This window comes from Electrophorus electricus, chromosome 1, assembly GCF_041902795.1.
Source record: "Electrophorus electricus isolate QZ-2024a chromosome 1, ASM4190279v1, whole genome shotgun sequence".
Classification (NCBI taxonomy): Eukaryota; Metazoa; Chordata; class Actinopteri; order Gymnotiformes; family Gymnotidae; genus Electrophorus; species Electrophorus electricus.
In genome coordinates this window covers 20,472,932-20,545,020 of record NC_137497.1, presented here as the reverse complement: position 1 = coordinate 20,545,020, position 72,089 = coordinate 20,472,932, and the positions used below count along the sequence as shown (strand labels likewise).

At 40.6% G+C, this 72,089-nt stretch overlaps 1 long non-coding RNA gene and 1 pseudogene across 1 annotated transcript; both read right to left on the bottom strand.

Moving 5' to 3' along the window:
- Positions 1-35,904: 35,904 nt before the first annotated feature.
- LOC145659780 (5S ribosomal RNA) lies at positions 35,905-36,013 on the bottom strand (annotated as a pseudogene).
- Positions 36,014-43,361: 7,348 nt separating this feature from the next.
- Positions 43,362-45,379, bottom strand: LOC118241398 (uncharacterized). Its single transcript, XR_004776051.2, has 3 exons — positions 45,313-45,379; positions 44,609-44,686; positions 43,362-43,499 (listed from the first exon to the last, which is right to left on the bottom strand). It is a non-coding gene; the product is annotated as an uncharacterized LOC118241398 (long non-coding RNA).
- Positions 45,380-72,089: the final 26,710 nt, after the last annotated feature.

The following is a 72,089-nucleotide window of genomic DNA, read 5'->3' as shown; positions in this document are numbered from 1 at the left end:
CCAGCAAGAGGAGGAAAAGGAGGAGAAGGAGAGCCTTCCTCACACCTGCACTGCGTCTGTGGAGAGACAGAGAGAGAACATGGCTATGCAGAGTGCAGAGTTGCATACACAAACATGCTCATATACACTCACGTACAGACACGCACATATACACGTTCACATGCACACACACGCATGTCCACACACAAATGTACCTGCTGAACAGAAAAACATCAAGCAGAGAGATTCCAGAGGTCAGACTGTACCATGCTGTTCCCAGCAACAAGTAGAGCACTGCAAAGGCACGAGCTAAACAAACAAACAAACAATACATCATTCAAACAGGTGATAATGATGATGATAAGGTCTGTTTAATATGGTGAGGAGTGAGCGCTTTTCAGAACCCAAACTCTGCCTCAGCTGAAGCCTGAACAGAACCTGAGAGAAGTTAGATTCCCTGTCTAACTGTCTGTCTGTCTGTCTGTCTCTCTCTCTCTCTCTCTCTCTCTCTCTCTCTCTCTCTCTCACACACACACACACACACTCACTGGACTGTGTGCTCTGTGGGTAGTCGCCATCCTCTGATGAGGATTTTCCTGAGTAGACGTTTGCTGGCTCTGTGACAAGGTGGGGAGGAGATGATGCCTTTAGCTGTTCCAAAGCTGCTTGGAGGCTGGATCTCAGATGGAAAATCTGATGCTGGTGCTGAGAGTTGATACTGGGGGGACAAAATGCAAAAAGTCCTAAACATTCGCGCAATAAGTGGTTTAATGAGTGAGCTGAGATAAAGGAAGAGAAAAGGCCCTCTTACTTCTTCACTTTAACTCGCAGTGCCTGCATATTTCTTTGAAGTGTCTGCACACACAAAAACACAAATACACACACAGTCATTTCAGAGAATTATAGCTGATATTGGTGCTGTCACACCCTTATTTGCATTTTTTTACATTTTTAGTTCAAGTGCCAATTCATTACAGTAATTTACAAGTACTGAAAGTGATTCTCTGGCTGGTATTGTCATCTAAGTGATACATTATTTTTTATTTCAGGATATCTTGCTTTACTCATTTGTTTTGTATTCTGTATTCTGCTGGATGATACTGTAGAGTGATTTTATTATATTGTACACCTGACAATCCACACCATTCATTTGAAAAATAATCCTTTGTGCTCCACTGAATTATTATGACTCTCTCCCTCTCTGACTCTGATATTCTTTCTCTCTCTCTCTCTCTCTCTCTCTCTCTCTCTCTCATTTTCTCACCAGCATGGCCTCCATGTTTCTCGCTCTGTCCTCAGACCACTTCATCATCATCTCGTCCCTGATAGCTGACAACTTCACACTGAGCACATGATTCTGCAGGCAGCACCAGAGAGAGAGAGAGAGAGAGAGAGAGAGAGAAAGCAAGAGAGAGAAGAATGTTGAAATAGTGGATTTATTACCTGTGAGTAGTATAAAACAGTATTTGTTCTAGGACATAGGAGGCATCCAATAAACGTGTGTGGTGTCAGTCCTCCAGTGACTCTTCAACCAATGAGAGTACTCACATCCAGAGGGGCTTGGACAGGTGTGTTGAGCTGCGTGGGATCAACTGTGGTCTTTTCTTCAGTGTCTAACATTTGAGTACTGACAAAAGGGTACCAGTACCATGCTCCTGTAAAAAATAACACACCTGTCACTAAAGCACCTGTCAGCTACACACGTCACTAACGCTGTAGTCATCAAATCATCTGTTACGAATACACCTGCCGTCGTTTACTAACTGTTCCAGCACACCTGTTATCTTACACTGCATCGGTACATGTGTGTTTCTGTCTTTGTGCTTTTTGTGTGCTGCATGTAAATTTTTTTCACCACACAGGAGCTCGGACATGAGATGATTTGAAATGTAGTGACTCAGAAAAGCACTCACCAAAAAGCAGCAAGAGGAGGAAGAGGAGGAGGAGGAGGATAGCCTTCCTCACACCTGCAGTATGTCTGTGGAGAGACAGAGGGAGAACATAGCAATGCAGAGTACAGAGTTGTCTATACAAACACAAACATGCACATACACACTCGTGTACACACATATACACATTCACATGCACACACAAACTTACCTGCTGAGCAGAAAAACATTAAGCGGAGAGATTTCAGAGGTCAGACTGTACCATGCTGTTCCCAGCCACCGGTAGAGCAATACAAAGGCACGAGCTAAACAAACAAACAATACATCATTAAAACAAGTGATAATGATGCTTTTTCCACAATAACCACAAAATACAGCAGAAGGTAAACGTTTCATGAAAACATGGGACAAGCTGATGCTACTGCAGTACTAATTTACTACTGCTTTAGCATTGTTTTAGTATAACTATAGTATAGTTTTAGAATAGCTTTAGAATAGCGTTAGTGCCGCTTTAACACTGCTTTAGTAACAGTTCAATGAAGTACAATGAAGCAAATTCAATCTGACTAGGGGAGTTGGAGATGGAATTTAAGTATCTGGTGCACAAGAGGTATATGATGAGTATTAGGTATATGGTGAGTATTAAGTAAATTAATTGCTGTATTGACAATCTGTTTAAAAAGTTTATTACAGTAATACTAATTTAGTACATACATGGCTATAATACATACAGACTTCCATGAATGTGTGTGTGTGTGTGTGTGTGTGTGTGTGTGTGTGTGTGTGTGTGTGGGTAAGAAGAAACACTGATTATAGCTTCTCATAAACTGGTTATAAACAGTTGAATATGAAATCAGCATTGACCTGTAAATTCGGCCTCCGTGATGAGCTCACTGGAGTATGGGCCATGTGATTGGCTGAGGCTGCCATCATGGCTTGAGGTGTGGGAAGACTTGACCAGCCTGCGGTTGCCTGCCTTCCTCTTAAAGACCCTGCAGAGAAACAGAGACAGAAACAGAGAAAGAGGAATAGGCAGAGGCAGAGAAATAGGGAGGGTGAGAAAGAGGCTGATGTACACCAAATACACGTGCACTCCTACACACACACACATAAACACACACACACACACACACACACATGTATGCACACACACCTGAAGGGGGTCTCTTTGTAAGAGATGGGTCGAGTAGATCCATTAGAACAGGCTCCTGCAGCGTCATCATCGTGGGGGTAGTACCCACTTGTTAGTAAACGTGCACTGTGCCTTGACATCTCTGCATGAAGAGATAATTAATTAATCAGTCAACCAATCAGTCAGTTAAAAGGATCTAATGTTTTCATTTATTCATATAGGCTTTCCAGGAATATAGGCATGAAGTTCCATCTGAACGTTACATTAATGAATAGGACATACACTAAAATGTACTTACTAAATAATTAAATTTTATTTAAATAGCATGGGAGTCGGACTCTTTCTACAGTCCTTCGCTGCGATTCATGAATGGCTTCTCTGCAGGCTGAATAAGCGTGGTTTTCCTAGAAAAGAATCTAGTCCTGGCCTAATCCAGAACTAAACAGTAGTGCCATCTCTGAAGTGTTGAGGTAGCGGGTGGTAGTGATGGGGGCGTGGCTAATGGTGGTGGAGGGTGGGAGGTGGTAGTGCTTGTGGTGAAGGGGAGGAGTGGGTGCTGGTGGGGGCAGTTCTGGGGGTAGATGAAAGCTTTACATGCACTTAGTTTGCTACTCACGTCATTCAATTTTGGCTTCACAGGAAGGCATTCAGTCAAATAATAGAGAATCTACCGTCCACTATAGCCAACTAGCTAACACAATTACAATAAATAATAATAACAAATAATAGAGAATCTACCACCTGCTATCGCTATCTAGCTAACAATATAAAAATAAATAATGATAACAAATAACAGAGAATCTACCGCCCACTATAGCCATCTAGCTAACACAATTACAATAAATAATAATAACAAATAATAGAGAATCTACCACCTGCTATCGCTATCTAGCTAACAAAATAAAAATAAATAATGATAACAAATAACAGAGAATCTACCGCCCGCTATAGCTAGCTAGCTAACACAGTGACAATAAATAATAATAACAAATAATGGTGAATCTACCGCCCGCTATAGCTAGCTAGCTAACAAAGTGACAATAAATAATAATAACAAATAATGGTGAATCTACCGCCCGCTATAGCTAGCTAGCTAACAAAGTGCAGATAGCCAGCACAGCATTGTTCCAAAGCTTCTCCGCATCAACAACAAATAATTATCTAACCGACTTATTTTGCACAGCGAAATAGATTAATTAAAAGACGCAGCCTTTGAACAAAAGTAATGTGCGTGCAGAGGCAGATGAAAAGGCGATAGCTGTTCAGGATGGGGTTTGACAGTTGCCAAAAACTCCTCCTTTTGCGTCGCATTTGGTTGTTTATAAATGATCAGACTAGCACGACATTAACGCGCTTAATCTAATAATGCTCGCTCCCTAACGGTGGAGTATAAAGGAATTGCACATGGAAAGGTTTACAGAATCTACACTAATTTTTCTTTCTTGTATGGGCAGGAATATTTTGAATTTCAAAGTAACTGCATTACGACTGTTTACTTTATAGAACATTCGGTATCGGTGGTAGCCAAATTACACGTCAACATGTATTGGATTAAATATTTGTGATGAAGGATTTAAAATGTATACAATCTGAACACATTTAGTGCAGTACTTTTTAGTGCACGTACCTTTCACTGTAGCTTTCAGCTTGGTTTGTTATCGATAAAGCCACCGACAAGAATGAAGATTGTTTAGTGTTTTGGTTTAAATGCTTAGCACATATCATATTGTTGCGTGACTTAGTTTACTACGTAATAATGATCAGTTACACAAAAACTCGGTATCTCAGGCAACTTTAGAACCTTTGAGAGTGCATACAAGAATTGAATAAATGAAATATACTAGGTTTTATTTCTCTTGAATAATTTCTGTTAAAATAGGATGTAACATTATGAGTGGAATTATAAACAAAACAAAAGAAAAAAACAATGTTTACACAGGCTGTTGTTGGCCTACCCGACTCGGAAGAAAGATCAGAAACACCAGTTAGAGCTATGTGGAAGAGACTATTCTTTGCACTTTCAGCAGTCTTAGATGGCAAATATTTGAATTAAGGTACTCCGTTACCTTAGGTTAACTTAAATTCATTTGAAATTAATCTCACAGATGTCATTTTACCTGTCGCTCATCCGTAGATAGAAAATTGCCACAATTATGCCTTTATACAATAATAGTATTTTGCTATTAAAATGAAATTATGCCATCATTGTTAGTCATGGCGTTTTGTTTGAGTTTTAGATTTTGTTCTTGACCACAGGGATTCATCTTCAGGCCAAAGGTGAAAGTTGGTTTTGACTCAGTGAGTGTGCACACACGTGTCTGTCGGTGTTGTTGAACGTGGCTCTGTGGGACTCCAGGTTGTGGCGCATATTTATGTTAGCGCATCCATGAAACAGCAGTAAACACTGAGCCACTGCTCAAACTGAAGCTGTGGTTGGGACAACTGTCCCCGACTGATCAATTTTACTAGAAAGACCCATTTGTCCAGTAAGCAGGGCATGCTAGAGAGAGAGAAGGGTAAGAGGACGTGCAGGTTTTTCTTTTTTTTTTTTTTTTTTAGCAGTGGTGGTGTTGGTGGTGGTGGGGGTGTAGTTGGTGCAGATATGAGTTAAATAGATGTTGCTCATACCATATATGAATAAAAATATGTTGTAAAAATTCTCCAGTGTGTAAAACCTTAACAATGTCACTGAATTAAGCAGACTTCTTAAAACAGGACAGCCTGGACACTGAAGAAGAAACCACACAAAAAATAAACATTAATGTGCAATTTGTTATATGATATACTGGAAGAACACTTTGAAAGCCAATGCTGTGCAGTTAGAGAAGCTGACGAAGTGCAATGAAGACCTGGTTAACTGTAGAGATATTCAAGCCTGGTTAACTGTTGTCAGATATTCGCTCAGCAAACATTCCATTGGCTGAGGTTGTCCTGGAAATTACTAATTTTGTTGGCTTACATTACCTCATATCACAGCTTTATCAAATGAAAATGGAAAAAAGAAAGAAAAAAATTATGCATTTGGATAGCAAGTCCACATGTGAAGTACAGACTGCATGGATGAGTAACTCCAAACTGTTGGCACGCATTCTGCTAAAGGCAGTGCGTGCAGGAAAACTGCTATTAGCACGTCCATCATTTTTGAGGTGATTAACATTGCTTTTCTAAGACAGACATCTGTTTTTGACATCTTTTACTTTTACATCCAATAAATGGGGACTGCTCCATATTCTGTGCGATTTTCACAGTTTTCACTAAACCCACTTTCTGAAACAGGCCCCTGGGCGTACATTTTTAAATCTAAATGTGCACTGACCTTTTCTGGCCAACACTGTGGATGTTTACTCACTGCGCTTAATAACAGACATGATCAGTACAACTGTGCATTTGTGTGTGTTTATCTATCAAGGTAGACTGTGTTTGTCTATAATTGTGACTTAGATCATTGTTAGATACTGGAGCCTTTCTGTTTTCAGGCACCCAACACAAGCTCTCTGCCTATCAGCCATGACCTGACTGCTTGACCACGAGCTGGTCACCCGAGGTCATCCACTCCCTCTTCTTGTCTCCTTTACCCCTCCCTTTCTGATCTCTCTTTCCCTGTCTCTCTCTAAGCACAGGAGTGGCTCGTGGCTGGCATGCGAGCAGCTTGTGGCTCGTTCATGCAGAGAACATCTAATCTTTACTAACCTTGTCTTTTTCATTTTTACGTAGACCCTTAGAACATGCCTCACTTTTCCCCGTCATCCTGTAGATTTAGATAGTAGATATAGGACACATATATACTCTGTGCTTTCCTCAATAAAGTGGAACTCTTTTGATTCACTACCCTGGTGTCAGTGTCTCTTGACTTCCCCAGATCGATCTGACTACAGAGGATGGAGGGCATAGGGTAACTTGGAAGAGATCAGACCTGAAGGACTGGTCAATTTGAACCAGTTTCTAACAGTGTTGGTCAGAAGTGGGATACTGTGCAGGTAAGTGACAACCTAGTATTTAATGTGTCTTCTTCCTGCTCAATATCTCTGTGCTTAAATTTAGTTTAAATTTAGTTTAGGTGCGTTTTTATCTCAAATAAGGTGGAAGAAGTCTTGTCCAATAGTACGAGCTGAATGTTGAATTTTGTATTTATTAGCCTGTCTGTTGAAAAGGTGGAGGAAGTCTCAACTATTGGCACGAGTTGAATTCTGTGTACACTGTGTAAAGATTTGTTATCCTGCCTGAGACTTATTGAAACACAATTTACTGTTTATTGGTGAACCCTCCCTACTCTGTACCTATTAGAGAGCTCTTTGTATAGTTGTATACTGGTTGTGATTTTGTTGGGTGACCCATGGGTTCCGTTGTTGGTTATGTAAAACCCAAAAAAGGGGAAACCCCAAAGGATTGGATGTTTCGGTGTGGTTTGTGAGCTGTACATTGATAGTCTGGCTGGTTGGACTGAATGTGCTGGGTTTAGACACTATCCATGTACAGGCTCGTTTGAAAGAGGGTTTATAGTGCTTAGTGCTATGTTTATTTATGAGGGATATGGGGAGCCTAGCTGGGATTTTCAATATATGAAGAATTCTTGGCAGACCTGGAGTAAGGCCAAGCCAGTGTGGGACAAGGCGCATGGTGTAAAACCCAAAAAGACTCCTGGGACTGAAATAGTCATTTTTGCTGCCACACAGCTGAAAGGATCTCCTCCTCCACTTGTGAAGCATGAACTGATAAGAGAGGCTGCCGCTCAGGCAGATGTTTCTGTGTCGAAGGCCACACACACATCTGAGCTGAATCAGGAAGCTGAGAGGGGGACTTCTGAAGGAGGAGCGGATGGCAAGCCGCACCCACCCTCTATACTAACCTTGCCTCTTTACAGCAGGGTGAGACTTCGGCGCACGGCTCCAGCCACCCCATGAATATTTCTACTCCATTCATGATACTGGGTGAGAAACTGTGTAGAGTTATGCCTCCTAGCATGACTGATATTAAAAATAGGTGGCTATCACATTTTTGTAGATGATTCATGTTAATGCCCCTTCATGCACATACGCTGTGTCCTTGACGTGTGAAGCTGTCTCCATGTTTTCTCATTGTTTGGTGCCGAATGATATCGATCTGTGTTTCTTACAAACTCAGGGTACACAACAGGTCTGCTCTCACTGGGTTGATTAGGGCTGTAGTCCTGATAAAAATGGTCCAATCCGTGACCCGGATGGGCGTATCACCCTTCCTAAATCTATTTTGCCAGTACTTGCTAGCGATTGTAGACAGGTTTTCCACGTGGACTGAGGCGTTTCCTTGTTCTAAGGAAGACACCTGCACTGTGGTTAAAATCCTGGCCAAGGAGATTATTACCTCGGGTAATAGATTCGGATCAGGGACCCTGTTTTATTTCTAAGGTAATTCAGAAACTATGCACCTACCTAACTATTGACTGGAAGTTTCACATCTCTTATCATCCTCAGTCATCTGGCATTGTTGAGAGAATGAATCATACCTTGAAAGAAAGGTTAACAAAGGTCATGATGGAAACAGGAAAGAAGTGGATAGATCTACTTCCAGCAGTGTGGTGTGAGATCAGAATGACACCCAGTGCCACCACCAAATTGTCTCCATTTGAAGTAATTTTTGGTAGACCCCAACGCAACGTCTCTGCTTATCAGCCATAATGTAACTGCATCCGCTCCCTCTTCTTGCATACTTTACCCCTCCCTTTCTCTTTTGCTCTCCCCATCTCTCTCTACGTACACGAGCAGCTCATGGCTGGGTCATGCTGACTGTATCTAATCTTTACTAACCTGCTTCTTTCCTTTCTACGTAGAGCCTTAGAAAATGTCTCACTTTTCCCTGTCATCCTGTATATTTATATAGTAGATATAGGACACACAAATATATATGCTAACTGGCTTGTTAACTAACGGTAGGGTTTAGGCATTTTATATCTAATATTAGCTAGCTAGCTAACATTAGCCCAAACATGTGGCTAGAGTTAGTTTAGCCTCCTGTATTGACACTGTATTTTCATTATGTAGCCCCACCGATTTTCGGCAGTCGATTTTTCAGCCTTTTGACTTGGAACTATTCTGTTTACACTGGTGTTTGTAATGCTGAGTTACAGAAGATTGATGTAAAATAATCAACGGCTTCCACCAATGAAAGAACCTCATATGGCTCAGAACCCCATATGAGCACAACACGCTTTGGGGTTCCTACTGTCTCACTGTGCAGTACACCACTGTCTTCGTACAGTTTTCCTGAAGGTACAAAAGGAATTCTGTACAGGTGTTGCTGGGTCACAGGTGACAGAACCATGGAGTGGCCATTTTACCTCTGCAGCTGAATGTGTGCATGGACTTTTGTTCAGTGCAACTGGAGTGCGTATGGAGGATAGGATGGACCTCCCTGAGGAGTTTTACAGGTCAGTCATCGAGGCTGTGTATGATGAGCTCCTCAGAAGAATTAAGGCCAGGAAAAATGTGAATGTGACCCAAGCATTCATCAGTGGTGGTCTGGTGCTTGGAGGAGCATTATCATTTGTTAATGTTATTCAGAGGGAACTGGCCCAATTCCTCTACTGTCCCTCCACAGACGGCCCCGGATCTGCAAAGCCAACAACAGTAAGGACCACTGTGTCTGGTGTGGCTGAAGCTAAGACCAGGCAGACACACTGGATACATTGCCTAATGGGGAGGATCTCAAGAACTATCAGGAAGGTAAAGTAGTGGTCTATTTTATATATTTATGTTCTTAATGAATATAGTAGCATGACAGTCCATGGAGGAACAAGACCAAGTTTTGAGTTCTGGTGTGCATAAAAGTAAGGCTCTTCAGAAGCAGAGAAAAACAGTTTGCTTTTTAGAAAGTGCGAATGTTAAACACCATTTTGTTTCTGATGGTATTTCTTTCTCCTGGTTTTAGATATACACCACAAGCCGAACTCTCTGGAGAAGATGTGTCAGAGCTTTCTCACAGAGGATAAGCTCCATGTTTAAAAAATAAAAAGTAAACACATCACAAGTGATGATGTGTTTATGCTCTCCTTTATGAAGAATTAGTTCCATGTTTAAAAAATGTGGAAATAAATAAAGATGTACTGATGTAAAATGTAGACTCACTCTCTGACAGGATATATAGACACATGTAGAGAGAGAATAAGGTACAATAAAACCCATAAACATGTAAATTTCATAGAACAAGTTTCAGTATGTAAATTTTCTTTAAGGTGTTTACAACATGTAGACAGTGGAAGGATTTTTGATGTGCTTGTAATGGTAGCAGTTCCTGGGATGAGCAGAGACCGGACATTGAGACCGCTTCCAAACGCACAACAGCCTTGACAGACACATAGGCCTGCTCCCTGCTTTCATAGACCCAGTCAGTGCAAACACCAGGAATTAAAGGCAGAGGCATATCGGAATAGCGGCAAATGAATAAGAACAACAGGGTGCCTTTGTAACACGTTTCAAGTAGAAACTAGTACTGTGTAAATTATCTATCATATGTCAGGTTTATATATGCTTATATTGTGTGGTATCTGGAATTTCTAACCGTCATTTGAAAATTAAGTACCAGAATCCTTTATCGTTTTATTTGAAACTGTATGCTTGATATTTAGCTTACTTTGAACTCTGTTCTTAGGCATATATAGCGACGTGTACGGTGTATGTATGACTAATAAGTCTTTATATGCTGATGGTGTAGGGATCTGTGCTGTGTGTCTATGGATAGAGGGTAAGTGTCCTCCTTTATTTTCCTTACTAAATATTTGCAACTGGAGAATAAAAAACAAGGTAAGTCCATTTGGTGGTAATCTGTGCGTGTGTGTGTGTGTGTGTGTGTGTGTGTGTGTGTGTGTGTGTGTGTGTGTGTGTGTGTGTGTGTGTGTGTGTGTGTGTGTGTGTGTGTGTGTGTCCTTGCTGCTCCTGAGGTTTCCAGGCAGCTTAACCCTGGAGAATCTCTTATCCTGGTTGTTCCCATCTCAGTGCCAGTTGAGATGTTTATTAACAGGACTAGTGACACCAGTCCAAATGCAGTCAGGTCAGTGTGTCTCTGAGTATGAACAGAGAGTGTCATTCAGTTCCAGTCTGCAGCTGAAAGAGTCTGACAGTGGCGTTTACATCATATGGGACATCAGGAATAAGGAGATTGTATTCACCTTTAGGGTCACCGTAGAAGGTAAGACTTTAACCTGCCTGAGCACAGTCATGTTCAGGATACTCTCAGGTAACCTCATGTGTAAATCAAATAGCAAGATTTTATTTTCTTTATGTTTCTATCTGTGTGATTTTTGGTTGCTTATAAGTCTGCTGTCGTTTTAGGAAAGAACACAGACACCGACATGACTTTGGCTCCAGTAAAAAGTGAGTATTTATTATAATCTGCTGTTTTGTTTTCATTAGTTTGAACTATATACTTCAGTATTAAGACAATGAAAATATAGTGAAACTCACTGTTTTGAATAATAAACGCATTTACTGACCAGTAATATGAACCGTTCTTATTGTTTTAAGTAACTTAATAAACAGAAAATACATCACCTGTGTGTGGTCCATCTACACTAATTGTACATTGTACAATAGAACGTCTCCTACATGAAGTTCTAGTGGTGGGGACCCTGCACATCAGAGTAGACTCTTCCTCCTCCTCCTCCTCCTCCTCCTCCTCCTCCTCCTTCTTCCTCTTCTTCTTATTAGTTACATAATAATATATACATTTATATATATTTCTCAGACTCAAGGATGCTTTACGGATAGATATCAGCTTTTACAAACACACACACACACTGTTTGGGTGATAAAATAATCAATCCCACTTTTATCACTAATGTAAACAGTATTTAGATATTTCCATATCAACATTTCTTAAAATGATCAAAAGTGCCTTGTAACAACTATTGAAGGGAACATGACACCTTGGTCTGTGTAAAACAAAATATTTTTTTATGGAGTAGAAATACATTTAGAAAAGGGGCAATCATCTCTTAGGTTTCAACTTGGACACACACATTCTCTAAGTCTTGCTTTCTGGGGAGGATTAGTACCATCACCTGTGAGCTGTGTCACAGCAGGGTGTTTATTTAAAAAACAAAACACCCAACTTTTTGGGTAATGTGACCAGCCAGCAATTCATTATGATAAACTTCCAATCACTGAATGTTTTACCACTGTTGTCTTACCTTTGTTTCCAAATACAGTATATTTTAATTATGATCAGACAAAGCTATAGAGGTTTTGTAAAATATTTACAGGCAGGTGTATTTTTGCACTGAAAATGTATTACATTCCATTTATAAGCACTGATGGAAGAATGTCAGATTTTCTTCTTGTAGAGCCCCCTACCTCTTAACTACTGCCTTGTAGGTAAGGTGAGTTCATTTTCCTCTGCACAACTATTTATAATGATTATGAAGGCTAGGTTCTCCTGTGTACTCAGGATAATGTGTTTCTACTATAGTCCACTAGTGATTAGGCGTACTATCTAATTATTTTCTCATTTTCCCCTCACACTCCAAGCTTTAGTAAAACTCTCCCCTGAAAACATTAAATAGACTAGCTGTCCCACGCAATGAAATCAAAAGGGAAAGGGATTAGTAGTTTTTTCACCAATGAACTTATTTACTGCATAAACCACACATATTCTTTAGTATAAAGGCATTAGTGAGAACTCACATTTCAACAGCACTGTTCAGCACTGGCTAAGGTGGCTAACCCACTACACTACTGTTATGTAGAGCATTAACCCTGTTGTGTAACATTATTCTAAAAGCGCCATCACCAGCAGATGCAGGTGGAGAACATGAATGTTATTATATTACAGTAACTCAACAATAAGACCAGAATAGATTCAATTCTGTAGGTACCCAATATGAACAAATGTGTGTTTTTGCATGTTTTGAGTATGTGCTGAATGTATATGTCTGTGTGTGGTACCCCTTTGTATGTGAGACTGTTTGTGAAAGTGGTGTGTGTGTTTTCTCTCACAGGAAATCTGTTGAAGAGGTCGATGAACATGTCTCCTGTGAGGGGGCTTTTTCGGCGAGTCATCAAGGTGTAACGCGGGAGGGGGTGGAGAGCATACACACGTGCGAAGTGACGACGCCATAACAAACCAAACTGATTGACTAGAATAAACAAATAATACATTTAATAATTATCAACACAGACTAACAATAAAGAACAGAATGAAGAACAAACAGACTAACAGAAAAATAAGATGATAACAGGGTGATGGCGAGAAATAGGCAACGAGGGAATAAAACATTAGAGAAAGACTAACAGAACAACAATAATAAAACATAACGGTGAGCATAAAGACAAACAATATTGAGCACGAAGATACAGAACTAAACAAGGAAAGCAACATGCAGCAAGAGTACCAAACACAGAGAACAAATGAGATTGGACTAGAAATACAATGATGGCAACCAAATGAGAACTGACCAGAATATAAGATCAGCTATAGAACAGCTATGTGGATTACTTTTCTGTCAATAATTAATTAGAAGTAATTTATTATCAATTAATGGTATTATTCCAATTCATGTGTCATGGACAAACATTACCCATTATGATACTAATTATATGGGTTAGCCCATATTACTTCTTAAGAATTTTATGTACTCCTGTTTAAATTATTGTTATTATATCTGACATGTACCGCAGTCTGGTTTGTTATTATAGCTTTTTAACCATATGACATAGTCTGTACAAGGCTTTCAAGATGACATTAATCAAGAATGTTCCTTCTGTCTTGTTAATTATTGTGACTAATGTGTTAATATCATGATTGGCGGTTTTATGAATATTAATACAGTTTCACAGCACTCCCTGCTGCCTACTTCATAATGGCTGTTGTTGGGGTAACCAAGTCTATTATGACGCCACATGGCGAGTATATATATTTTAGTGCACAGCGCAGTTTTCTGTTATAACGACTTTGATCGCGTCATGGCAGAATATCGGGTAAGTTTTCCCTACCATCCTCATGAAACCGGGAGATTAGAAATGATTGAAATTGTGCGCCGTCGGTTTGGGGAAAGTGTAGCCGTTGTAACTACGGAGAGAATATCGAGGTCCAGAGCCGAGTAGCCTTTATTTGAATGAGCTAACTGTCCTGCCTAGCTAGCTATCAGTGGTGGGAGAAAAACAATTCCCAGACTTTGTGTTTAGCAGCAACCACAGAGGTCGTCAGTTTGGGTATTTAGTTCACTATGCTAATGCTAGCTAGCTTGTTAACTAACGGTAGGGTTTAGGCATTTCATATCTAATATTAGCTAGCTAGCTAACTAGCTAGCTAACATTAGCCCAAACATGTGGTTATCGTTAGCTGAGCTATGTTTGTTGCCTTTTAGCCTCCGGTATTGACACTGTGTATTTTCATTATGTAGCCCCGCCGATTTACGGCGGTCGATTTTTCGGCTTTTTTGACTTGGAGAACTATTCTGTTTACAATGGTGTTTGTAATGCTGAGTTACAGATGATTGATGCAAAATTATCAAGGGCTTCCACCAATGAAAGAACCTCATATGGCTCAGAACCCCAAACGAGCACAACACACTTTGGGGTTCCTACTGTCTCACTTTGTGCAGTACGCCACTGTCTTCGTACAGTTTTCCTGAAGGTAGAAAAGGAATTCTGTACAAGTGTTTCTGGGTCACAGGTGAGACAACCATGGAGTGGCCATTTTACCTCTGCAGCTGAATGTGTGCATGGGCTTTTGTTCAGTGCAACTGGAGTGCATGTGGAGGATAGGATGGACCTCCCTGAGGAGTTCCACAGTTCAGTCATTGAAGCTGTGTATGATGAGCTCCTCAGAAGAATTAAGGCCAGGAAAAATGTGAATGTGACCCAAGCATTCATCAGTGGTGGTCTGGTGCTTGGAGGAGCTTTATCATTTGTTAAGGTTATTCAGAGGAAAGATCTGGCCCAGTTCCTCTACTGTCCCTCCATAGACGGCCCCCGATCTGCAAAGCCAACAACAGTAAGGACCACTGTATCTGGTGTGGCTGAAGCTAAGACCAGGCAGACACACTGGATACATCGCCTAATGGGGAGGATCTCAAGAACTGTCAGGAAGGTAAAGTAGTGGTCTATTTTATATATTTATGTTCTTAATGAATTTAGTAGCATGACAGTCCATGGAGGAACAAGACCAAGCTTTGAGTTCTGGTGTGCATAAAAGTAGCTCTTCAGAAGCAGAGAAAAACAGTTTGCTTTTTAGAAAGTGCGAATGTTAAACACCATTTTGTTTCTGATGGTATTTCTTTCTCCTTGTTTTAGATCTACACCAGAAGCCGAACTCTCTGGAGAAGATGTGTCAGAGCTCTTTCTCACAGAGGATAAGCTCCATGTTTAAAAAATAAAAAGTAAACACTTCACAAGTGATGATGTGTTTATGCTCTCCTTTATGAAGAATTAGTTCCATGTTTAAAAAATGTGGAAATAAATAAAGATGTACTGATGTAAAATGTAGACCAGTCACTTCGCTCACTATCTGACAGGATATATAGACACATGTAGAGAGAGAATAAGGCACCATAAAACCCATAAACACGTAAATTTCATAGAACAAGTTTCAGTATGTAAATTCTCTTTAAGGTGTTTACAATATGTAGACAGTGGAAGGATTTTTGATGTGCTGGTAGTGGTAGCAGTTCCTGGGATGAGCAGAGACTGGACATTGAGACCGCTTCCAAACGCACAACAGCCTTGAAAGACACATACGCCTGCTCCCTGCTTTCATAGACCCAGTCAGTGCAAACACCAGGAATTATAGTCAGAGGCATATCGGAATAGCGGCGAATGAAGAACAACAACAGGGTCCCTTTGTAACACGTTTCAAGTAGAAACTACTACTGTGTAAATGATCTATCATATGTCAGGTTTAAATATGCTTATATTGTGTGGTATCTGGAATTTCTAACCGTCATTTGAAAATTAAGTACCAGAATCCTTTATCGTTTTATTTGAAACTGTATGCTTGATATTTAGCTTACTTTGAACTCTGTTCTCAGACATATATAGCGATGTGTACGGTGTATGTATGAATATTAAGTCTTTATCATCACGGTGCACTACTGGGATACTTGTAAAAGGAGTTTGAGTTACCTCCAAAATGGAGGCGCTGTGTATTGTATTCACCCACTGACATCGAGTACTGTATATTAATTTGGGGGGAGTCCAGTTGTAAATTTGTTGACTTCTCACTTACTTAAAAAATGGAATAAAGTGACTTGGCCCTAAGATGAATGAAAATGTAGTCTCCAAAGCTGCCGCTTCTCAGGGCTGCAGTCGTGTGTGTATACCGTGCGAACCTCTCCGTCTGTCATTCACGTTTAATTTCGTTACACCGCTTACCTGAAGTGGGTCACCACAGTAATGTGTTGTCTCTGTGATTTATAAAGCTGTCTGCTGATGACATGTAGATTCTTCAGTCCAAAGATGACAGACAAGGCATCGACAACTTCATCAAGAATTTGTGAAGGCCACAAAGACTAGTAGATTTACTATTTAATGCTGTGTAACTTAGCTATCTGCTAACAGTACAGTTCCATTAACAGCGAGTTAACGTCGTTCAGCATAAAAGGGTTTTTATTCCAGTGCAAATGAACAAAATTGCTTTGATTTCCTTGAGATACACTACATACCAAGCGAAGCAAATCTTTAAAAACAAATTTAGAAAAACCTCTGACTCGTTGGATTAATATACAAGCAGGAAATGTTCTGGTCAATACTTTGCTAGCTAGCTAGTGTTTGCTAACTAGCTAGTGTTAACACAGACTTGCCAGTCAGACCTGGGCGTTTTGTCATTTTCATACTGACTTATTTCACCTGATCAGTCATTGATGGAAAAATGATATGTTAAATTATATGTTGATGGTGTAGGGATCTGTGCTGTGTGTCTACGGATAGAGGGTAAGTGTCCTCCTTTATTTTCCTTACTAAATATTTGCAACTGGAGAATAAAAAACAAGGTAAGTCCATTTGGTGGTAATCTGTGTGTGTGTGTGTGTGTGTGTGTGTGTGTGTGTGTGTGTGTGTGTGTGTGTGTGTGTGTGTGTGTGTGTGTGTGTGTCCTTGCTGCTCCTGAGGTTTCCAGGCAGCTTAATCCTGGAGAATCTCTTATCCTGGTTGTTCCCATCTCAGTGCCAGTTGAGATGTTTATTAACAGGACTAGTGACCCCAGTCCAAGCGCAGTCAGGTCAGTGTGTCTCTGAGTATGAACAGAGAGTGTCATTCAGTTCCAGTCTGCAGCTGAAAGAGTCTGACAGTGGCGTTTACATCATATGGGACATCAGGAATAAGGAGATTGTATTCACCTTTAGGGTCACCATAGAAGGTAAGACTTTAACCTGCCTGAGCACAGTCATGTTCAGGATACTCTCAGGTAACCTCATGTGTAAATCAAATAGCAAGATTTTATTTTCTTTATGTTTCTATCTGTGTGATTTTTGGTTGCTTATAAGTCTGCTGTCGTTTTAGGAAAGAACACAGACACCGACATGACTTTGGCTCCAGTAAAAAGTGAGTATTTATTATAATCTGCTGTTTTGTTTTCATTAGTTTGAACTATATACTTCAGTATTAAGACAATGAAAATATAGTGAAACTCACTGTTTTGAATAATAAACGCATTTACTGACCAGTAATATGAACCGTTCTTATTGTTTTAAGTAACTTAATAAACAGAAAATACATCACCTGTGTGTGGTCCATCTACACTAATTGTACATTGTACAATAGAACGTCTCCTACATGAAGTTCTAGTGGTGGGGACCCTGCACATCAGAGTAGACTCTTCCTCCTCCTCCTCCTCCTCCTCCTCCTCCTCCTTCTTCCTCTTCTTCTTATTAGTTACATAATAATATATACATTTATATATATTTCTCAGACTCAAGGATGCTTTACGGATAGATATCAGCTTTTACAAACACACACACACACTGTTTGGGTGATAAAATAATCAATCCCACTTTTATCACTAATGTAAACAGTATTTAGATATTTCCATATCAACATTTCTTAAAATGATCAAAAGTGCCTTGTAACAACTATTGAAGGGAACATGACACCTTGGTCTGTGTAAAACAAAATATTTTTTTATGGAGTAGAAATACATTTAGAAAAGGGGCAATCATCTCTTAGGTTTCAACTTGGACACACACATTCTCTAAGTCTTGCTTTCTGGGGAGGATTAGTACCATCACCTGTGAGCTGTGTCACAGCAGGGTGTTTATTTAAAAAACAAAACACCCAACTTTTTGGGTAATGTGACCAGCCAGCAATTCATTATGATAAACTTCCAATCACTGAATGTTTTACCACTGTTGTCTTACCTTTGTTTCCAAATACAGTATATTTTAATTATGATCAGACAAAGCTATAGAGGTTTTGTAAAATATTTACAGGCAGGTGTATTTTTGCACTGAAAATGTATTACATTCCATTTATATGCACTGATGGAAGAATGTCAGATTTTCTTCTTGTAGAACCCCCTACCTCTTAACTACTGCCTTGTAGGTAAGGTGAGTTCATTTTCCTCTGCACAACTATTTATAATGATTATGAAGGCTAGGTTCTCTTGTGTACTCAGGATAATGTGTTTCTACTATTGTCCACTAGTGATTAGGTGAACTATCTAATTATTTTCTCATTTTCCCTCACACTCCAAACTTTAGTAAAACTCTCCCCTGAAAACATTAAATAGACTAGCTGTCCCATGCAATGAAATCAAAAGGGAAAGGGATTAGTAGTTTTTTCACCAATGAACTTATTTACTGCATAAACCACACATATTCTTTAGTATAAAGGTATTCGTGAGAACTCACATTTCAACAGCACTGTTCAGCACTGGCTAAGGTGGCTAACCCACTACACTACTGTTATGTAGAGCATTAACCCTGTTGTGTAACATTATTCTAAAAGCGCCATCACCAGCAGATGCAGGTGGAGAACAAGAATGTTATTATATTACAGTAACTCAACAATAAGACCAGAATAGATTCAATTCTGTAGGTACCAAATATGAACAAATGTGTGTTTTTGCATGTTTTGAGTATGTGCTGAATTTATATGTCTGTGTGTGGTACCCCTTTGTATGTGAGGCTGTTTGTGAAAGTGGTGTGTGTGTTTTCTCTCACAGGGAATCTGTTGAAGAGGTCGATGAACATGTCTCCTGTGAGGGGGCTTTTTCGGCGAGTCATCAAGGTGTAACGCGGGAGGGGGTGGAGAGCGAACACACGTGCGAAGTGACGATGCCATAACAAACCAAACTGATTGACTAGAATAAACAAATAATACATTTAATAATAATCAACACAGACTAACAATATAGAATAGAATGAAGAACAAACAGACTAACAGAAAAATAAGATGATAACAGGGTGATGGCGAGAAATGGGCAATGAGGGAATAAAACATTAGAGAAAGACTAACAGAACAACAATAATATAAGATAACGGTGAGCATAAAGACAGACAAACGGGAACACAGAACTAGGCTATATAAGATGAACAAACAATATTGAGCACGAAGATACAGAACTAAACAAGGAAAGCAACATGCAGCAAGAGTAACCAAACAATGAGATCGGACTAGAAATGCAATGATAGCGACCAAACGAGAACTGACCAGAAACCATGCGAGCCACACTAAGCCAATGACCAACAAACAGGATACGTAGGGACGGGGTTTTTATAACATTACAATTAGGGACAAACTCAAAACAGCTGGAGACTAAGGGGAGGAGACAGATAACCACAGAAACTGACATAAACCCAGAAATAACTAGGTTGCCCGGGAAACGGGGAACGCTCCGGTCTGTGGACGTGACACAAGGACACGAGGCGTTTCTGAAACAGGAAGTTACTCTGGCTACGTCCACCTTACCCATGATCCTCTCCTGCATACATACACAACAATAAAATCACCTTCATCTCACCAGCCTGAACAGAACACACTCACACACATACACACACATGCACAACAACAAAACTACCAACCTCTCACCAGTCTAAACAGAACACACCATTAGTCAAAGGAGCAGTGTGTTGGTGCTATACTACACACACACACACACACACACTCACACACACACACAGGAGCAGTGTGTGGATGTGTTATACTACACCTGTGTGGCAGGAGTGTGTGCTGCATCTGTTTCCTTCACCACACCCCTCAACACTTTAACCAGATAGAGTGCAGCACTGAGAGAAAGAGAGCGAGAGCGAGACACAATATGAATCACAACCATCTAAACATCTAACAAATTAACAACGTGCCTCTTGCCCCTCTACCTCTCTGCAGTAGTGTTTCCCACAACACAGCTGGTTCCTGTCACACACACACATATGCACACACACATGCGTGCACGCACGCAGATATGTACACACACACAAGTACACACACATACATTGAACAACAGGGGCCATCACTTTATCACATTTGCTGTGGCTTTTATTTTGTAATTTTACTCTACAGCAAGCGTGTTGGTCTTCCACAGCACTACCACATTTAAAAACTTTGTAACAGGAAGTATTTGTGACTAATAGTAAAGCAATCTGGAGGTGAGATTAGCCAGTCCATTTATTCAACACAGATTAACAGATAATTCCAATTACCATATATTGTCCTAAAATTAGCAGTACAGCATCTGTTTCATCACACCATGTAGTGTGTATAGCTTGTTTACTACCAGAGCAGGCATTCATTCATTCATTGATTCATTCATACCAGAGCATTCTGCCTATGTAGAATGGGGAGAGGTGCATAGCTACTGTTACTCTGGGACGCTCAGAGAGAGGCGCATAGCTACTGTTACTCTGGGATGCTCGTGGAGAGGCGCATAGCTACTGTTACTCTGGGATGCTCGGGGAGAGGCGCATAGCTACTGTTACTCTGGGACGCTCAGGGAGAGGCGCATAGCTACTGTTACTCTGGGACGCTCAGGGAGAGGCGCATAGCTACTGTTACTCTGGGACGGTCAGGGAGAGGCGCATAGCTACTGTTACTCTGGGACGCTCGGGAAGATGCTCACAGCTACTGTTACTCTGGGACACTCGGGAAGAGGCGCACAGCTACTGTTACTCTGGGATGCTTGGAGAGAGGCGCACAGCTACTGTTACTCTGGGATGCTCGGGGAGAGGCGCATAGCTACTGTTACTCTGGGACACTCGGGAAGAGGCGCACAGCTACTGTTACTCTGGGATGCTCGGGAAGAGGCACACAGGTACTGCTACTCTGGGAAGCTCAGGGAGAGGCACACAGGTACTGTGTGAGAGCACTCATTTTCAGTGAGAGCACTCATTTTCAGATCATCCAACAGGTGTGTGAATTTCATTTGTCCGTACTTTCACTTGACTTTAAAGGGTTAAATAGTACATATGTGATCAGTGTTTATTATTGGTGTCATCTGTGTGTGTACCTGTGTGAAAATGAGCTCTACAAGCTCCTGTAGCAGCGTCTCCACTTGTGGTCACACAGTAATTCCGCGTGGACGTGATGTCATCAGTGTCTGACTCAAAGGACCCAGGTGATGGTTTCAGGTGGCTGAGCACGTGCTGGATCCAGTCAGCCAGAGAGGACTGTGCGTAGTAGTCCTCCGAGCCATCCTCACACACGACATCCTGCCAGGCAGGCCACATGCAGAGCTCAGGAGCTTGTGTCAGTCAGCACACACGTGCAAACATAGACACTTAACAGCACAATAATGTTGTGAAGCTCTGATCCATCGCCATCTCACCAATACCATAGGAAAATGCGAAACACTCAAAAGGTCAAAGTCTTAGTGAGCAGCTGTTTCTCACCTGGTATGAGTAAAGGCACATCTGTGAAAACGCCCAGTTAGCATAACAATAAACAGTTAGCCACCCAGCTAAAAATTATTTTGGTTTGGTGCTTCTATAACAGTAATGTAATAAAAATAGCTAACTAACCATAAACTTGACATCGTGTGTGACCTGTTTAACACAACAATGTCATCTGAACAAGGTTAATTCAGATATATGCGGCTGCGGTCGTTACCTTAACTATATATAACTGTTCAGCTAATGCTAGCTAGTAATATAGTAAGCTAGTGTTAACTGCATAGATAGCTCTCATAGGATAATATTCATGAATATTAGGACAGCTACACGGTTATCTTAAGTCTAACTAACCTATAAGATACCAATATTCAGCAGAGTTCCGAATAAACGTTACTTTCAGTTTCCTGGCTACGATATTTTAGCTAGGCTGGCTAGCTTTCTTATACAGGCCAGGCGCTAACCTGGCTAAGATATTTATGATGGGATGATTAGTTACAATTATGAGTTGTGTCTAGATATATAACCACAGCCACAGCGGTTCCTGTAGTTTGTGGCTTTAGCAGGTCCGTTAGGAATACCGCCACTTATGCGAAATTACTGTTTCATGCAACTATTTCAGACTATTATAGAGCTTCAAGTAGTGATATATAGTGAATTGAATACACATTTAACAGCATATTGCCATCCCATTACTCCAAATTTCTACAGTAAAAACAACTTAGTCATACTAAAAGTAACTACATAAGAGAGTGTATTTCACGAATTTAATGGATTAGTTGATCTGTTTATTTTATAAAGATTCAATATGTGCTATGTATTTAGTGATCCAAAGAGACATTTTACACAAGCTTGCCATCCAAATACTCCAAATTCCTACAGTAAAAACATTGCTGTCATATGTTGAATATGTTGCAAAGTGTTTTCCAAGAATATCACAGTGAATTGATAATTAGATTTTTTTTCATGTGATCTCAAAATATACTATAGTGAACTGATTAGCTATTTGCACAGTATTGCTCTATATTTTATCCACCTTCCTTATGAGTAGCTAAGAAAGTGATCTTTATAAATGTAGTGGATTTAACAGAAAAAGGGAAGGTTTGAATTTCCAAAAAATGAAACTTTTCTGTTCTACATATGCCTTAACACACATTTTCTTTAGGTGCATTAGACCCAAGATATGATTAATTAAGATGGAGAACACATTTATTTTAGATTTTTACCTAAAAGAACAAGAAACCCCTATGGATGATCACAACACAAGACGTAGGCTCGCGCTGAAGCCTTCAGTGCAGATGTGTGACAGCACGGCGTGACGTGCACCAGATGTTATGACCATAAAATGGGGTTTACCGCACGTGGGTGTTTACCACAAGTTGGGGTTTAGCTAACGACACACTCCTAGCTGGATAACACCTCAGCTTGTGTGGTTTTATCTGCTTTGATCCACCAGAGTGGTGAGTAGCTGATATGTTTACAAATAAACCCACCAGAGTGGTGAGCAGCTGATATGATCACTGAAATTATGTTAGCAGGCCATTTTGTGGCAGGGCTGAAATGCAGTGGCTTGAATGCAGTAATTTTTGTGATTGTTAATTTTCATGGTAAGGAATGACTTTGCAATTAATTGCAATTCATCTAATCACTCTTCACGATGTAGAATGGAAATTGCTACCATAAAAACTAAAGCAGCAACATTTGTGAAAACCAAAATGTGTGCTAGTCTCAAATGTGTGGCCACGACTGTATGCTTTATGTTGTATGCTTTCATTTGATTCACGTGCTGACAGTCTGACTCGTTACCCTTTAAAGGTATCACAAATAATATAATCTGCTGCAGATCTAATTGTTTTAAAAAATTGTATGATGCCTTAACAAGCACCTCAAGTCTGATGAACATACCACCATAACAGAACTCCAATCTTTAAAAAAAAGTAAAGACATGAAGGCTGAGGACAGTGTGGTAGCAAATCCACATCCACATCCATAACAAACATGTGCCCTGACCACCAGATCAAAGAGCCAGCTCTGTGGCACAGAAGATAGAGTAGCCATTTAACCTTGCTTATTGATGGTCTTCATTACACACCCATTAATGAGACCATATACAGACACGCACAACAAAAAAGGTGGTGGCTACAGAAAACAAGTGCAAGCACATCTAGGTCTTTTGGCTTTAAGTATCAAGTAAGTTTCAAGTATGCCTTTTACCTATCCAATCCCAGATAAATCTCAGATTATCAGGTTTTGTGCTTCAAGTAATGCAATGTGGCAAGATTAATGACAGGATATGCGCCTGAAGTTGTATGCCTCTGGAGAATTCTGCTATTGCTATGGATACCCGTTATGTAAAGTATTGTAGTCCTTTGGAGAATACCACTGTTGCTATAGTGTAAGGTGTTGTAGTCCTCTGGTGAATACTACTGCTGCTATAGTTACTTCTGTTGCTATAATGTAAGGTGTTGTAGTCCTCTGGTGAATACTACTGCTGCTATAGTTACTTCTGTTGCTGTAATGTAAGGTGTTGTATTCCTCTGGTGAATACTACTGCTGCTATAGTTACTTCTGTTGCTGTAATGTAAGGTGTTGTAGTCCTCTGGTGAATACTGCTGTTGCTATAGTTACTTCTGTTGCTGTAATGTAAGGTGTTGTAGTCCTCTGGTGAATACTACTGCTGCTATAGTTACTTCTGTTGCTGTAATGTAAGGTGTTGTATTCCTCTGGTGAATACTACTGCTGCTATAGTTACTTCTGTTGCTGTAATGTAAGGTGTTGTAGTCCTCTGGTGAATACTGCTGTTGCTATAGTTACTTCTGTTGCTGTAATGTAAGGTGTTGTAGTCCTCTGGTGAATACTACTGCTGCTATAGTTACTTCTGTTGCTATAATGTAAGGTGTTGTAGTCCTCTGGTGAATACTACTGCTGCTATAGTTACTTCTGTTGCTGTAATGTAAGGTGTTGTATTCCTCTGGTGAATACTACTGCTGCTATAGTTACTTCTGTTGCTGTAATGTAAGGTGTTGTAGTCCTCTGGTGAATACTGCTGTTGCTATAGTTACTTCTGTTGCTGTAATGTAAGGTGTTGTAGTCCTCTGGTGAATACTACTGCTGCTATAGTTACTTCTGTTGCTGTAATGTAAGGTGTTGTATTCCTCTGGTGAATACTACTGCTGCTATAGTTACTTCTGTTGCTGTAATGTAAGGTGTTGTAGTCCTCTGGTGAATACTGCTGTTGCTATAGTTACTTCTGTTGCTGTAATGTAAGGTGTTGTAGTCCTCTGGTGAATACTACTGCTGCTATAGTTACTTCTGTTGCTATAATGTAAGGTGTTGTATTCCTCTGGGGAATACTGCTGTTGCTATAGTTACTTCTGTTGCTGTAATGTAAGGTGTTGTATTCCTCTGTGTGTGTGTGTGTGCGTATACTCGGTCATTAAAATATTTTAAACTAGAAGGTTTAAAAAGTACTGATGCTACAATAGAGTTAACTGGCTAGTATATGTAGCTAATATTAGCTGCAGTACTGTGCTAGCTAGCTTAGCTACCTTTTCGGATTGTCAACTTTCATTATTAGGTTTTACACATGTGAAGTTTACAGCGTGCACTGTTTCTGATACACGTTAGCTTGATTTCCGTGTGGTTGAATGAGCAGATAAATTTATTAAAATCTAAAGGGAAAAAACCTTGAACTGTGCAAGGTTTAGCAGGTTTAGCAAGTTGATATTGATGTGGAGATGGTACTTGTGGCATAATTATGATGTAATAAAGGGGCTGTGAAGTCACACAAGTTATCACATTAATCACGCCTTTCACCATTCCCATAGTACTCATTTGCTTTGTTGCTGCTTATTGTAATTGGCTGAGGTCTGTTCCCCAAAAACTAAAAGGCTTATCGATCTTTAGAATTCACATCAAAAGACGAGAGGCGCCAGAAGATATGGAACAGAGGAAAGGTGGCTGCACAAAGCTGCCACCAATAAGACCAAACCACAGTGCTCAGAAAGCAAACAATGTTCAGGTACGTGTATACACATTTTATTTAAATGCTGAAATGAAGGAGCATGTGTTTTTTAATCTTTAAATTATATGGGATACCTTAAAAATATTTGTACTGGTGCCCCAAGAAAGAAACAAATAGAAATACCTTTTTAGTACATTTAATTAAAACGTTGTTTGGCTATGATGGAAGGTTGTGTATGGTTATGTGTGCTTGTGTGTCAGTATGTAGATTCTTGTGTGAAAAATACCTTGTATACTTTGTTTAGGCTCTTGATGTGGGTGTGCACAGTCCAGAAACTAGAGGCAGCACACATTTTGCTCAACTTGTTCTACCTCCAATCAATGGTAGCCATCCACTACCATTTCAGAGAAAAAAAGGTAAAGAACTATAAAGTCTATACATTCTAGAGAAAATTACATGGCAATTCATTCCTGTTGGTTTTTAACACATGGTTTCATATGAAGAGTCATAATATATTTTTAAACTGAGCCTTCTCATCTGAACATAGCTCAATTTCAAGAGGGCAAAATCAGCTGTTGCCATCTGTTAATTAATAGAACTGGATGATTCTTTAGTATAACTCTGCCCTGTAATTTTAGGTTCAGATGAGCAGCTGCAGAAGACTGGTCTGGATGGATGTCATGACATTGAAGCTTCCAAAGAGCAGCTGGAGATGGAGAGATGTAATCTTGAAGCTGAGTATAAGGAACACCAAGCGCTTCTGCAGAGCCTCCTGTCAGAAAGGGATGAACTCTGCCAGTTGAACAGCGAGCAGCAGATGATAATAGCTGACTGGTTGGAAAGGGAAAACGTGCCAATGCCTGTGTGTACAAGGCGGAGTCGCCATGGCTACCAGGACCAGCTAAAAATTCTAGAGGACCTAAAGTTGCAGTGGCAGCGCAAATCACAGCTCTACCAGCAGCATGTTGAAGAACTCCGGCCCCGGTGCCAGGAGAAGAAGAAGCAGTGGGACTGTGAATATCAAGCCTTCATCATGATGATGCAAGAAGTAGTCGTTGCGGCTCTCGCCCGGCGGCTGGGGAAGCGGGCAGCTCTTGTTGAGGTGAAACGGCTCCTTGCAGCTGAGCAGAAGACGGAGAATAAGCTCACTGCTGCAAAAATACGGAACCTTGCGCTGCAGATGAGGGTACAAAGCCGGGAAGAATCTATTAGAGAACTGGAGGAGAGGACAAAGTGTGAAAAACTGAAGTTTGAAAATGAGAATTATAAGACTATGATCTTGGAGTATGAAGAGGAGATTATTCGAATAAAGAAAGGAATTACCAGCACTAGAGAGGTATGACGTCCTATAAAACTCAGTAGATTAAGACTAATGTGGGTGCAACCTCTGTTGATTTTTTAGATAGCTATGGAACTGTCAAGTAGACTTGAAAACATAACAAGACCCATCCCATAAATCCCACCACAAAACTTGGAAATTTCAAGCCCCCATTTAAAACTGAAAATGCAATAAATGTATTGCCACGGAGTAGGATGGGAAGATGTATTGTACAGTAGAGTCTTGAATGCATAGAAAATAATCTCAGTATTGTGTACCTCCACTCTCAGTTCCAGTCACATCTCAAGGAAACGATCAACTTTGTGGAGCTGGAGATCCAGGCCAAACTAGCCAATCTGGCCAAGATAAAGGCAATGATCGGCAACAAGCAGAAAGCTCTGGCAGGGGTAATGATAGCTAAAGACAAGCTGCGTGCAGACAATCTGCGCCTGTGCCAGCGCTGCAGCCTGCTGAGAAACAAGAAGCTGCTCCAGGATTTTGAGAAGGTGAAGGATGCATGCGAGGACCTGCAGAGCCAACTAGACATTCTCAAGAGGCAGCATGAAAAGCTCTCTGTCAAGTGTAGCACAGTAAAAGGCAAGCTGAAGCAGAGCAGGCCACTGCAGCATTGTGTATAACACGGTTGAACACACACGTGTACACGTATATGCACATACATGCTGTACGCTCTTTGTGCAGAGCTAAAATAAAAACAGTACACTGTTATATTTGAAATTAGTGCTGTGCCTTTTATATTTGAAAGTTGACAAAATATCTGATATATGTGTGTTTGTGTGTGTGTGTCTGTCTGTGTGTATATATGTTCCTTTCCAGGGAATAAAACTGTCTGTACATGTTTAAAAAATGTCAGAATAAGAAGTCAGTATAACTTTGGGAAGGAAGACTATGTTCCAAACACAAGTCACTCGATGTCTTCCAGTGAATCAAATAAACACATCAGTATAATGGATTGTAATTGACATGGTTTGCTAGAATTCTACTTTTAGTATTCATCTTTGAAGAATTACATAACTTTTGCTCTCTTAGCCTTCATCTTTATTCAAGGCTTTATGACTTATCTTGGGATATGCATCAAACCTTACCAATGTACTGCTAGTCAGATTCTCTCCACCTAGTTCCACAGTTAAATTGTGCCAGATTCTGACATCGTTGTGCGATTCAACACAGCTGGCATGTACACTATTATAGCTGTAATTAAGGGAGCCATTCTAAAGGCCACAAATTACTGAAGAAAATATATCTTACATTTAAGGAGGGAGACTCAGAGCAGAGTCCTACTGAGAGAGCAGCTCCGTGACTTCTTCATCCAAAAGTTCAGTAGACAGGCGAATCCCAAAGTTACAAACATCTATGTTATGCTAATTTTTGCTGATACGACTTCAAAACCATCCCCACTCTAACCAATTTCTTTGGGTTTGCCAGTAACACTAGTTGACCATAGCATAAAGATAATGTTTTGTTCTGTCCTATTTGTTGATATTTCAAACTGAATAATAAGAAAAGGCAATACACAGTGACCAATAAGCAATAAAAAGTTAATGAAAAGCTACAGACACACTGTTAAATGGGCTGACCAAGATATTTATCACCAGAGACCTAGAGCCCTAAATACTTGCCCAAGTCATTGTTTTGACTTATCTGGTTCCTAATCAGATGATTCATACTATAGCTAAGCAATTTGACCCAGGAGTACATTTCACTGTGCATTATTTTTAAAACCATGACAAAAACAATACAGTTTTCCATCTATGTCACCAGCCCAGCACACAGCCAGTCTCATCGATGGAGCTTTCATAACTCAGAAAGGGCCAGCTCAATAACCCCTTGGTGCTAGATGCTATACACAGATGGTGCACTGTCTGAGCTGGACCTAGACTGGGAAATGAAAAGTAATTAGCCAGTAATAGTAAAAGCATGGACTGAGAGATTTATTGAGTCCATTCTCTCTCTCGTTCCATCTCTCTCTATCTCTCTCTCTCTGAGGCATTTTCATTATTTATTGCCTAGCTAACAAATCTACAGAGACATCCGAAGGCCTCTGAGTACAGCTTGATATGTTGAATGTTTAATAATGTTCACTGTTATAGTTGTATGTGATTGCCACTTGTGTTTTCCGTGTTTAATGTTAATAAATGTTTCACAAAGTCAAGGTAGTCTGTGTTTCCTGGCCCATGCCTTACGGTGCTCAGGCCAGCAGCAACATTACAGAATGACCAACCACCACAGGACTCTTACTCCCTCGGCAAATGACGGACTTCCTAGCAGGAGGTGCGTGAGTTAATGTCTAAATGTAACATTCGTAACCATTTTTGTCTACCTTGTGTTAATGTTAAAAATTGTTAAGTGTTAAGTGTCTCTATGTTCACTGTTTGTGTTACACGGGAGTGCCACTATAGTCTTTACGTTTTATGTAAATAAATGTTTGTCCACGTCGAGAGAGTCTACGCTCTGCTCTACGCCCTTCGGCACTCCGACCAACGCGGTACAGAATGACCAACTACCACAGGACGCCAGGTCCTTCGGCTAAAGACGGACTTCCTAGCGGGAGATGCGTAGGCACCCCCGCCCTGCTGCCTGGATCCCAGCAGATTGGGGAGAGGACCGTGACTGGTGTCTATGTCCACCCCGGAAGTGGAGGGGTACACCCCCAAGAATTTCTTGGGTGGGCTGGGGGGGGGGGCCTCGAGCCTAGGCCGAGGAAGACCGAAATGCACCACAACAACCAGAAAGAGGGCGGTTGGGTGGACCCATCGGGATCTCCAGCGGGCAGAGCTGAAGCCCGTGTCCCTTCCCTTCAGTGGACTCACCAGCGAGACTGGAGGGGTCTGCCCAAAGCCCCGGAGGCAAACCGCCGCTGGGATGCTCCTAGAGTGGCAGGCTAGTTGAGGACCGTTGGGGGAGGTAGCACGTCTGGAACCGGGGTGGACGTGCACGCCCGCATCACAAAATGAAACTACACAACAGCGACTGCTGGGACTGATGTGAATGGTAGACTAACGAGCTTACTTAGATGTTGTAGTGTAACTTTAATTTACAACGTACAGGTGGGAGCAGCTAACACACGCAGGCTTATATGTCTTACTTTATACAACAAGTGTGGACTGAGTGGCCATTTGAACTGTAATCAAACAGATTTTTGTTCAGCACATCTAGATACTTTCTGCAGTGTGGAAATATTTTAATGGTGCAACCGCAAACATCCATGTGTAACGAGCAGGTTAATTGGTTTTATTCAAATCAAGTAAATTGTTTGATTAAAAGAAGCAAAATAACCAGAGCAGCTGACATGACCAAATTAACTTAATTAACAAATAAACTTTACAATTTTACTGAGTACATTCAATATCTTACTAAGTGTTAAATACATTTATTCAGTTATTTAATCAATTTAGCACCATTATGTCCCTTCAGGTTTTCTCAAGTTTCTTGTCAAAATTGTCTAAGAAAGTGAGAGAGGCTTGTGTGGTGGCGATGGAAATACTCAGAAGAAGGAAAGGAGGATGTCGACAGTTCACTGTCATAGATGAGAGTAACTTCAGGCAAAGAAGAAATGCAGGTGCATCTTTTATGTGGGTATAGAATTTTGTATAGTCTTAATAATGTATAATGGACATACAAGTCTTCATGCTTCATACCTGTAATTTTTTCATCTTGTTAATAGTTCTTAATTAATGTAATAAAGCTTTACATTTTATGTTACACAGTATGGAAGAGGGCGGATGGCTGGGGCGTTGTGGAGGAGGCAGTGGGTCTCTGGGATGCTGGGTGAAAATGCTGTCCACACTAAACAAAGAGAGCCAGTTGTTCACCTAGTTCAGAGAAGGTCCAGAAGGGAACTAGTGCCACTTATCATTCAGCATGTAAGGAGGGGATCCACAATCCTCAGTGGTGAGTGGCGTGTCTACCGGCAGGCTCTGTCTCAGCTTGGCTACAGACATTACACAGTTAACCACAGTATATCATACATGGATGCTCCTACAGGGGCTCACACCCAGCATATAGAGAGGGCCTGGAGAACATACAAGGAAACTGTTTGGAAGTTTAGAAGCAACTGCACTGGATAGTAATAGAATGGTATGAATGGCTAGCAAAAAAACACCATAATGGCCCTCTAGGACGAAGCCTTTATACAACATCCACCACTCTCCTAGCTCACCGCAAGCAGTAAAACACATACCACTTTGAGCCGCTCTCCTCCAGTCGTATATCCTTCTTTGTTTATCTGTCGTGAATGCCGTCATAGCTTCAACGACCGGTGCGGTTGATCCAGTTTGGGTTAAAGATGATGGGTGTATCACATGAGCTTCATAAACCAGATGTTTCGACTCAAACAAACTGTACCTTGTTTAGTCCATTAATAAAACAGGATGTGGTCTTAGACTGGCAAACTCTTGACTGCATGGGCCTTAAAGTCTTGCCATGGTCCTCGTCTGAGAATGGAGGTCCATACAGAGATCCATAATAGCTGATGCTTTGTGGATCAATCCTGCCAGACTGCTGACTAGTGGAGTTGATGACAGATCTTACACTGGAGCTCTGCATTTGAGACAGAGGCAGTCAGGGCAGTTTGCAATGTATCATTACAGTGTACTGGTGAATAGAGGGCTTAGATCAGTGTAGAGGTGAATAGAGGGCTTAGATAAGTGTAGGGGTGAATAGAGGGCTTAGACCAGTGTAGGGGTGAATAGAGGGCTTAGATCAGTGTACGGGTGAATAGAGGGCTTAGATCAGTGTAGGGGTGAATAGAGGGCTTAGACCAGTGTAGGGGTGAATAGAGGGCTTAGACCAGTGTAGGGGTGAATAGAGGGCTTAGATCAGTGTAGGGGTGAATAGAGGGCTTAGATCAGTGTACTGTGTGACACTCGTCTGTCCTCTGTAACAGCTGACCCTGATGCTTGGATTGGCTGGAATGGCCAAGTACTCACTCAGTCAGCCAGGTGGGGTGGAAGGGCAGGACAGGGCAGGGGGCAGAGGCCACAAGGTACAGGTGGAGAACGGGAGGTGCAGGTGGTGGAGGGCAGTGTTACCAAAGGCCAGCATGCAAGAGTGAGAGTGAGAGAATGTGACATTGAGAGAGACAGAGAGAGAGAGAGAGAGAGAGACAGAGAGAGAGAGTGTGTGTGTGTCTGAGTGAGAGAGAGAGAAAAAAAAAACCCCACACACACACACACACACACACACACACACACACCTGATAGTTAGGCAGATAGACATGACAGAAGGGTGAAAGGTTCATTCAGCCAATACGAATGATCTGCATTAAATGCTTAATTAAATCTATGTATTAACAATTTACTATTTGCCATACAGTACACAGCTCTGCCCTGAGATCTGAAGTAAATTTATTTTTATTTAATATAGAATGTAACGTGAAAAATAAATTTTGGTTTTAAAAAATTTCTCTTTTCTACCACTGTCAGTGTTACAACACTACCACCTGTTAGTAGATCGACTCTGGTTTTGTAGATTAATTCCTTTTTCACTTTATCAGATGCCTAAATGACAGAAAAAATACATATACCCTCTGACAGCAGGTGAGTGTAAACAAGCAGTGTAAACACAAACAACTCCACCAACAAACAATATGTACAAGACAAGCCTTATAAGTGCAAAGAAACACAGAGGACCAAGGAGTGGAACTGATCGAGATGAAAATACATTTTTCAGGAATTGCTAAATTGCAGCTGTACCTAGAACAGTTTTATTGTTTTATGATGGTTTGCACAGTTTTGGGGAGTTTTGTTGTTTTTTGTTTTGTATTCTTGTTGATAGAAACATCTGACTAGGGTTACACAAGGCAGTATGAACAGCAGGGCTCTTACACGTGTTTCTTGAACTTCCTGGGAGTCCCATAAAGATGCAAGAATTCCCTGAACACGGATGTGATGATTTAAATGAAAGAGGAAACATTTTGATCAGTTTTTTAAATCTAAATTAAGTTAGCGTAAGTTCCAGTGGGATGACAGGCCTGTTAAAAGTCTTCCTTAGAACAAGGAAACGCCTCAGTGCACTTGGAAAACCTGTCTACAATCACTAGCAAGTACTTCAACTGACCACAAGGTGGAATGTGCATAAAGTCTATCTGTAGACACTGAAAGGAATATTCTTGAGCCAGTAAGGCATCATATTTGGCTTGTGTTGGTTGCTTCTGGCACAGGTTAAACAGCTATCTAGGAGGAGTTTTACAGTTATACGTTTTGCAGGAATACAAAACTGTTTTTGAATGTTAGCCGTCACTCCCCCTTTGTGCAATATGTGAAATCCCATGGAAATGGCACACAAGAAATGGCAAAATAGATTTAGGAAGGGTGATACGCCCCTCTGGGTCACATGCCCCTCCGGGTCACGGATTAGACCATTTTAATCAGGACTACAGCCCTAATCAGCCCAGTGAGAGCAGTCCTGTTGTGTACTCTGAGTTTGTAAGAAACGCAGATTGATATTATTCGGCACAAAGCAATGAGAAAACATGGCGACAGCTTCACACATCGAGGATATAGTGTACGGGCATGAGGGGGCATTAACAGCTGCCCAACGTGGAATCTCATCTGCTAAAGCATTGCCAGTGGCCGTGTCAGACTCAGAGGTTGTGTCATGACCCTTGACCATTACGATAGCCAGCCAAGCTGGTAGTGTACATGCAGACAAAATTGCAGACACTAGTCCTGGATTAGAAATTGGCTTACTTTCCAAGATACAAAACCCCCGGAGCGACAAATCTTATTGAAGTCATGAGCAACCCCAAATGCATAACGAGAATCAGTGTAGATGGTGACAACCTGATCCCGGAGTAGATGGCAGACCCTGGTCAACAGCATCAGCTCAGATTCTTGAGCAGACCTGTAAGGTAGAAAGTAAGCCTCCCAAATGAGGTTAGGCAGAGAGCAGACAGAATAACCGATTGAAACGATCAGACGGTTTAAAACATGGGCCATCTAGAAAAATGTGATAGCTGCCCATTTTTGATATCAGTCATGTTAGGAGGCATAACCCTACACAGTTTCTTACCCAGCATCATGAATGGAGCAGAAATATTCATGGGGGGATGGAGCCATGCTCCAAAGTTTCACGCTGCAATAGAGAGTTGAGGTTAGTATAGAGGGCAGGTGTGGCATGCCGTCCGCTCCTCCTCCAGAATATGTCGGTACAGACACACTCACCTGATTAAGCCCTTCTCGAAGTGATAAAACAATGCCTTACACAATTCCTTTGGTGTTTTTGCTTATCTTTTTTTCATTGCTTTAACATGCTCTTCCTCTCTGCAATATGCAGGATGATCCATTGCTTAAAATGATATGAAGTTTAGTTTATGGGATCATTATACAACGAATCGCTGTATTGGACACTTCTAGCTATAGCAAGCTAAGCTGTAGTTAGTTCCTACAACTAACGTGAGCTAGCTACCTGTCCATTCATACGTTCAGTGAACAAATACACGACAACTCAAGAGGTCCAGCTGTGCACAACCGCACTGTTTCACAATACCAAGCCAGCTTGTGCACCCCGACAATTCTGTCTACTGGCTGTGATGCTGCGTTTTGTTCTGGCACTGTTAACATCACGAGGCAAGCGGCAGTACTGGGTCTGTGAACCTTTACTGTAAAAACATGGAAAAATGAAATTGCGTGCATGTGTGTGCATGTGAGAGAGAGAGACTGGCAGACTCCCCTCACCTCAAGGTCCGTTAGTAAAAAAAAATTTTCATCTGGAAATCTAAGTTGCTATATTGTGCTGTGTAATGTTAAGCGCAGCACAACAATGTCCTGTAGGTCACATAAATAACGTAAGTAGCCTAATGTCATAATAACAAATATGAACAGGAATGATCAACCACTACAAACAGAATGTTAAAATACTAAAAATAACGAGTTGATTACAAATCGAGTAAACATTTAGAAAGTGAAACTTAACCAGAAAACCCATATTCTATCATTTAACCAATGAAAGATAGAAAATCACAACAACAAAAAACAACACAATAACATGTCGAAAAGATCTGCACTAACATTAACAGGCATGCTGTTGTGTCACCATAGCAACCACAGCAGCTAGGGTTTTTATACAGGATACAAGATTTCATTACATTGCGATTAGCAAACTAACATTTTCAAAAGAAACATAAAATAAAAAATAATATCTCTGTACCTGTGATGATATATAAACATGTAAAAAATCAATTGCTTGTTAATGTGTGTGTGTGTGTGTGTGTGTGTGTGTGTGTGTGTGTGTGTGTGTGTGTGTGTGTGTGTGTGTGTGTGTGTGTGTGTGTGTGTATGAGTGAGAGACAGACTTGGCTCCCCTGGTAGAAGGATCAGAATGAATATAGTTAGCAAACGAAAGAAAGGCTGCAGTAACTAAAATTAGTCTATCCCTTCCCAAAACAACACCCATTAAAATGTACATAGCACATATAATGTCGAAAGGGATTCAAGAGTAAAACCATGTTCTAATCCCAAAATGATTGGACGGAGTTGAACTCGACGCAACCAACCTCCAGTTCCGTTAATAAAAGCTTTGAGTGGCGTGCGGTCCAACGCACCTATATAATTGCTCTGAAAGTGTTCGCACACACAAACGGCATAATACATGAAGGTAAGAGAAAGATGTAAAAGTAAAGAAACATGGAGTTGTTTTGGTGAAATTGATAAGACAAACATACATACGTTTATGAGAACCCGGTGCACTTACTAAGTTCCAAAATGCTACAGTTCTAAACCTAAAAGCAAGAAAGAAAGCATAAAATAAAACCCTAAAGAAATGAAGCCACGTTGTACGTGAAAAGGGGCAAAAATGAAAAGAAACATAGCTAAGAAGAAAAGCTTACAGCACCTGGTATTCCCAGGCGGTCTCCCATCCAAGTACTAACCAGGCCCAACCCTGCTTAGCTTCCGAGATCGGGCGTGTTCAGAGTGGTACGGCCGTAAGCGATGAAAATGGCGAAAAATGCGCCTTTATGCAATACATCGACAGCGTGGCTACAGACACAATCACCCGATTAAGCTCTTGTCGAAGCGATAAAACAATGCCTTACACAATGCCTTCATGTTTTTGCTTTCTTTTTTTCATTGCTTTAACATGCTCTTCCTCTCTGCAATATGCTGGATGATCCGTTGCTTAAAATGATATGAAGTTTAGTTTATGGGATCATTATACAGCGTATCGCTGTATTGGACACTTCTAGCTAGAGCAAGCTAAGCTGTGGTTAGTTCCTACAACTAACGTGAGCTAGCTACCTGTCCATCCATACGTTCAGTGAACAAATACGCGACAACTCAAGAGATCCAGCTGTGCACAACCGCACTGTTTCACAATACCAAGCCAGCTTGTGTACCCCGACAATTCTGTCTACTCGCTGTGATGCTGCGTTTTCTTCTGGCACTGTTAACATCACGAGGCAAGCGGCAGTACTGGGTCTGTGAACCTTTACTGTAAAAACATGGAAAAATGAAATTGCGTGCGTGTGTGTGCATGTGAGAGAGAGAGACTGGCAGACTCTCCTCCCCTCAAGGTCCGTTAGTAAAAAAAAAAATTCATCTGGAAATCTAAGTTGCTATATTGTGCTGTGTAATGTTAAGCGCAGCACAACAATGTCCTGTAGGTCACATAAATAACGTAAGTAGCCTAATGTCATAATAACAAATATGAACAGGAATGATCAACCACTACAAACAGAATGTTAAAATACTAAAAATAACGAGTTGATTACAAATCGAGTAAACATTTAGAAAGTGAAACTTAACCAGAAAACCCATATTCTATCATTTAACCAATGAAAGATAGAAAATCACAACAACAAAAAACAACACAATAACATGTCGAAAAGATCTGCGCTAACATTAACAAGCATCGCTGTCACCATAGCAACCACAGCAGCTGGGGTTTTTACACAGGATACAAGATTTCATGACATTGCGATTAGCAAAGTAACATTTTCAAAAGAAACATAAAATAAACAATAATATCTCTGTACCTTTGATGACATATAAACATGTAAAAATTGCTTGTTAGTATGTGTGTGTGTGTGTGTGTGTGTGTGTGTGTGTGTGTGTGTACTACCCATGTAATAATAAATTGTGAGTACCAGCGAGAAGTCCCCAAAAAAAACCACATGCACAATAAATGATGCTAAAGGACTCTTCAGCTGCAGTTTATTTCTGTACATATGATACACGCTGTTCTACAAGTTACACATGCTTTGGAATCATAACTCACTGTGTTGAAGTCTCTGTACAAATCAACACATTAAAGGTGGAAATCTTTGGAAACTGGGAAAGGTTTTTCATGCTGTTTTCTGTGTGGTGGAGTGATACAGGTGCAGATGCACACAGTATGAGTGTAATGTCTTGTGATAGTTACCCTCCACCACAGTGTGTTCATGGACTCTGGGTTTGAAATGCACATATGCTGTGTGTATATATATTTATATATGTATGTAAATTAAAACACAGGATTAACACAGAAAAGTTTGTATATTTTAACAAAGTAGGTAAAACAAAAGTATATTAAGAAAAACTGAACTTACCTGTGACTTTTTTGTGGAGAGCCTTCCATGTTGTCTTTGAAGGGGAGCTTTATGGGGAATTGTCCTGCTTAAAGACAGGAAGTGACATCACCCAATTTCCTGTTTTTCCTTGTATTAGTTTCCAAAGGAAATTTCAAGAGTGGAGTTTTGATGTTGACTTATTTTGGAGAATTTATGATTGCTGATTTTCTTTTATTGAACTTGTAACTTGTAAATGCTAAATTCTATTTTTTAAAACATTTTTGTTTGTTTTTGTAGTGATTGCCAGATGAAGCCTAGAAGCTTTCCATCCAATTGGTTCAAAAAAAGGTTCATATCTGGAGGCTTCATGTGCACACAAACCCCCCTGCTGGCTAAACCTTTATTGTCATTTCAACTATTTGTGATGGATCTCTTGGCTGTTTTGCACCAGTGACAGCATGGGAATAGTCACTGCCAACAATAGAAATAAAAACACCTTAATATGATTTTGTGTGGTTCATTCATTCATCTAATCTGTTTTTGATGTGTAGGTAATGGTTTTGGAGGTCTACTAGTGTCAAAAAACAGGTTGATTTCAGTCAATGTTTAAATAAACCAAATAGGACATGAGATGTTTATGTTGAGATGTTTTTAAGACTGTTGCAGTGTTTTTCAAAGATGGGAAAATGGTTATGCTTATGAATACTGTGGTGATTTTATTCACTTTTATTAAGAAATAATATTTTTTCCACTGTGCTTTTCCACAGGATACAAGATTTCATTACATTGCGATTATCAAACTAACATTTTCAAAAGAAACATAAAATAAAAAATAATATCTCTGTACCTGTGATGATATATAAACATGTAAAAAATCAATTGCTTGTTAATGTGAGTGTGTGTGTGTGTGTGTGTGTGTGTGTGTGTGTGTGTGTGTGTGTGTGTGTGTGTGTGTGTGTGTGTGTGTGTGTGTGTGTATGAGTGAGAGACAGACTTGGCTCCCCTGGTAGAAAGAACAGAATGAATATAGTTAGCAAGAAAAATGAACTTACCTGTGACTTTTTTGTGGAGAGTCTTCCATGTTGTCTTTGAAGGGGAGCTTTATGGGGAATTGTCCTGCTTAAAGACAGGAAGTGACATCACCCAATTTCCTGTTTTTCCTTGTATTTGTTTCCAAAGGAAATTTCAAGAGTGGAGTTTTGATGTTGACTTATTTTGGAGAATTTATGATTGCTGATTTTCTTTTATTGAACTTGTAACTTGTAAATGCTAAATTCTATTTTTTAAAACATTTTTGTTTGTTTTTGTAGTGATTGCCAGATGAAGCCTTGAAGCTTTTCATCCAATTGGTTCAAAAAAAGGTTCATATCTGGAGGCTTCATGTGCACACAAACCCCCCTGCTGGCTAAACCTTTATTGTCATTTCAACTATTTGTGATGGATCTCTTGGCTGTTTTGCACCAGTGACAGCATGGGAATAGTCACTGCCAACAATAGAAATAAAAACACCTTAATATGATTTTGTGTGGTTCATTCATTCATCTAATCTGTTTTTGATGTGTAGGTAATGGTTTTGGAGGTCTACTAGTGTCAAAAAACAGGTTGATTTCAGTCAATGTTTAAATAAACCAAATAGGACATGAGATGTTTATGTTGAGATGTTTTTAAGACTGTTGCAGTGTTTTTCAAAGATGGGAAAATGGTTATGCTTATGAATACTGTGGTGATTTTATTCACTTTTATTAAGAAATAATATTTTTTCCACTGTGCTTTTCCACAGGATACAAGATTTCATTACATTGCGATTAGCAAACTAACATTTTCAAAAGAAACATAAAATAAAAAATAATATCTCTGTACCTGTGATGATATATAAACATGTAAAAAATCAATTGCTTGTTAATGTGAGTGTGTGTGTGTGTGTGTGTGTGTGTGTGTGTGTGTGTATGAGTGAGAGACAGACTTGGCTCCCCTGGTAGAAGGAACAGAATGAATATAGTTAGCAAGAAAAATGAACTTACCTGTGACTTTTTTGTGGAGAGCCTTCCATGTTGTCTTTGAAGGGGAGCTTTATGGGGAATTGTCCTGCTTAAAGACAGGAAGTGACATCACCCAATTTCCTGTTTTTCCTTGTATTTGTTTCCAAAGGAAATTTCAAGAGTAGAGTTTTGATGTTGACTTATTTTGGAGAATTTATGATTGCTGATTTTCTTTTATTGAACTTGTAACTTGTAAATGCTAAATTCTATTTTTTAAAACATTTTTGTTTGTTTTTGTAGTGATTGCCAGATGAAGCCTTGAAGCTTTCCATCCAATTGGTTCAAAAAAAGGTTCATATCTGGAGGCTTCATGTGCACACAAACCCCCCTGCTGGCTAAACCTTTATTGTCATTTCAACTATTTGTGATGGATCTCTTGGCTGTTTTGCACCAGTGACAGCATGGGAATAGTCACTGCCAACAATAGAAATAAAAACACCTTAATATGATTTTGTGTGGTTCATTCATTCATCTAATCTGTTTTTGATGTGTAGGTAATGGTTTTGGAGGTCTACTAGTGTCAAAAAACAGGTTGATTTCAGTCAATGTTTAAATAAACCAAATAGGACATGAGATGTTTATGTTGAGATGTTTTTAAGACTGTTGCAGTGTTTTTCAAAGATGGGAAAATGGTTATGCTTATGAATACTGTGGTGATTTTATTCACTTTTATTAAGAAATAATATTTTTTCCACTGTGCTTTTCCACAGGATACAAGATTTCATTACATTGCGATTATCAAACTAACATTTTCAAAAGAAACATAAAATAAAAAATAATATCTCTGTACCTGTGATGATATATAAACATGTAAAAAATCAATTGCTTGTTAATGTGAGTGTGTGTGTGTGTGTGTGTGTGTGTGTGTGTGTGTGTGTGTGTGTGTATGAGTGAGAGACAGACTTGGCTCCCCTGGTAGAAAGAACAGAATGAATATAGTTAGCAAGAAAAATGAACTTACCTGTGACTTTTTTGTGGAGAGTCTTCCATGTTGTCTTTGAAGGGGAGCTTTATGGGGAATTGTCCTGCTTAAAGACAGGAAGTGACATCACCCAATTTCCTGTTTTTCCTTGTATTTGTTTCCAAAGGAAATTTCAAGAGTGGAGTTTTGATGTTGACTTATTTTGGAGAATTTATGATTGCTGATTTTCTTTTATTGAACTTGTAACTTGTAAATGCTAAATTCTATTTTTTAAAACATTTTTGTTTGTTTTTGTAGTGATTGCCAGATGAAGCCTTGAAGCTTTTCATCCAATTGGTTCAAAAAAAGGTTCATATCTGGAGGCTTCATGTGCACACAAACCCCCCTGCTGGCTAAACCTTTATTGTCATTTCAACTATTTGTGATGGATCTCTTGGCTGTTTTGCACCAGTGACAGCATGGGAATAGTCACTGCCAACAATAGAAATAAAAACACCTTAATATGATTTTGTGTGGTTCATTCATTCATCTAATCTGTTTTTGATGTGTAGGTAATGGTTTTGGAGGTCTACTAGTGTCAAAAAACAGGTTGATTTCAGTCAATGTTTAAATAAACCAAATAGGACATGAGATGTTTATGTTGAGATGTTTTTAAGACTGTTGCAGTGTTTTTCAAAGATGGGAAAATGGTTATGCTTATGAATACTGTGGTGATTTTATTCACTTTTATTAAGAAATAATATTTTTTCCACTGTGCTTTTCCACAGGATACAAGATTTCATTACATTGCGATTAGCAAACTAACATTTTCAAAAGAAACATAAAATAAAAAATAATATCTCTGTACCTGTGATGATATATAAACATGTAAAAAATCAATTGCTTGTTAATGTGAGTGTGTGTGTGTGTGTGTGTGTGTGTGTGTGTGTGTGTGTGTATGAGTGAGAGACAGACTTGGCTCCCCTGGTAGAAGGAACAGAATGAATATAGTTAGCAAGAAAAATGAACTTACCTGTGACTTTTTTGTGGAGAGCCTTCCATGTTGTCTTTGAAGGGGAGCTTTATGGGGAATTGTCCTGCTTAAAGACAGGAAGTGACATCACCCAATTTCCTGTTTTTCCTTGTATTTGTTTCCAAAGGAAATTTCAAGAGTAGAGTTTTGATGTTGACTTATTTTGGAGAATTTATGATTGCTGATTTTCTTTTATTGAACTTGTAACTTGTAAATGCTAAATTCTATTTTTTAAAACATTTTTGTTTGTTTTTGTAGTGATTGCCAGATGAAGCCTTGAAGCTTTCCATCCAATTGGTTCAAAAAAAGGTTCATATCTGGAGGCTTCATGTGCACACAAACCCCCCTGCTGGCTAAACCTTTATTGTCATTTCAACTATTTGTGATGGATCTCTTGGCTGTTTTGCACCAGTGACAGCATGGGAATAGTCACTGCCAACAATAGAAATAAAAACACCTTAATATGATTTTGTGTGGTTCATTCATTCATCTAATCTGTTTTTGATGTGTAGGTAATGGTTTTGGAGGTCTACTAGTGTCAAAAAACAGGTTGATTTCAGTCAATGTTTAAATAAACCAAATAGGACATGAGATGTTTATGTTGAGATGTTTTTAAGACTGTTGCAGTGTTTTTCAAAGATGGGAAAATGGTTATGCTTATGAATACTGTGGTGACTTTATTCACTTTTATTAAGAAATAATATTTTTTCCACTGTGCTTTTCCACAGGATACAAGATTTCATTACATTGCGATTAGCAAACTAACATTTTCAAAAGAAACATAAAATAAAAAATAATATCTCTGTACCTGTGATGATATATAAACATGTAAAAAATCAATTGCTTGTTAATGTGAGTGTGTGTGTGTGTGTGTGTGTGTGTATGAGTGAGAGACAGACTTGGCTCCCCTGGTAGAAGGAACAGAATGAATATAGTTAGCAAGAAAAATGAACTTACCTGTGATTTTTTTGTGTAGAGTCTTCCATGTTGTCTTTGAAGGGGAGCTTTATGGGGAATTTTCCTGCTTAAAGACAGGAAGTGACATCACCCAATTTCCTGTTTTTCCTTGTATTAGTTTCCAAAGGAAATTTCAAGAGTGGAGTTTTGATGTTGACTTATTTTAGGGAATTTATGATTGCTGATTTTCTTTTATTGAACTTGTAACTTGTAAATGCTAAATTCTATTTTTTAAAACATTTTTGTTTGTTTTTGTAGTGATTGCCAGATGAATCCTTGAAGCTTTCCATCCAATTGGTTCAAAAAAAGGTTCATATCTGGAGGCTTCATGTGCACACAAACCCCCCTGCTGGCTAAACCTTTATTGTCATTTCAACTATTTGTGATGGATCTCTTGGCTGTTTTGCACCAGTGACAGCATGGGAATAGTCACTGCCAACAATAGAAATAAAAACACCTTAATATGATTTTGTGTGGTTCATTCATTCATCTAATCTGTTTTTGATGTGTAGTTAATGGTTTTGGAGGTCTACTAGTGTCAAAAAACAGGTTGATTTCAGTCAATGTTTAAATAAACCAAATAGGACATGAGATGTTTATGTTGAGATGTTTTTAAGACTGTTGCAGTGTTTTTCAAAGATGGGAAAATGGTTATGCTTATGAATACTGTGGTGACTTTATTCACTTTTATTAAGAAATAATATTTTTTCCACTGTGCTTGGACTCAGTTGGTTTCTCTGTTTGAAAATCACTTCCCTGGCTTTGAAGAAAACACTTTCACATGGTACTGAGGAGGCAGAGGTGCACAAGTATCCCACAGCAAGCCTGTAGAGATTTGGATATATGCACCCCTGCCTCTCCCAGTACTGGAGGGGACCCTGTGTTCTGCTTTTCTTCAGTTCTGCCAGGTCTGCACTTCAACTGTGGCATCAGCAGTGACATTGTGTGTTCTTCTGGCCTCCATGAATGTGGCATCAAAATCACACCACAGTTTGTTTCCTGAGAAGCAAAACCAGATAATATGAATGAGGTCATAACTCTGAAATTGACTTTAATCCAATGCAAAAATATTAACCAGGTCTTTCAGCTACAGCATCTTGTGATGTTGAAGCTGCAGCTGGTATTGAATGTGACTGTCTAGACCCTATTACATTGGTACATTCAAAGGTGAGTTGTTTTATTCCTTTATCTGCCTTTTTTGGGCTAAAGGATCCAAGTGATTTGTATCTTGGGTCTAGTAGCATTGCCAGTGATATAATGCTCATGCTGTGTGGAGCTTTTCCCTAAGGAGCCTGATGAGGTCTCTCCCAGTTCACTAGCTACTGGGACCGTTGCCTTTGCTGCCTCTTCCTGGAGCATCTTTTCCACCATTTTCAATAATAACACCACTTTGGAGCCAGATACCTTTTTCTCCTCTGACAGCACCACAGTGGCCGTGTGAAAAGGAGACAGTATAGACAGGAGCTCACAAACATTATTGTACTCATCAGAGGTCAGCGCAGGAATACCAGTTTGTAAGCCTGCCAATGCTTACAGGCTCCCTGAGTTCTACTAATCGCTCCAGCATTTGAAAGCTGCTGTACCACCTTGTTTCAACCTCCTGAATCAGTTTCTTTTTTGGTTTTCCCATATGCTCTTGAACAAGGTCCAGCTTCTCCTTTAACAATAAAAACCTAAACGTTACATATGTAGCAATATAAAACAATGTGTAAACAAATGTGAAAATAATGTTACTAACTTTGACAGTTGTGCTGCTTCTAAAATAGCCCACCAGCTTCCTTGCCTTTGTAGGAATGGCAGACAGCACTGGGGTTAGTTCAAGAGCTTTTTTAACAACTATTTTCAGGGTGTAAGCAATGCAGAAGGCATGATGCAGCTTCAGCTGTTTACCACAGGCAATCATATCAGATGCGCCATCAGTAACTAGACATGTTACTTTGGATTTTATTTCCCATTCTTCCATAAGAGAGGATTTCACACAGGCCAAATTTTCAGCTGTGTGCGCCTGTGGGAATTTCACTACACCGAGTAATGTGGACTTCAGTCATGTGTTGTCATCTATAAAATGGCAGGTCACAGCCAAGTAGTTTGTCTGCTGTCACACTCACTGCAGGAACTTTCTGGACCTCAACTTTGGTCTTCTCTTTCTCTTGTTGATATTTGGTCTCAACCATGGCCTTTGCGGTCTAAAGGGAAGGAAGAAAATATTATTTTTTTAATACTACTCTCATAATTTATCCATGTCACCACACATACTTTCCTAGTTGGGAAAATATAGATTGGATCAAATTTTGCTACTAAATCCCTGAAGCCTTTATCCTCAACTGTGCTAAATGGCTGTGTGTCTCTAACAATCATGAAGACCAAAGCCTCATCCAGCTCTTCCTTTCTGGTCACTGCTTTGTAAAGATTAGATTACACTTTGTCATTTTTACACTTTGTAATCCAATCCAAACTGCAAATAACATGTAAGGTGCAGAGAATAATGCAGTATATAAATATATATATACACAGTATATACACATTATATTTTATATATATATATATATATATATATATATATATATATATATATATATATATATATATATATATATATATATATATATATATGCATATTAATGTTAACAGTGAATAAAATTAAATTAGGTTATGGTTTAATTACAGTATTTGCATGTCAGAAGTCATTACATGAACATGTGCACATGTTTTGTTTTTATTTTTTGATGTGTGTGATGAATGTAGCATCGTGGTCAATGTCATTATTATCATGGTTGATTAACAAATATGAAAATTGGAAACCCATACCCACCTTGGCTGGATCCAACTCTATCCCCCTCATTATACATGACAAGTACAATAACACAGATGACATGTTGTTGTTGTATCCCAGTGGTTTGGAATGGAAAAAAAAAATGCCTTGTGAATATTATAGTAGTAACACATTTCATTATTTACAGGCATATTATGTGCAATACCTTATTTGTAGAGATCTGCTCAAAGTGTTTCCATACAGGGGAAACCCTTTTCCTTTTAGCAGGCTCCATGAAAACAAGCTCATCAATGTCACAGGCAAATTGACAGAACACAAACATGCAAATTTTGCATGGATCCATTGCGCTTTATGTGTGTTCATAAATTGTGCCAACACTCGAAATGCTTCCTGAACCAGTGAGGTTTCAGGCATCATCAGTGATGTCATTCATCCTTAAAGAAGCAAGCCTCGATACATGTTTCATAAAAGACTTCCTGGAGCTCTCGACATGTGCTCCGAAGCCTCGGCACAGTAGGGGCCATCACTAGTATCTCACTTGGAGTGAGGAGTAGGAGTGAAGGGTGAGAGTGAGGAGTAGGAGTGTGGGGTGAGAGTGAGAGGTGAGAGTGAGGGATGAGAGTGAGTAGGAGTGAGGGGTGAGAGTGAGTAGGAGTGAGGGGTGAGAGTGAGGAGTAGGAGTGAGAGTGAGGGTTGACAGTGAGTAGGAATGAGGGGAGAGAGTGAGGGGTGAGATTGAGGAGGGGGGTGAAAGTAAGGAGTAGGAGTGATGAGTGAGAGTGAGGTGTGAGAGTGAGTAGGAGTGATGGGTGAGTGAGGAGTAGGAGTGAGCAGTGATAGTGAGGGGTGAAAGTGGGTAGGTGTGAGGGGTGAGAGAGTAAGTAGGAGTGAGGGGTGAGAATGAGAAGTGAGAGTGAGGGGTGAGAGAGTAAATAGGAGTGAAGGGTGAGAATGAGGAGTAGAAGTGAGGGGTGTGAGCCACTCAAACTAGGAGGTGCACCATATTAAAAACATCAAGGAAGCATTAACAAGAAAGCCTGACATTCTACCCGACTCACATGAACATGTAGGGAATTCCACAGCAGATATTTAAAAAATAAATGTTTTGTTTTAGTTGAGAGGAAATTCAACTATGAAATTTAAAACAAGCCTCGTAAGATGTTTATTGTAATCTAATCTGGATTCACAACCGCATGAGATGAATTTCTCAGATGTGTTTTCTTCTTCTCTTTCCCCCTGGTTTGCTTTAGTCTGTTGTCCAGTTTGTGGACATAGTGCCCATCACTTGTGAAACAGAATGTATGTCATGAATAAATGTCTTGTTTGGTCCTTCCTATTGTCCGTCTCTATGGTTTCCTTTCTCATGTTTCACTTTTCCAGTCCTGTTCCAGTCCCTGTTTTGGTTTTCACTGTTCATGATTTGCACCTGCGCCTTGTTTAGTGTTCATTAGTTCAAGTATTTAAACCCTGTCTGGTTCCCTGTGTTTTTGCTGTTCATTGCGTGTGTTTGTGTGGAATGTATTGCATGTATTGCATGTATTGCATGTATTGCATGTATTGCATGTATTGCATGTATTGCATGTATTGCATGTATTGCATGTATTGCATGTATTGCATGTATTGCAAGCTTGTCTTTGTTTCTAAGCCTCTGTTTATGTTAGCCTGTTTGATTCTAGCTGTTTTGTTTTTCCTTAACTCCGTATGTTACTTCTTTCTGTTATAGCTGCTTTCCCTGTTTGCCTTCGTGTGCTTTTGGTTTGTGTTTCCTAGGCTTTGTTATCCTAGCCCTTGTTTTTGTTATGTATTCTAGGACCCTGGACTACTCTGACTACAACTCTGGATTTGCCCCTAAGAAATCTCGCTCTCCTCCGCACATGCGACCACCTCATTACCGCTCACCATTACAATAACCTGAACAATAAGGGGAACTCTTAAATAAAACATGTTGACAAATGGCAACTAAACTATTTAAACTATTCAAAGATACTACAGACAAAATTGTCTGTTTTTCCATGACTTGACAAAAGTATTTACAGTTGCATTAAATTACATCACAGGATCGCATAGTAATATTTCCATAAACATATTTACAGTACTGGGCAGATCCTCTTATAGTGATTGATACATATTCATCAATATGACAGCATGTGTCCTCTCTGAGGATCAAATCTTACTGTACCTGCTCTACCAGGTGAGCTTCAGGAGCGCTCTAATCATGTATACATACACTGATCTTTGACCCCTGAATGGGACAGAGAAAGGCAGTGCGGATCTGTGTGTGTGTGTGTATTTAAACATACAGAGTTATAATTATATGTGTATGTACAAGATTGGTCACTGTGACAAGATCAAGAGGGATTGTGGGATCAAATTCAATCAAATTCAATCAGGAAGTGACTAGTACAGTGATGGAGAACTGTTTAGAAATCAAACTAAAACAAATCTGGATCTTGTAGAGAGATATTGTTGTAAATGTAGAATAGAAACATACTCAGAGTTCAAAGTGAATGAACCAGTGGAGAGAATGAGCTACACAAAGGGGGGGGGGGGTGTACACAACAACAACAACAACAACAACAACAACCACCACCCTGATCACCACCTGTGCTCCGTCATAACTATGATCACTGCTGAAGCTCCAGTCTGTCATATTAACACACAGCATAATTACTGCACCATCACTGACTACATTTACATATTAACACACAGCATAATTACTGCACCTTCACTGACTACATTTACTTATTAACACACAGCATAATTACTACAGTAAACAGTGGTATTGAGGCTGAAGTGTTTGTTGATTTATTGAGGGTCGGCTGTAGAGGGATTGAGCTTCAGGAGCAGACAAGGCCAAACTAAAAAAAAAGAAAAACATAAGACACACTAGAAATAAAACTACTACTATTATTATTATTATTATTATTATTATTGGTTACATTTATTTAGCACCTTTCTCAAACTCAAGGACACTTTACAGACAGAAATCAGCTTTTATTCTCAAATCACTGATAGACTGATGAGAAGCGGCAGCCAATTTACACACACAGTCTGTCAGAAACCACAGACCCCTGTGGGACTGAAGGGTGCAGGGGAAGGGGAGGAGGTTCAGACCAGGACAGAGCAGCACCCATAGCTGGACATACACACATACGTAGAGCAGCACCCATAGCTGGACATATACACACATACGTAGAGCACCACCCATAGCTGGACATATACACACACACACAGAGCACCACCCATAGCTGGACATATACACACATACGTAGAGCAGCACCCATAGCTGGACATATACACACATACGTAGAGCACCACCCATAGCTGGACATATACACACATACGTAGAGCACCACCCATAGCTGGACATATACACACACATACGTAGAGCAGCACCCATAGCTGGACATACACACACATACGTAGAGCACCACCCATAGCTGGACATATACACATACGTAGAGCAGCACCCATAGCTGGACATATACACACATACGTAGAGCAGCACCCATAGCTGGACATATACACACATACGTAGAGCAGCACCCATAGCTGGACATATACACACATACGTAGAGCAGCACCCATAGCTGGACATATACACACATACGTAGAGCACCACCCATAGCTGGACATATACACACATACGTAGAGCAGCACCCATAGCTGGACATATACACATACGTAGAGCAGCACCCATAGCTGGACATATACACACATACGTAGAGCAGCACCCATAGCTGGACATATACACACATACGTAGAGCAGCACCCATAGCTGGACATATACACACATACGTAGAGCAGCACCCATAGCTGGACATATACACACATACGTAGAGCAGCACCCATAGCTGGACATATACACACATACGTAGAGCAGCACCCATAGCTGGACATATACACATACGTAGAGCAGCACCCATAGCTGGACATACACACATACGTAGAGCAGCACCCATAGCTGGACATATACACACATACGTAGAGCAGCACCCATAGCTGGACATATGCACACATACGTAGAGCAGCACCCATAGCTGGACATATACACACACACGCAGAGCAGCACCCATAGCTGGACATACACACATACGTAGAGCAGCACCCATAGCTGGACATGTACACACACACGTAGAGCAGCACCCATAGCTGGACATATACACACATACGTAGAGCACCACCCATAGCTGGACATATACACACATACGTAGAGCAGCACCCATAGCTGGACATACACACATACGTAGAGCACCACCCATAGCTGGACATATACACACACACACAGAGCAGCACCCATAGCTGGACATATACACACACACAGAGCACCACCCATAGCTGGACATATACACACATACGTAGAGCAGCACCCATAGCTGGACATACACACACACGTAGAGCAGCACCCATAGCTGGACATATACACACATACGTAGAGCAGCACCCATAGCTGGACATATACACACATACGTAGAGCAGCACCCATAGCTGGACATATACACACATACGTAGAGCAGCACCCATAGCTGGACATATACACACATACGTAGAGCACCACCCATAGCTGGACATATACACACATACGTAGAGCAACACCCATAGCTGGACATATACACACACACAGAGAGCAGCACCCATAGCTGGACATATACACACATACGTAGAGCACCACCCATAGCTGGACATTCACACACAGAGAGCAGCACCCATAGCTGGACATATACACACACACAGAGCACCACCCATAGCTGGACATATACACACACAGAGCACCACCCATAGCTGGACATATACACACACACAGAGCACCACCCATAGCTGGACATATACACACACACAGAGCACCACCCATAGCTAGACATATACACACACACAGAGCACCACCCATAGCTGGACATATACACACACACAGAGCACCACCCATAGCTGGACATATACACACATATAGAGCACCAACCATCACTGAACATAAACAAACACACGCACACACACCTCTATCTATATGTACATGCATACACAACTCACATTGATACAGGACAGTTTTAGAGGATCCAGTCAACCTAACCTCCATGTTTTTGGGAGGAACCCAGAGGAAATCTACGCAGACACAGGAAGAACATGGAAACTCCACCCAGATAGGGACTCAAAGGCTGAGAGGCAAACATGCCACCCACCAAGCCCTGCTGCACAAAAGAACCAACTGTCCCAACTGAACACAAACAAAATTAAGTACAATATCCTTCCCTAACTCCCAAAAATGAATACACACAGGTAAAGAATGGAGCAAATAAAAAAGGCATCAAACTTCCTATTTCCCGACAACAATTCACACAGGATTATTATAATACTCTATACACAGAATGTCATGTACAACAGCAAACATTCCCAGAAAAGCAATGTTAGAATGATTTAACCAGCAGAGGACCAAAAACACAATAATCAGCAAACAACGCTCACTGAACAAACAAAACCAGCCACAGTAAAACTGGAGATGAATCTCTGTCTGTCGCTTCTTCCCGGGCTTCCGCTTATGCATGAGGTAGAATGAGACAGACAATCAAGACACAACACAACAGCCCAGGACAATTCCAGCACAGGACAGAAGAGTTGATCAGGTGGAGGAGGAGCATCAAGAAGGGGACGTAAACAAGCACAAACAACCCTACCCATAACACAAACAGAGTTGTAACACCTTCAAATACAAACACTTTAATTTTTCCCACTCAATCACTCATGATTGTTTTGGTATCTGTAAGGGTGGGCACCAGGCCGAGACCCCTTCCGGCCACCAGAGGGAGGCCTTGAGTCAACCACGCCACTAATCAGGCTTAACACCCAACAGCTGGGCTAGACCTTATATAAGCCCAGTGAATGAATTATTCTGTGCTGGGTCTTTGCTAAAGTTCTGAGCAAAGCTCCTTGCTGGTAACTTGAGGTATTGAGGTCTGTGAGCTCTTGTGCTACCCCTCACTTCTGTGATGTGTTTTTACACATCCCCTTCTATCTCCAGTTTTCCCTCTCAAGTCTGTCTCTCTCCAGGGGCTTCCCTTAGCCATTCAAGTTTCTCCCCATTTTCTGGTTTTGTTTGGGAAGTTTTAGTTTGAGTTTTCCCCAGTGCATCGGGGTTGCCATTTCTTCCCTTGGCATCCTTTGCTCTCCCTTTTTTCCACACTCGGCGTGGTGTTTAGTTTTTCCTTTTGTTTTACCTGACCATTGTTAGAGTGTGGTTGCTCACCCAGTAGGCTGTTGGTATCATCACCAAGCTGACCTGGGTTTAAGACCACCTTACAGAATCAGTAAGCAGGCATCACACCAAGTGCCATAAAACATCAGTGGCTGGATCCAAGAGTGTCTGTGTGAGAATCCACCTCAGAGTCCAGTGAAAATCAAGCAGGTCCACATGCTTTATTGGGGATTTGCTTAGATAAACAGGACCTCAACTAAGACCAAGACCTCAAACTATGACACTCAGTCCATGCTGTTTACATGATCCTAGCATTCATAGTCAAACTAATATTGAACCACGAATGTGCATGTAAACATGGTTACTGACAACACGCACACCCCCCTCCCCAACATAAAGTAACTAGGCAACGTTAAAATCACAGTAACTGTGTATGTCTGAATAATCTCTTCATTCTTAGTGTCTCTGATGGAGCTGTTCCTCTCAGCCCAACAGCAAAGATGAGTGATGCTTTCTGAATGCATTCAGGTTCACACTTCAGTGAGTGTCCATCTACTGTGCAGATCTGTCCACTAGAGGGAGCAGCTGCACCTGTGCTGTTAGAAATCACCTCCACTGACTCTGACATTAGCTAATCCAGCACCAGAGGTTCACCAGGCTTAAACTGAGGAACTCTAGGCTGTGGAAAAAAATAATTAGAAACTTCATTGTAATATACAACTGATTTGACCATGTAACCTCAGAACTGCAAATCTGATATAAGCATTTAACATTATATACAAGCTCCTTCTCTTTTCCCTCAGATATCTGATGTTTGTGAAGTTTTCTATGTTCTACTTTATTTACCCAGATATATAAAGTTCTGTCTGTCCACATAAATAATGGTTTAGTAACAATAACTGGGTAATAACTGGACACACTCTCTATCTGTAGACTTTACCACTACAGGCTCAGGTGTACCAGGTCCTCTTACTGTAATCAGCATCAGTGATGGTGAGGATCTCCCTTCAGGTACTGATCATGTGAAATGTGAAATCTCTCCTCTGACTGGCAAGATGTCTGGTCACACTGAGCAAGAATGCCACGTGGTTTATGGGACACAGTCCATGTGACCAGACGTGAACACGTCTGAGTACATGGGAGAGTAGCATCGTCATGAAGCTTCACCTTTACTGAAGAGAAGGCTGATACAGGCACTGAAAGACAATAAGAAAGTCGAGTTTAAAAAGTCATTAAATAATAAGATAAAATATAGAATAAGAACAGAAATCAGACAATGAGACCACACCCCTTTTAGTCCAGATTAGTGATGCATGACTTTGGTGCCTTGAAGCCGGACTGTTTTCCATTATGCTTTCCCAGTCCTCTAACCCCAATATTACCCCGCCCCCAACCCTGTAACCCCAATACCACCCCACCCCTCCAACTCCTCTAAACCCAATATCACCCCCTCGCCCAACTCCAATGTCCTGTTAAACATCTCAACTAGCACTGAGATGGGACCAACCAGGATAAGAGATTCTCCAGGGTTAAGATGCATGGAAACCTCAGGAGCAGCAGGGACACACACACACACACACACACACACACACACACACACACACACACACACAGATTACCACCAAATGGACTTACCTTATTTTTTATTCTCCAATTGCAAATATTTAGTAAGGAAAATAAAGGAGGACACTTACCCTCTATCCGTAGACACACAGCACAGATCCCTACACCATCAGCATATAATTTAACATATCATTTTTCCATCAATGACTGATCAGGTGAAATAAGTCAACATGAAAATGACAAAACGCTCAGGTCTGACTGGCAAGTCTGTGTTAACACTAGCTAGTTAGCAAACATTAGCTAGCTAGCAAAGTATTGACCAGAACATTTCCTGCTTGTATATTAATCCAACAGGTCAGAGGTTTTTCTAAATTTGTTTTTAAAGATTTGCTTCGCTTGGTATGTAGTATATCTCAAGGAAATCAAAGCAATTTTGTTCATTTGTACTGGAATAAAAATCCTTTATGCTGAACGACATTAACTCGCTGTTAATGGAACTGTACTGTTAGCAGATAGCCAAGTTACGCAGCATTAAATAGTAAATATACTAGTCTTTGTGGCCTTCACAAATACTTGATGAAGTTGTCGATGCCTTGTCTGTCATCTTTGGATGGAAGAATTTACATGTCATCAGCGGACCGCTTTATAAATCACAGAGACAACACATGACTGTGGTGACCCACATCAGGTAAGCGGTGTAATGGAAATAAACGGGAACGACAGACAGAGGAGTTCGCACGGTAAACACACACGACTGCAGCCCTGAGAAGCACCATCTTTGGAGACTACATTTTCATTCATCTTAAAGTCAAGTCGCTTTATTCCATTTTTTAAGTAAGTGAGAAGTCAACAAATTTACAACTGGAGTTCCCCCCGAATTAGTATACAGCACTCGATGTCGGTGGGTGAATACAGTACACAGTGCCTCCATTTTGGAGGTAACTCAAACTCCTTTTACAAGAATCTCAGTAGTGCACTGTGATGATAAAGACTTTGATATTCATACATACACCGCACACGTCGCTATATGTCTGAAAACAGAGCTCAAAGTAAGCTAAATATCATACAGTTTCAAATAAAATGATAAAGGATTCTGGTACTTAATTTTCAAATGACGGTTAGAAATTCCAAATACCACACAATATAAGCATATATAAACCTGACATATGATAGATCATTTACACAGTAGTAGTTTCTACTTGAAACGTGTTACAAAGGCACCCTGTTGTTCTTATTCATTTGCCGCTATTCTGATATGCCTCTGCCTATAATTCCTGGTGTTTGCATTGACTGGGTCTATGAAAGCAGGGAGCAGTCGTATGTGTCTGTCAAGGCTGTTGTGCGTTTGGAAGCGGTCTCAATGTCCAGTCTCTGCTCATCCCAGGAACTGCTACCATTACAAGCACATCAAAAATCCTTCCACTGTCTACATGTTGTAAACACCTTAGGGAGAATTTACATACTGAAACTTATTCTATGTAATTTACATGTTTATGGGTTTTATGGTGCCTTATTCTCTCTCCGCATGTGTCTATATATCCTGTCAGATAGTGAGTAAAGTGACTGGTCTACATTTTACATCAGTACATCTTTATTTATTTCCACATTTTTTAAACATGGAACTAATTCTTCATAAAGGAGAGCATAAACACATCACTTGTGAAGTGTTTACTTTTTATTGTTTAAACATGGAGCTTAGCCTCTGTGAGAAAGAGCTCTGACACATCTTCTCCAGAGAGTTCGGCTTCCGGTGTAGATCTAAAACGAGAAAGAAATACCATCAGAAACAAAATGGTGTTTAACATTCGCGCTTTCTAAAAAGCAAACTGTTTTTCTCTGCTTCTGAAGAGCCTTACTTTTATGCACACCAGAACTCAGAGCTTGGTCTTGTTCCTCCATGGACTGTCATGCTACTAAATTCATTAAGAACATAAATATATAAAATAGACCGCTACTTTACCTTCCTGACAGTTCTTGAGATCCTCCCCATTAGGCGATGTATCCAGTGTGTCTGCCTGGTCTTAGCTTCAGCCACACCAGATACAGTGGTCCTTACTGTCGTCGGCTTTGCAGATCCGGGGCCGTCTGTGGAGGGACAGTAGAGGAACTGGGCCAGATCTTTCCTCTGAATAACCTTAACAAATGATAAAGCTCCTCCAAGCACCAGACCACCACTGATGAATGCTTGGGTCACATTCACATTTTTCCTGGCCTTAATTCTTCTGAGGAGCTCATCATACACAGCTTCAATGACTGAACTGTGGAACTCCTCAGGGAGGTCCATCCTATCCTCCACACGCACTCCAGTTGCACTGAACAAAAGTCCATGCACACATTCAGCTGCAGAGGTAAAATGGCCACTCCATGGTTCTGTCACCTGTGACCTAGCAACACCTGTACAGAATTCCTTTTGTACCTTCAGGAAAACTGTACCAAGACAGTGGCGTACTGCAAAGTGAGACAGTAGGAACCCCAAAGTGTGTTGTGCTCATTTGGGGTTCTGAGCCATATGAGGTTCTTTTATTGGTGGAAGCCGTTGATAATTTTACATCAATCATCTGTAACTCAGTATTACAAACACCAGTGTAAACAGAATAGTTCCAAGTCAAAAGGCCGAAAAATCGACCGCCGAAAATCAGCGGGGCTGCATAATGAAAATACACAGTGTCAATACCGGAGGCTAAACTAACTCTAGCCACATGTTTGGGCTAATGTTAGCTAGCTAGCTAATATTAGATATGAAATGCCTAAACCCTACCGTTAGTTAGCTAGCTAGCTAGCATTAGCATAGTGAACTAAATACCCAAAGCTACGTCCTCTGTGGTTGCTGCTAAACACAAAGTCCGGGAGTTGTTTTCTCCTATTTGTGATAGCTAGCTAGACAGGACAGTTAGCTCATTCAAATAAAGGCTACTCAGCTCTGGACCTCGATATTCTCTCCGTAGTTACGACAACGGCTACACTTTCCCCAAAACCGACGGCGCACAATTTCCATCATCTCCCGGTTTCATGAGGATGGTAGGGAAAACTTACCTGATATTCTGCCATGATGCGATCAAAGTCGTTATAACAGAAAACTGCCCTGCGCACTAAAACATATATACTAGCTATGTGGCGTCATAATAGACTTGGTTGCCCTAACAATGGCCTTTATGAAGTAGGCAGCAGGGAATGCTGTGAAAATTTATTAATATTCATGAAACCGCCTATGATGATGTTGGCACATCATTGAAAATAATTAACAAGACAGAAGGAACATTCTTGATTAATGTCATCTTGAAAGCCTCGTACAGACTATGTCATACGGTTAAAAAGCTATAATAACAAACCAGACTGCAGTACCTGTCAGATATAATAACAATAATTTAAACAGGAGTACATAACATTCTTAAGAAGTAATATGGGCTAACCTTTAATTAGTATCATAATGGGTAATGTTTGTCTATGACACGTGAATTGGAATAATACCATTAATTGATAATAAATTACTTTTAAATAATTATGACAGAAAAGTAATCCACATAGCTGTTCTATAGCTGATCTTATATTCTATAATGGTACTCTGTATTGAGAGCTACAGCATCTAACCTAGCCTATTTATGGGTGAGAATGTGCTGACCGGATGTACCAGGTCCCAACAGCTAGTTTGTGCAAGAGAAAGAGGGGGCATAGATCACTGCAGTGTACTGATGAATAGAGGGCTTAGATCACTGTAGTGTACTGGTGAATAGAGGGCTTAGATCATTACAGTGTACTGGTGAATAGAGGGCTTAGATCATTACAGTGTACTGGTGAATAGAGGGCTTAGATCACTGTTGTGTACTGGTGAATAGAGGGCTTAGATCACTGTTGTGTACTGGTGAATAGAGGGCTTAGATCACTGTTGTGTACTGGTGAATAGAGGGCTTAGATCACTGTAGTGTACTGGTGAATAGAGGGCTTAGATCATTACAGTGTACTGGTGAATAGAGAGCTTAGATCACTGTAGTGTATTGGTGAATAGAGGGCTTAGAACACTGTAGTGTACTGGCGAATAGAGGGCTTAGATCACTGTAGTGTACTGGTGAATAGAGGGCTTAGATCATTACAGTGTACTGGTGAATAGAGGGCTTAGATCATTACAGTGTACTGGTGAATAGAGGGCTTAGATCACTGTAGTGTACTGGTGAATAGAGGGCTTAGATCACTGTAGTGTACTGGTGAATAGAGGGCTTAGATCACTGTAGTGTACTGGTGAATAGAGGGCTTAGATCACTGTAGTGTACTGGTGAATAGAGGGCTTAGATCACTGCAGTGCACTGGTGAATAGAGGGCCTAATCATTACAGTGTACTGGAGAATAGAGGACATAAATGTACACAGGACACTCACAAAACAACCCTCTCTCTCACCCTCTCTCTCACACACACACACACACACACACACACAAACACACACACAAACACAATCCCTCAGCCACTCATTAGATGTGGTTCAGGTCCATGTGCGGTTTTGGGCTTTGGAACTCTAAAAGTCTCCAGTGTCCCAGGTAACCATGGTAACCTCAGCTCTAAGGATCTCTTGAGACAGGTATTAACCTTTACCAACAGGACACACACACACACACACACACAGAGAGGAGGTTAAGTTCATGCAGGACATCCCAGTGAAGACCCTGAAGATGAGTTTTATCATACTTCATTAATAAATAAACATCCACACTGATGGAAATGTGTCTGTGCTTGATGTGTAATAACTCTGTCTCTCATAAACGGCTATGACGCAGTGTTTGAGTGGACTTACTATGCTATACAATACTGACGATGTGTATATACACACACACACACACACACACACACACACACTTCAGAGCCTTGGTTTTAACGAGTGTGGTCCTCTGGTGACTGTAAAGCTGGTTATTCCCACTGAAGATCAGGGATGTCAAACCACAGGGATTTCTGATGTAATAATTCAATATAATAATTATATTCCCTTATTATGACTATAATATTTGCTTAATCTAATAGCCTAATAATCCTGATATATTCATGCACTACTAAAACCAGATCAATGGCAATTTTTTTCCACATTGAATATAATTCCCCTCTGATTATGCCTGACTAGGAGGTGGGATTTCCAGGGTTCCAGATTAACTGGTCCAAGCTGCTGATGGCAGAACCTTCCAGAAGCTCCTCATTTCTGGGCCAGGACTCTGGCACTGAGGATGTGAAATCCCGTAATCTCCCATCATCCTCACCAGCAGCTCCGCCCAGTCTTGGGTCTGAACCAGTGACACGCTCAGCAGTACCCAGGCTGCCTTTAATGCTATGCCGGTGTGTTTAATTGCTCTACGTCTGCCATGTGACACTCGTCTGTCCTCTGGAACAGCTGACCCTGATGCTCGGATTGGCTGGAATGGCCAAGTACCCTCAGTCAGTCAGGTAGGGGGCAGGGCAGGGGGCAGAGACCACAAGGTACAGGTGGAGAACAGGAGGTGCAGGTGGTGGAGGGCAGTGTTACCGAAGGCCAGCATGCAAGAGTGAGTGAGTGAGTTAGTGAGAGAGAATGTGACAGTCAGAGAGACAGACAGAGAGAGAGAGAGAGAGAGAGAGAGAGAGAATGTGAGAGTGTGTGTGTGTGTGTGAGAGAGAGAGAGAGAGAAACACACATGATAGTTAGGCAGACATGACAGAAGAGTGAAAGGTTCATTCAGCCAATGCGAATGATCTGCGTTCAATACTTAATAAAATCTATGTATTAACAATTTACTATTTGCCATACAGTAGACAGCTGCCTTGAGATCTGAAGTAAATGTATTTTTTATTTAATATAGAATGTAACCAGAAAAATACAATCTGGTTTTAAAAAAACATCTCTTTTCTACCACTGTCAGTGTTACAACTGTCACGGAACGCTCGTCTCCCGTGAAGCACGTGGTTTGGCCAGCCATGTGCAGTGGGAGGACTTTTGTTTGTGGCCACGCCTGCACACACCTGTACTTCATTTTGTCTGTCTGTATTTAAACTCACGTCAGGGTGTGCAGTGTTGTTAGTCATTGTCGATGTAACGTGCATAGCGTATTAATGTTAAATGGTAGTGTTGTTATTACATGTATTCCTGGTTATCATGTCTGTTTATTGTTAACATGTTCCGATTCTGTTCCGATTCTGTAATACGTGTGAAGGCCATTGTGTTGATATGTTTCCATTAAATGTTCGTCCCTGTCGAGGAAGTCCGTGCGTCCTGCTCCACGCCCTTGGGCACTCGGGCCAACATATGTTGCAACAACGCTACCACCTGTTAGTAGATCGTCTGGTTTTGTAGATTAATTATTTTGTCACTTTATCATCAGATGCCTAAATGAAAGAAAAAAAATACACCCTCTGACAGAAGGTGAGTGTAAACAAGCAATGCAAACACAAACAACTCCACCAACAAGACAAGCCTTAAAGCTGCGAAGAAACACAGAGGACCAAGGAGTGGAACTGATCGCGATGAAAATACATTTTTCAGGAATCGCTAAATTGCAGCTCTACCTAGAACAGTTTTATTCTTTTAGGATGGTTTGGATATCAAAAAGTCCACTGGCTATGACTGTGTGAATTATTCTGTAATCTGTATTAGGATGAAGTGAATCCAGAGAGTTGCACTTTACTGAGGAAAGCACAGAGTATATATGTGTCCTATATCTACTATCTAAATCTACAGGATGATGGGGGGAAAATGAGGAATGTTCTAAGGGTCTACGTAGAAAGGAAAGAAGCAGGTTAGTAAAGATTAGATGCAGTCAGCATGACCCAGCCATGAGCTGCTTGCGTGCGTAGAGAGAGATAGGGAGAGCGAAAGAGAAAGGGAGGGGTAAAGTATGCAAGAAGAGGGAGCGGATGACCTCGAGTGAGGAGCTCTCGGTCAAGCAGTTACATTATGGCTGATGAGCAGAGACGGAGTCTATCAAAAATGACCTCAAATGGAGATAATTTGGTGGTGGCACTGGGTACCATTCTGATCTCACACAACACTGCTGGCAGTAGATCTAGCCACTTCTTTCCTGTTTCCATCATGAGATGTGAAACTTCCAGTCAATAGTTAGGTAGGTGAATATTTTCTGAATTACCTTAGAAATGAAACATGGTCCCTGATCTGAATCCATTACCTGAAGCACACCGTACCTGGGTTTTATGTCCTTGGCTAGGATTTTAACCACAGTGCGGGTGTCTTCCTTAGAACAAGGAAATACCTCAGTCCACTTGGGAAAACCTGTCTACAATCACTAGCAAGTACTTCAACTGACCACAAGGTGGAATGTGCATAAAGTCTATCTGTAGACACTGACAGGGATATTCTGGAGCCAGTAAGGCATCACATTTGGCTTGTGTTTCACCCTGGTTGCTTCTGGCACAGGTTAAACAGCTATCTAGGAGGAGTTTTACAGTGAGACGATTTGCAGGGATACAAAACTGTTTTTGAATGCTAGCCGTCACCCCCCCTTTGTGCAAGGTGAAATCCCATGAAAATGACGAACAAGAAATGCAAAATAGATTTAGGAAGGGTGACATGCCCCTCTGGGTCACAGATTAGACCATTTTAATCAGGACTACAGCCCTAATCAACCCAGTGAGAGCAGTCCTGTTGTGTAGCCTGAGTTTGTAAGAAACACAGATCGATATCATTCAGCACCAAGCAATGAGAAAACATGGAGACAGCTTCAAACGTCAAGGACATAGCGTATGTGCATGAGGGGCCATTAACAGCTGCCCAATGTGTGATCTCGTCCGCTAAGGCATCGCCAGTGTCAGACTCAGAGGTTGTATCATGACCCTTGACCTTTACAATAGCCAGCCGAGCTGGTAGTGTACATGCAGACAAAAGTGCAGACACTAGTGCTGGATTAGAAATGGTCTTACCGTCAGAGGTGCAGAACCCCCTGGAGTGCCAAATCTTACCCAAGTCATGAGTAACCCCAAACGCATAACAGGAATCATTGTAGATGGTGACAACCTGATCCCGGAGTCAATGGCAGACCCTGGTCATTGCTATCAGCTCAGATTCTTGAGCAGACCTGTAATTGAGAGAGTAAGCCTCCCAAATGAAGTTAGGCAGAGAGCAGACAGAATAACCACAGAGAAATTCAGAGTCAGACAGTTTAAAACATGAATCATCTACAAAAATGTGATAGCCGCCTATTTTTAATATCAGTCATGCTCGGAGGCATAACTCTACACAGTTTCTCACCCAGTATCATGAATGGAGTAGAAATATTCATGGGGTGGCTGGAGCCGTGCGGCGAAGTCTCACCCTGCTGTAGAGAGGCGAGGTTAGTATAGAGGGCGGGTGCGGCTTGCCATCCGCTCCTCCTCCAGAAGTCCCCCTCTCAGCTTCCTGATTCAGCTCAGATGTGTGTGTGGCCTTCGACACAGAAACATCTGCCTGAGCGGCAGCCTCTCTTATCAGTGCATGCTTCACAAGTGGAGGAGGGGATCCTTTCAGCTGTGTGGCAGCGAAAACGACTATTTCAGACCCAGGAGTCTTATTGGGTTTTACACCATGCGCCGTGCCCCACACTGGTTTGGCCTTACTCCATGTCTGCCAAGAATTCTTCAAATATTGAAAATCCCAGCTAGGCTCCCCATATCCCTCATAAATAAACATAGCACTCAGCACTATAAACCCTCTTTCAAACAAGCCTGTACATGGATAGTGTCTAAACCCAGCACATTCAGTCCAACCAGCCAGACTATCAATGTACAGCTCACAAACCACACCGAAACATCCAATCCTTTGGGGTTTCCCCTTTTTTGGGTTTTACATAACCAACAACGGAACCCATGGGTCACCCAACAAAATCACAACCAGTATACAACTATACAAAGAGCTCTCAAATATGTACATTGGAGGGAGGGTTCACCAATAAACAGTAAATTATGTTTCAATAAGTCTCAGGCAGGATAACCAATCTTTACACAGTGTACACAAAATTCAACTCGTGCCAATAGACGAGACTTCCTCCACCTTTTCAACAGACAGGCTAACAAATACAAAATTCAACATTCAGCTCGTACTAATGGACGAGACTTCTTCCACCTTATTTGAGATAAAAACGCACCTAAACTAAATTTAAACTAAATTTAAGCACATAGATATTGAGCAGGAAGAAGACACATTAAATACTAGGTTGTCACTTACTTGCACAGTATCCCACTTCTGACCAACATTGTTAGAAACTGGTTCAAAGTTACCAGTCCTTCAGGTGTGATCTCTTCCAAGTTACCCTATGCCCGCCATCCTCTGTAGTCAGATCGATCTGGGGAAGTCAAGAGACACTGACAGCAGGGTAGTGAATCAAGAGAGTTCCACTTTATTGAGGAAAGCACAGAGTATATATGTGTCCTATATCTACTATCTAAATCTACAGGATGACGGGGAAAAGTGAAGCATGTTCTAAGGGTCTACGTAAAAATGAAAAAGACAAGGTTAGTAAAGATTAGATGTTCTCTGCATGAATGAGCCACAAGCTGCTCGCATGCCAGCCACGAGCCACTCCTGTGCTTAGAGAGAGACAGAGAAAGAGAGATCAGAAAGGGAGGGGTAAAGGAGACAAGAAGAGGGAGTGGATGATCTCGGGTGACCAGCTCGCGGTCAAGCAGTCAGGTCATGGCTGATAGGCAGAGAGCTTGTGTTGGGTGCCTGAAGACAGAAAGGCTCCAGTATCTAACAATGATCTAAGTCACAATTATAGACAAACACAGTCTACCTTGATAGATAAACACACACAAATGCACAGTTGTACTGATCATGTCTGTTATTAAGCGCAGTGAGTAAACATCCACAGTATTGGCCAGAAAAGGTAAGTGCACATTTAGATTTAAAAATGTACACCCAGGGGCCTGTTTCAGAAAGTGGGTTTAGTGAAAACTGTGAAAATCGCACAGAATATGGAGCAGTCCCCATTTATTGGATGTAAAAGTAAAAGATGTCAGATGTCTGTCTTAGAAAAGCAATATTAATCACCTCAAAAATGATGGACGTGCTAATAGCAGTTTTCCTGCACGCACTGCCTTTAGCAGAATGCGTGCCAACAGTTTGGAGTTACTCATCCATGCAGTCTGTACTTCACATGTGGACTTGCTATCCAAATGCATAATTTTTTTCTTTTTTTCCATTTTCATTTGATAAAGCTGTGATTGCATATGAGGTAATGTAAGCCAACAAAATTAGTAATTTCCAGGACAACCTCAGCCAATGGAATGTTTGCTGAGCGAATATCTGACAACAGTTAACCAGGCTTGAATATCGCTACAGTTAACCAGGTCTTTATTGCACTTCGTCAGCTTCTCTAACTGCACAGTATTGGCTTTCAAAGTGTTCTTCCAGTATATCATATAACAAATTGCATATTAATGTTTATTTTTTGTGTGGTTTCTTCTTCAGTGTCCAGGCTGTCCTGTTTTAAGAAGACTGCTTATTTCAGTGACATCGTTAAGGTTTTACACACTGGAAAATTTTTACAACATATTTTTATTCATATACGGTATGAGCAACATCTATTTAACTCATATCTGCACCAACTACACCCCCCACCACCACCAACAGCACCACTGCTAAAAAAAAAAAAGAAAAACCTGCACTTCCTCTTACCCTTCTCTCTCTCTAGCATGCCCTGCTTACTGGACAAATGGGTCTTTCTAGTAAAATTGATCAGTCGGGGACAGGTGTCCCAACCGCAGCTTCAGTTTGAGCAGTGGCTCAGTGTTTATTGCTGGTTCACGGACGCGCTAACATAAATATGCGCCACAACCTGGAGTCCCACAGAGCCACATTCAACAACACGGACAGACACGTGTGTGCACACTCACTGAGTCAAAAAGTACTTTCACCTTTGGCCTGAAGATGAATCCCTGCAGTCAAGAACAAAATCTAAAACTCAAACAAAACGCTATGACTAACAATGATGGCATAATTTCATTTTAATAGCAAAAAACTATTATTGTATAAATGCATAAATGTTGCAATTTTCTATCTACGGATGAGCGACAGGTAAAATGACATCTGTGAGATTAATTTCAAATGAATTTAAGTTAACCTAAGGTAATGGAGTACTTAATTCAAATCTTTGCCATCTAAGACTGCTGAAAGTGCAAAGAATAGTCTCTTCCACATAGCTCTAATTGGTGTTTCTGATCTTTCTTCCGAGTCGGGTAGGCCAACAACAGGCTGTGTAAACATTGTTTTTTTCTTTTGTTTTGTTTATAATTCCACTCATAATGTTACATCCTATTTTAACAGAAATTATTCAAGAGAAATAAAACCTGGTATATTTCATTTATTCAATTCTTGTATACACTCTCAAAGGTTCTAAAGTTGCCTGAGATACCGAGTTTTTGTGTAATTGATCATTATTACGTAGTAAACTAAGTCACGCAACAATATAATATGTGCTAAGCATTTAAACCAAAACACTAAACAATCTTCATTCTTGTCGGTGATTTTATCGATAACAAACCCAGTTGAAAGCTACAGTGAAAGGTACGTGCACTAAAAAGTACTGCACTAAATGTGTTCAGATTGTATACATTTTAAATCCTTCATCACAAATATTTAATCCAATACATTTTGACGTGTAATTTGGATACCACCGATAGCGAATGTTCTATAAAGTAAACAGAGTCGTAATGCAATTACTTTGAAATTCAAAATATTCCTGCCCCTACAAGAAAGAAAAATTAGTTTAGATTCTGTAAACCTTTGCATGTGCAGTTCCTTTATACTCCACCGTTAGGGAGCGAGCGTTATTAGATTAAGCGCGTTAATGTCGTGCCAGTCTGATCATTTAAAAGCAACCAAATGCGACGCAAAAGGAGGAGTTTTTGGCAACTGTCAAACCCCATCCTGGACAGCTATCGCCTTTTCATCTGCCTCTGCACGCACATTACTTTTGTTCAAAGGCTGCGTCTTTTAATTAAACTATTTCGCTGTGCAAAATAAGTCGGTTAGATAATTATTTGTTGTTGATGCGGAGAAGCTTTGGAACAATGCTGTGCTGGCTATCTGCACTTTGTTAGCTAGCTAGCTATAGCGGGCGGTAGATTCACCGTTATTTGTTATTATTATTTATTGTCACTTTGTTAGCTAGCTAGCTATAGCGGGCGGTAGATTCACCGTTATTTGTTATTATTATTTATTGTCACTTTGTTAGCTAGCTAGCTATAGCGGGCGGTAGATTCACCATTATTTGTTATTATTATTTATTGTCACTTTGTTAGCTAGCTAGCTATAGCGGGCGGTAGATTCTCTGTTATTTGTTATTTTTATTTATTGTCACTTTGTTAGCTAGCTAGCTATAGCGGGCGGTAGAGTCTCTGTTATTTGTTATTTATTTTTATATTGTTAGCTAGATAGCGATAGCAGGTGGTAGATTCTCTATTATTTGTTATTATTATTTATTGTAATTGTGTTAGCTAGTTGGCTATAGTGGACGGTAGATTCTCTATTATTTGACTGAATGCCTTCCTGTGAAGCCAAAATTGAATGACGTGAGTAGCAAACTAAGTGCATGTAAAGCTTTCATCTACCCCCAGAACTGCCCCCACCACCATCCACTCCTCCCCTTCACCACAAGCACTACCACCTCCCACCCTCCACCACCATTAGCCACTCCCCCATCACTACCACCCGCTACCGCAACACTTCAGAGATGGCACTACTGTTTAGTTCTGGATTAGGCCAGGACTAGTTTCTTATCTAGGAAAACCACGCTTATTCAGCCTGCAGAGAAGCCATTCATGAATCGCAGCGAAGGACGATTCTGAGTCTGACTCCCATGCTATTTAAATAAAATTGAATTATTTAGTAAGTACATTTTAGTGTATGTCCTATTCATTAATGTAACGTTCAGATAGAACTTCATGCCTATATTCCTGGAAAGCCTATATGAATAAATGAAAACATTAGATAATTTTAACTGACTGATTGGTTGACTGATTAATTAATTATCTCTTCATGCAGAGATGTCAAGGCGCAGTGCACGTTTACTAACAAGTGGGTACTACCCCCACGATGATGACGCTGCAGGAGCCTGTTCTAATGGATCTACTCGACCCATCTCTTACAAAGAGACCCCCTTCAGGTGTGTGTGTGTGTGTGTGTGTGTGTGTGTTTATGTGTGTGTGTGTAGGAGTGCACATGTATTTGGTGTACATCAGCCTCTTTCTCACCCTCCCTATTTCTCTGCCTCTGCCTCTTCCTCTTTCTCTGTTTCTGTCTCTGTTTCTCTGCAGGGTCTTTAAGAGGAAGGCAGGCAACCGCAGGCTGGTCAAGTCCTCCCACACCTCAAGCCATGATGGCAGCCTCAGCCAATCACATGGCCCATACTCCAGTGAGCTCATCACGGAGGCCGAATTTACAGGTCAATGCTGATTTCATATTCAACTGTTTATAACCAGTTTATGAGAAGCTATAATCAGTGTTTTTTCTTACACACACACACACACACACACACACACACACACACACACACACACACACACACACACACATTCATGGAAGTCTGTATGTATTATAGCCATGTATGTACTAAATTAGTATTACTGTAATAAACTTTTTAAACAGATTGTCAATACATCAATTAATTTACTTAATACTCACCATATACCTAATACTCATCATATACCTCTTGTGCACCAGATACTTAAATTCCATCTCCAACTCCCCTAGTCAGATTGAATTTGCTTCATTGTACTTCATTGAACTGTTACTAAAGCAGTGTTAAAGCGGCACTAACGCTATTCTAAAGCTATTCTAAAACTATGCTATATTATACTAAAACAATGCTAAAGCAGTAGTAAATTAGTACTGCAGTAGCATCAGCTTGTCCCATGTTTTCATGAAACGTTTACCTTCTGCTGTATTTTGTGGTTATTGTGGAAAAAGCATCATTATCACTTGTTTTAATGATGTATTGTTTGTTTAGCTCGTGCCTTTGTTTTGCTCTACCGGTGGCTGGGAACAGCATGGCACAGCCTGACCTCTGAAATCTCTCCGCTTAATGTTTTTGTGCTCAGCAGGTAAGTTTGTGTGTGCATGTGAATGTGTATATGTGTGTACATGAGTGTGTATGTGCATGTTTGTGTTTGTATAGACAACTCTGTACTCTGCATTGCTATGTTCTCCCTCTGTCTCTCCACAGACACACTGCAGGTGTGAGGAAGGCTATCCTCCTCCTCCTCCTCTTCCTCCTCTTGCTGCTTTTTGGTGAGTGCTTTTCTGAGTCACTACATTTCAAATCATCTCATGTCCGAGCTCCTGTGTGGTGAAAAAAATTTACATGCAGCACACAAAAAGCACAAAGACAGAAACACACATGTACCGATGCAGTGTAAGATAACAGGTGTGCTGGAACAGTTAGTAAACGACGGCAGGTGTATTCGTAACAGATGATTTGATGACTACAGCGTTAGTGACGTGTGTAGCTGACAGGTGCTTTAGTGACAGGTCTGTTATTTTTTACAGGCGCATGGTACTGGTACCCTTTTGTCAGTACTCAAATGTTAGACACTGAAGAAAAGACCACAGTTGATCCCACACAGCTCAACACACCTGTCCAAGCCCCTCTGGATGTGAGTACTCTCATTGGTTGAAGAGTCACTGGAGGACTGACACCACACACGTTTATTGGATGCCTCCTATGTCCTAGAACAAATACTGTTTTATACTACTCACAGGTAATAAATCCACTATTTCAACATTCTTCTCTCTCTTGCTTTCTCTCTCTCTCTCTCTCTCTCTCTCTCTCTCTCTCTGGTGCTGCTTGCAGAATCATGTGCTCAGTGTGAAGTTGTCAGCTATCAGGGACGAGATGATGAAGTGGTCTGAGGACAGAGCGAGAAACATGGAGGCCATGCTGGTGAGAAAATGAGAGAGAGAGAGAGAGAGAGAGAGAGAGAGAGAGAGGAAAAGAGTGAGAGAAAGAATATGAGAGTCAGAGAGGGAGAGAGTCATAATAATTCAGTGGAGCACAAAGGATTATTTTTCAAATGAATGGTGTGGACTGTCAGGTGTACAATATAATAAAATAACTCTACAGTATCATCCAGCAGAATACAGAATACAAAACAAATGAGTAAAGCAAGATATCCTGAAATAAAAAATTATGTATCACTTAGATGACAATACCAGCCAGAGAATTACTTTCAGTACTTGTAAATTACTGTAATGAATTGGCACTTGAACTAAAAATGTAAAAAAATGCAAATAAGGGTGTGACAGCACCAATATCAGCTATAATTCTCTGAAATGACTGTGTGTGTATTTGTGTTTTTGTGTGTGCAGACACTTCAAAGAAATATGCAGGCACTGCGAGTTAAAGTGAAGAAGTAAGAGGGCCTTTTCTCTTCCTTTATCTCAGCTCACTCATTAAACCACTTATTGCGCGAATGTTTAGGACTTTTTGCATTTTGTCCCCCCAGTATCAACTCTCAGCACCAGCGTCAGATTTTCCATCTGAGATCCAGCCTCCAGGCAGCTTTGGAACAGCTAAAGGCATCATCTCCTCCCCACCTTGTCACAGAGCCAGCAAACTTCTCCTCAGGAAAATCCTCATCAGAGGATGGCGACTACCCACAGAGCACACAGTCCAGTGAGTGTGTGTGTGTGTGTGTGTGTGTGTGAGAGAGAGAGAGAGAGAGAGAGAGAGAGAGAGAGAGAGAGAGAGAGAGAGAGAGAGAGAGAGAGAGAGACAGACAGTTAGACAGAGAATCTAACTTCTCTCAGGTTCTGTTCAGGCTTCAGCTGAGGCAGAGTTTGGGTTCTGAAAAGCGCTCACTCCTCACCATATTAAACAGACCTTATCATCATCATTATCACCTGTTTGAATGATGTATTGTTTGTTTGTTTAGCTCGTGCCTTTGCAGTGCTCTACTTGTTGATGGGAACAGCATGGTACAGTCTGACCTCTGGAATCTCTCTGCTTGATGTTTTTCTGTTCAGCAGGTACATTTGTGTGTGGACATGCGTGTGTGTGCATGTGAACATGTATATGTGCGTGTCTGTATGTGAGTGTATATGAGCATGTTTGTGTATGCAACTCTGCACTCTGCATAGCCATGTTCTCTCTCTGTCTCTCCACAGACGCAGTGCAGGTGTGAGGAAGGCTCTCCTTCTCCTCCTTTTCCTCCTCTTGCTGGGTTTTAGTGAGTCTGCATTCCTGAGTCACTACATCTCAAATCATCTCATGTCCGAGCTCCCGTGTGGAGAAAGAAATTTGCACTCAACACACAAAAGACACAATGACAGAAACGCACATGTACTGATGCAGTGTAAGCTGACAGGTCTGCTGGTAGCAGTTAGGAAATGACAGCAGGTGTATTGGTAACAGATTTTTTGATGACTGGCATGTTAGTGACGTGTGTAACTGACAGGGGCTTTAGTGACAGGTGTGTTATTTTTTACAGGAGCATGGGACTGGTATCTCTTACTCACTGCACAACTGTTGCACACTGATTGATCCCACGCACCTTCACACATCTGTCTGAGCCCCTCTGGATGTGAGTAATCTCACTGGCTGAAGAGTCACTGCAGGATCGAAACCACATACTGATAATAAACCTACTGTTTCAAAATTCTTCCCCCCTCTCTCTCTCTCTCTCTCTCTCTCTCTCCAGCCTGAGGTCTACCCTGTTAACTGCCGGGCGGTCCGTGGTTCCCAAAGTTTCCTGGTTATCGCTCTGTCCTACCCCGTCCAGATTACCCACGTTACCTTGGAACACATCCCTCGTAACGTGTCACCCACTGGACACATAAACAGCACTCCAAAGGACTTCACCGTTCATGTGAGTCATAAAAACACACACATACCCACACACACACACAACACCAATGTTGCCTGAGGCTGCTGTAATGATTTTGTTATGCATGTGCATCTAATTTTATGCATTATGCTGTGTGGGTTTTTAAAATAGTGTATTTTAACCAATGTTAAATAAATGTAGCCAATGAAAGCACAATAATAGTTTTAATTAATAGTTTTAATTAATAATGTCATCTCTTGATAGAGCTGCTCCTGTTTAAGGGGTTCCAAGGTGTAATGTCTTCACATTCATATACACTCCTGCACTTCCCTTGGACTGACACATGAAAACGAGGAAGGAAAACCTCTTGGAACATTTACTTATGACCAAGACAGAGAACCCATCCAGATCTACCAACTTCCTGTAAGAAAGTTGTACAGTCACTCACCAAAACACAGAAAGATGGAAATATTTACACATCACTTTTTATTCCAATAATGTTAGCACTGTTGTAATGCTAGGAGTGTTAATATTATTAATAATGTATTATTGGTGTTAGTGTATTTAATGTATTTATATATACTTTACATATTCACACACACACACACACACACACACACACACACACACACACACACACACACACACACACACACACACACACACTACTATAAGCAATATCTGCTGTACATATAACTGAGTAGGTATGTGTGCAGTATTTGTATAAGTACAATACTTATGTGTTTTATATTATGCTGTAAAATATGGATATTTTGATGATAAAATATTGACAAAGCATTTACTGCTGCTCTTTCTGTCCTCCAGAAAATATGTAAAGAACAATGCATTACAGTGTGTGTTTGTGTGCAAGCACACGTGTGTGTGCATGTGTGTGTTTGGACAAGGATTGTCTTTGGTGTGCATGTGTGTTTGTGAAGGGATTATGTGTGATGTATTATAGTGTTATAGTGTCCATGTTATAATGTTATATAATATTGTAGTATGTAGTGATATATTAGAATACGATGTGTTGTTTGCAGGAGTCTCCCAATGAGGTGTACTGCCTGGTGGAACTACCGGTCCACAGTAACTGGGGTCACCCAGAGTACACCTGTCTCTATCGCTTCTGGGTCCACGGCCTACCCTGCAGCATCTGACAGGCAGAACACAGAACAAGAGAATGAATAAATAAATTAACAAATAAGCGCCCTTTTTTGGTTTTACCATCACATGACAAGTTCAGGTCATGACTGGGGGGTCACTCTTTTGTACTCAAGTTGTTAATATTCATTGACACGCTGGCCCTTTAAAACATCTACAGTAATACATCCCCCCTCTAGTGGACAAATTAATGTACCACATCCCAAATGCATGTCAAAAGAACAAGTTCATCCTTGTTTCACTGATCTTAGGCCAGTTTTGCTGTTGCTCCACTTAAGAATAAAAGAATTATGGACAAAAATTTGTACAACACTCAAAAAATAGAACATAAATGGTGCCACACTAAGCTTGTAGTCTTCCAGCTTGCATGGAAGGAGAGCCTTCTCAAGTACAGAAAAGCACTTATGAACCCTCCAACAGCTTATCTCTCGACCCTAATAGAAAATAACCAAAATAATCCTATATTTCTTTTTAGTACAATTGCACATCTATTTAGAAATAAAAGTCACTCCAATACTCAGATTACAACATCACAGAGTAGTAATGAGTTCATGAATGTCTTTAAGGAGAAAAGTAAGCACATTAGAGATAACATTAATAGTATTAACATGACATCCAGCAGCTACTTAGAGATCAAAACAACCAAGCCAAAACGACTCTAGAATCCTTTACACCGATCCAAGACTCAGAACCTACATCTCTGATCTCGTGCTCAAAATCCTCCAATTGCTTACTAGAGTCACTGCCCTCACACTTCCTTAAGGAAATCCTACCTGAAGTAACTGAACCTTTACTAAATTTAATAAACTCCTCCTTGAACATTGGCTATGTTCCTAAACCATTCAAGTTATCAGTAATTAGACCATTTATCAAAAGAATGTGAGCTGTCAAACTATTGGCCAATCTTAAACCTTTCATTTATTTCCAAGATCCTAGAAAAAGCTGTAGCTCAGTAGCTAAGGTCATATCTGAATCTGAATCAGATAAACTAAGTCTTTCAGTCAGGGTTTAGGCCTAATCATAGTACAGAGACAGCACTAATTAAAGTAGTCAATAACCTTTTGTTGGCTTCTGACCAGGGTTATGTCTCTTTGCTTATATTATTTGACACTAGATCACATCATTTTACTACATAGACTCAAAAATGTT